Genomic DNA, 72,089 nt, shown 5'->3' with positions numbered 1-72,089 from the left:
AGGAGTACGAAAATGCCAGAATACAATCTTTAAAATAATAAGTCGTGAAAGTAAATGTCATTTAATAGGCAAATAACACAAGAAACAGCAGAACACTAAACGCGTTTTTGAATTATTTCCTCTTGATCAAAAGACTGTAAATACTAAAAACAACATATCATTGGTAGCAAAGAAATATCAAGTCATGAAATTTTTTATACGACTCTACTATATGAATTCAACGAGTAACGATACAAATTCTGATTCTTAAAAGAGTAATTTAACAATAATGTATATTCTAATACAAGGATCCTCCATGGAAAGACCAAGTGCTAGGTTATAGACGTCTCTCTTCCAAAGAGATAAAACTGCACCCTGATAACAGGTTGGATATACGTATTTCTATTAATTTTGTTTTACTTGAAAGAGTAAATGTGCCTACATTTTATGAGAAAATATATAAAATAAATTATGTTTTAGAATTTTGTTATTTGAATTTGTCGACAGAAGCTTGTATAAACTTAGTCAAATTGTTATGATTTTATTTTAAGCAGTTTTTTCAAACTTTTTGTTAGATTGAAGATTCTTCAATAACTTGTAGAAAGTTACAGATTGAGTTAGAATTTTCTTTCGGTCTGATGATTTTGTGCAGAGTTATAGTCTTATGACATTTAAAAAATCACTTAAATAATCAGTTTTCAACCATTTTGTTTGTCATGATTGAAGATATTGATTTAATATTTTTATATTGTTAAATATACCATGACAACTTATACTATATCAAGTGAGAATTCCGTTGCATTAAAATGCATTTTTAATCGGTAGGTCACCTTGCACTGCCATGCAATACTCTAAGAATGCTTGTTAATTTTGTATTTTTTAAAATTTTTACACTAAGAATATGAATCCACATATTAATATTGTACTTGATTGTGATTTTCTACATAAGGCAATGCATGTAAGAAGTAAATAATGTTTTTGTCCCAATGGTTTGATGTGTTTGAGATTTTGCATTTAAGAGACTTTACGTTTTGAATTTTCATTGGTGATCGGTATTTTTGTTACTTTTGTTTTAACACAAACATACTAGTCAAGAACTGTTTTAACACATACATACTAGTCAAGAACTGTTTTAACACGTACATACTAGTCAAGAACTGTTTTAATACATACTAGTCAAGAACTGTTATAACACATACATACTAGTCAAGAACTGTTTCAACACATACATACTAGTCAAGAACTGTTTTAACACATACATACTAGTCAAGAACTGTTTTAACACAATACATACTAGTCAAGAACTGTTTTAACACAATACATACTAGTCAAGAACTGTTTTAACACAATACATACTAGTCAAGAACTGTTTTAACACATACATACTAGTCAAGAACTGTTTTAACACATACATACTAGTCAAGAACTGTTTTAACACAATACATACTAGTCAAGAACTGTTTTAACACATACATACTAGTCAAGAACTGTTTTAACACATACATACTAGTCAAGAACTGTTTTAACACAATACATACTAGTCAAGAACTGTTTTAACACAATACATACTAGTCAAGAACTGTTTTAACACAATACATACTAGTCAAGAACTGTTCTTGATAGTTTAATTTTTAATAGTTACACTTAGGTCATTTTGAAAAATTCATTATCATGCTTAACACGTTACTGTGAAATTATTATTAATCGTAGGACAACTTTCGAAGGTTTCGTGAGAACAGGTGAACCACAAATTTAAATGTTGAAATAATACAAATATATAATATATAGGGTTTGTATGCAAAGATTGGTAAAACCAAGAGATCAATTATCCACGAACATGCAAGTTTTCCTCAATCCACGAAAATTGATACCTACGAAAATAAATGAATCCACAGTTTTTCTTTTCTTATAGAGATGGAGTGTTTTATACAACAATGATGATAAATGTAAAGAAATATCTACCCTGGCTCATGAGACAGTAAGTATAATTCTTCCTTGATTTTATACACTTAAAGAAGTATATAAAATCTGTAAAATACTGGTGTGTACACATCTTCAGTTCACTGATACATTAAAAAATAAATAAAGACAACAGTAGTATACCTCTGTTTAAGATTTAGAGAAATCCAACCCGGATAACAAACTCCCAGGGAAACATATCAATTATAAGAGGAAAACAACGTAAGATATAAATGATGCATATTATAGAAAAACAAATATTGCTTATTTTATAGTTTTTTATACAGCTTTACAAGTAAAGGACATACAACTACGAAAATGAAAGTTGTGTTTTATACTTATGACACTGAGTTTTCAGATATACTCAAAAAGTAAGAATGCAATGATCATGCGCTTTTATTGTTTTCCTGATCAGAAACAGATATACGATATAGATATGTATTCAGTAGATTTTCAACTTTTTCTCAACATTTTGCATGCGTAAAAATCAATACCAATCAATTGCGATCAAAAGTGGTACTTTCCCAATACTTTTTGCAAAAGATTCTGTTTTCTTTTTTTCTTAAAAAAAATTGTTACAAAGTGTCAATCTAAAGAATGATTGATTGATTGATGGTTCCTTAACGTCCTGTTGAATTTATTTCATGCATGTTCAGGACGAAAACAACACAATAAAATTTATAGTTCCTATACAAGCCATGTGGGATAAGGTAAGAGAAATTTGAAATGCCAGTGCAAAATAATAGTAATGGATAGGGACAGAAATTTTATCATAAACCTGATGACCCCTCGAAGAGTTGTTTGTAAAGGTTCTAAACGAGCAGATAGCGTGCATTCTCTCAACAAGAGGCATTGGGTTTAACGTTCACGTACATCCCGCACAGTCAAACGGATGTCCCATTTTGAAAAGAGTTTTACTGAAAGCCAGACGATAACCACGAGTGACAATGATTATATTCCATAGTCACACTTGGGCATCATTCTAAAGAGAAAAATGTTAAATGTAAAGAATAAAATTTACATCAAAATATAAAATGAACTCACAGTCATCAACGCAAACATAAGAGATACAATAATTTAGTGGCAATATTCCATTAAAATATCCTCTAATATAATAAGTGAATATACAACTACGTGAATTTAAACACCACTTTTCTGTGGTAACTTGTTCTTCTGTTTTGAATGATGGTTTGTAAATTGTATCAACTTTTTGAATCAAAAGTAGAAATAAGAAAAAGAAAAAAAACTAAAAGTAAGAAGGGTTTGAATTCAATGAGATATATATTTTCTTTTACAGATTTAGAATAAAAAATGGAAAAGTTATTAACAGAAAGATAAACTCTTTGGAAGAGGTATAAAGCTTCAACATATAAAGCATTTAATATTCAATATTGAAAAGATCTATTGAAAACATTTCAAGAAACAACAGGCAGCTATTCTCATTGATGTGTGTTCAATTACATATTGAATACTACATGATTAATGTCTACATGAAATAAAGATTGTTAATGAATATTGATCGCTTTCTGTTAGTTCACTTTCGTAATTGAACCATAACAATTAAAATAAATACATATGTATAACAAAAGATACCAGAGGGACAGTCAAACACATAGATTGAAAATAAACTGACAAAGCCATTGCTAAAATAAAAAAGACAAACAAACAAATACTAGTGCAGAAGATAAAACATAGAAAACTAAAGACTAAGCAACACCAACCCACCAAAAACGGGGGGTGATCTCAGGTACTCCGGAAGGGTCAAAAGTCTAATTCGGTAGGTCACAATCGTGAAAAGGGGAGGGTATGGTAGTTACGACATAAGGAAGATATCCGTTATCATCTGTGAAACGGTAATTCCATAACGGTCAACCAACTCGTAATGGCGTCCGTAGAATTTACGAAGGCATGATTTCAACTTCTCATTTGGAACTCTGTTTCAATAGCTTCCTTGTGAGCAACATTCCTCTATCAAGGAAATCATGATAGGAAATACAAACCCGGAATGTCGTATCAATTGAGAAATATATATTCCATATAAGAAACAAATGAAGGAAAAAAACCTCTACACTCGTTTTTCCCAAACTAATTTTAAATCATTAGCTTTGAATGACTCTTTTCTCACCAGGTCATGGCGGATTATGATTTAGTTGTAAACTGCACCGGCATTGGTGCGTACGACCTTGGAGACAGTTCTGTTTACCCAGTTAGAGGTCAAGTAATACGGGTAACTATTTTCCTTTACCGTCTTTCAACTAAATTATGTATTAAAAGTTACTTTAAACGTTTATACTAAATGCTTACAGACCTATTCTAACGACTTCGCCAATAACAGATATAGCAGAATTTACAAAAAGAATGAGTTGGAATTACTTTTTATTGAATAAGCAAAGCCAATTAACTGAATATAATAAGATGTTTACTATAAATAACTATGATTATACATATAGCCTCTGACATTGTAGCAATTTCATTTTTGATCAATGGAGAGTTATTTTGTAGGTAAAAGCACCCTGGGTAAAGCATTTTTACTTTGACAAGGACCCTTCAGAAACAGGAAATAAATTATATATCTTCCCAGGGTAAGTATAGACTAATATGATATGTGTGTACGCATATAATTATATATATTATGTTAGTTGGACCAATTTCATTCACCTGGTCTGCGGGTTTTTAATCTTCATTTATCCACATTTTCTAAAATTATCAAGAAACTCATTGTAAGAATTATTACATCAGGGTGTCCGAAATCACAAACTAGTCAAAACATCTCATAGATTTTATCATCGGTACAAGGAAATCATTTGTTAATATAAATCAACATGCAGACATCTTATACGTTCAGTAATTTCTAATCCAATATTTAATTGTAATATTCTTTATAAAGAACAAAATTGTCTGTATTCACCTCAAAAGCTAACAAAACGTTAAAACAGACTCATTCGGAAGGGATACAGTTAGTTCTTGTCCATTCGTTTTTGATGTATTTTGTATTTTGTAATTTGTTATTTGATTTTGCCATGTGATTATGGACTTTCCGATTAGATTTTCCTCTAAGTTTAGTATTTTGGTGATTTTACTTTTTACGATACGAGTCATTAAGCATCCCATATTTTGGTATTTATATTGATTCACTCATATGATCATTACATCGGAAATAAACATATCTATTTGAAAATCAGTTGTTAACATGATACGGGTTATGGTTTTCTGAAATATTTTATGATGATATGATACTAAACCCCTAGCGGAAGGTATTGTACTTGATTTTCAAATGAATAAAACATAATCTTTCAATCAGATGTAATCAGGACTAGAGCTGGCATTTTAGTTACTGCTAGTATTCCTTGTTTCATTTATTCATCATTGTCATTTTGCTTAGTTTCTTTTGTTACCTATTCTGACATAGGACTCGGACATCTTTTAAACTGAGTTTTACTGTTGCGGATGTCTATGCGTTTCTCTATTCTATTTTGGCTAAAGGTATAGGGTGACGGTTGCAATCTCACAAACCTTGTTTATCACCGCCGTATTTTTTGTGCCTGTCCAAGGCCAAGAGCCTCTGGTCTTTGTTAGTATTGTTTGTTTTCTTAATTTTAGTTTATTTATATGTTTTAGAGGTTAGTGTGACGTCCATTTTCACTGAACTAGTAAACAATTTTATTTAGGGGCCAGATGAAGACCGGGTGCGGGATTTTGCATCTTTGAAATATTCCCCATTTCCATTCTCAATTAAAAGAAACTCATTAAATCTACCATGCTTTTTTTACGACACGCGCGCAAAGAAACTCCATATTTTAAAACGATTATCTAAAACAAATTGTAAATATTCATTTTATTTATTTTAAATTTGTTGAAATAATTTACTAAATATGAACAAAATTCAAATACGAATATGCTTAAATTCTTTTTTTTAATACAGGTTTTTATTTATTTTCACAAGTAAGTAATAATTCTGATTGCAAAGTTGATTTTCATATGAATAATCTTTTCTCAATCTTTCCTTTGCCAACAAAGGTCACGATGGCGTCAACTTAGGCAATATCCTTCATCATAAATTAGTTCAATCGAAAATAATCCTTATTTCAAAGACTAGCCTGTACCAATCGTTTTTGATGCGTTTTGTTATTTGATTTTGCCATGTGATTATGGACTTTCCCAATTGATCTTCCTCTAAGTTCAGTATTTTTGTGATTTTACTTTTTTCTTATACCTATACCAAACCTATTCCAACTAAAATTTTCAATTACAAACACGTTTTGCAGGATCTCAGTATTGATGACTTCAAGTCTAAACCTCTGAATGCACTTGTGCTAGTTCCCAATTCACATATAATCCGGCTGGCCACGTTATTACCTGTGACCTTAACATTGTAAATAAAACTTCCCTACGAAATGTGTTATCGAAAGGTCTAAAATATCGTGAGCCGAAATCCATCAATTAGAAATACAACTTTAAAATTTTGATGGATTCAGTCGAGGATTATGCCAGGCAATGGGCTAAGCGTGAGAAGAAAGACGTAGACACTCTTTCCGAATGGATTAAGGCAGTGAGGTCGTTGATACAAATCAGAATTAAGAAACTGAATGGGTCTATCAATGCCCATGCTACGTAAGTCTTTAAAGACCCTAATGTTTCAGAACACTTATCCTACCTTCATGACAAATATGTTGTTGTCCCCGCAGATAAAGCCCAAATCAAAATCGTTTTTGTGTGTGAAACTCATTACATTAACTGCTTGGTAAACGAATTGGTACAGTGGGTATTGACAATTCACTTGGAAACCCAACATATACACTCACGACACTTAGCAAAGAGGGAATTCCGGATAATCAAAGGTCTGTTCTATGTTCCTTTGGAATTTCAACCAAAGATGATGAACTGGATCTCCATCACTGTATTGGATACCTAAACTGTATAACAGAGGGACGAAAGATACCAAAGGGACAGTCAAACTCATAAATCTAAGACAAACTGACAACGCCATGGCTAAAAATGAAAAAGACAATCAGAAAAACAATAGTACACATGACACAACATAGAAAACTAAAAAATAAACAACACGAACCCCACCAAAAACTAGGTGTGATCTCAGGTGCCCCGGAAGGGTAAGCAGATCCTGCTCCACATGTGGCACCCGTCGTGTTGCTTATGTGATTACAAATCCGGTAAATAGTCTAATTCGGTAGGTCACATTCATGAAAGGGAAGGGGATTGTAGTTACGACGTGAGGAACATATCCGATATCATTTGTGAAACGGTTATTCCATAACGGTCAACCAACTCGTGATGGCGTCCGTAAAATTTACCATTTGGAACTCTTGGTTTAATAGCTTCCTTGTGAGCAGTTACCCTCTATCAAGAAAATCATAATAGGAAATGCAAGCACGGGAATATCGTATCAATTGGGAGATATATACCCCGTATGCAGGTGCTGCTGGAATGTTGCTACTTAGAAATGGAAAGTTCACAATTGGAAAGCTGAAATCATCTCTTTTGTCGTAAAGTTTTGTTTTCAACCGACCCTCATTGTCAATTTCCAGATGTAAGTCAAGATATTAAGCCGACTTAACTGTATCTGTAGTATCCTTTATCTCCAATTCGATGGGATAGATGCGTTTCACATAGTCACCAAATTATAAGTGTCCTTACAAACAACGGTATATTGCTGGGTTTTACAAGTGCTCCACGAAACCTCTTTCTAAATTATAAACATCTATTTTATCAGCAATCAAAGACGGGTTTCAAAGTTATTGTGAAAATGCCTATTCTAGAGTTGGGTGAATCAGATGTGGATACTTAAAAATTCCAAAGATCTTTTAAAGTACATACAATCCAACTCTCTTTCATCTTGTAATAGTATTACAACATTTGACTTTTCTACACTTTATACAAGAATTCCACATTCCAAACTAAAAGACACATTGAAAGAGTTGGTATTGCTTTGTTTCATAAAAAAAGAATGGCCAACAAAGATACAAGTATCTTGTCTTTGGAAGGGATTAATCCTACTTTGCAAAGGATCACTCTGATTCAAACAAAAAATTCTCTGAACCTGACATTATAAAGATGCTTTACTTCTTGATTGACAACATATTTGTTACATTCGGAGGACGTGTTTTTCAACAGACTATCGGCATTCCAATGGGAACAAATTGTGCCCCTCTTCTTGCCGACTTCTTTCTTTATTATTATGATGCCGACTTCATACAAGAACTTATGAAGAAGAAAGATAAGTAGTTAGCAATATCCTTTAACTCTACTTTCCGGTATATAGATGATGTTCTTTCACTGAATAATTCAAAATTTGTTGACTATGTCAAATGCATCTATACCATTGAACTAGAGATAAAGGATACTACAGATACAGTTAAGTCTGCCTCACATCTTGACTTACATCTAGAAATTGACAATGAGGGTCGATTGAAAACAAAACTTTACGACAAAAGAGATAATTTCAGCTTTCCAATTGTGAACTTTCCATTTCTAAGTAGCAACATTCCAGCAGCACCTGCATACGGTGTATATTTCTCCCAATTGATACAATATACCCGTGCTTGCATTTCCTATCATGAATTTCTTGATAGACGGTTGTTGCTCACAAGGAAGCTATTAAATCAAGAGTTCCAAATGGTGAAGTTGAAATCATCCCTTCGTCAATTTTACAGACGCCATCACGAGTTGGTTGACCGTTATGGAATAACCGTTTCATAAATGATATCGGATATGTTCCTTACGTCGTAACTACAACCCCCTTCCCTTTCATAAATGAGACCTACCGACTTAGAATATTTACCGGATTTGATATCTTATAAGCAACGCGACAGGTGCCACATGATGAGCAGGATCTGCTTACCCTTCCGGAGCACCTGAGATCACCCCTAGTTTTTGGTGGCGTTCGTTTTGTTTATTCTTTAGTTTTCTATATTGTGTCATGTGTACTATTGTTTGTCTGTTTGTCTTATCGTTTTTAGCCATGGCGTTGTCAGTCATTTTAGATTTATTAGTTTGACTGTCCCTCTGGTATGTTTCGTTCCTCTTTTATAATATTTTACGTTTTTCTTGTAATAGTTTTTCGTTTGGTTTTTTTATTTCATAGAAAAGACTTCGTGGTTTTAGGTGGCACGTCACAGATAGGAAATTGGAGTACAGATGTAACAGCATCTGACAGGAAGAGGATATTGGATGGTTGTTCAAGGTTGATACCAAGTCTGCAGGTAAAAAGAATGACAGAATTACTCTTTTGTACACTTTTTGTTTTCATGATTTTAGACAGACAATATAGAAGACTGTCAACTATAAATCGGATTTCATTAAAATAAATTGTGAAACTGATCGCAATGGTTCGAGCCTCCATATTATAATTAACTAGATTGCTATATTAGTTATATAGCTAACTGTGTAACCCTCTTAAAATAAAGTATTGTTGTTGTTGTTGTTGTTGTTGTTGTTCTGCTTCAGATAGTCATTTGGGAACAATTCTACGTCATTGTATTATGTATGGTTAAAAGTTGTCTCATTAACATAACACCTATACTCCATCTTTTTATTAATTTTATTCATATCATTTCATATTGCTTTATGTTTATTTATACACTCCATGACCTCAAATATTTTGGTTTGAGCGATCAAAATGAATTTCAATATTAAATGGAGCTTTGGACGAATCATTTTAAAGTTATTTTCAGTTACTAAACTTAGGTCGGCACTGATGCAGTTAAGACTGTTAGACCAGTGGGGTATCATCGGTTCAGTTGTCAGAACCTCGTTACTTATCTAGTTTATAACACACTTTACGTAGATTATCTTTAGAAAAAGGTGACAACAGAGGAATTTGGCTAATTTTGTAATCCATTTGTAGTCATAACACTGCTCCGGGTTTAGGTGTTCGTGTATCATTATCTTTCAAATCATGCAATTTCAACATTCTTCGTAAAGGGCCAGGTGAAGCTAAATCTTATTGATTGCTAAAATGTATAAAACGGTTTTTTTTATCCTCAAAATGCAATTCACCTCCTTGATAAAATGTTTATAACAACAAAAAAATAACTATGAAAACAAATTGAATTAAGGAAGCGGAAGTATTAGAGGAATGGACAGGTTTAAGACCATCAAGACCAACAATACGATTGGAGAAAGAAGATGTATGTTTTAATGGAAGGACGGTAACAGTAAGTTTCAAATTTTTATCAGTTTAAGAAACAAAAAATCCATGAGCACAAGCGATTTCAAAACATCGTAACAAATAGTTTTATGATGTGATTTAATCCATGCTTTACAGCATGCAAAATAGTACATAGAATTACCTTAAATCAATTTTATCATAATCTACACTTTTAAAACACATTACTCTGCCAAAAGTTAAACAACAAAAATAACAACTCCGAAGAAATTTCAAAAAGGAAAGTTCAATAAATGGCAAAACCAATAGTTCAAACACCCTAAACGAATGTAAATCAACTGCCATATTCCTAACTTGGAACAGGCATTTCCTTATGTAGAAAAATTAAACCTAGTTTCATATGCAAAGCATGTAAATATCTCTAATCAACACGGAATTAACCGAAATAAAATGTAAAAAGAAACATGTCACGGTCTTGTTAATTAAAACTAGAACTGGAACGACTACATTTCATGATGAAAATGCATATGCTATAATACACCAACATACTACGGGGAGAAGTTAAATAATCATATGGTTATGTAAAAATAATTAACCAGCTAAAGTGGGGTTCATTTAGCTTTACGGGGTGGGTGAGTACGTAACAACTTTCAGATGTATTTTGGTAACGTTAATTCCGACGAATAGGGTTACCATTCTCTCTGAACGTTTTATGCATTGCAGTTAATAAGGTGTTGTAAATGAATGAAACAAAAACCATATATTTTTTAGATTATTCACAATTATGGGCATGCAGGATCAGGAATTACATTATTTTGGGGATGTGCAAAAGTTGCTACAGATTTCGCCATGGAGAGCTATAGACTTAATCAGCAATCAAAATTGTAGGATTCGACTTAAATTATGGCCTTATTTATAAGACTCGTATTTTGTTTTATATTATTATACATATCCACTAATGTTGTATTAAGCATGTACACATATCAATGTACTCACGTATATTTTATTCATTTGGTTAAACAATGTTTACATAATAGGTACCCTAAAATAAAGCAATGGTCCATGTACTAGCTAAAAAACACCAGAAAACATGTGTACAGCAAGGTTTAGGGTGCGTTATTAATGACATTATAAGGTTAATACCGTCAGTTTGGACGTCGATTAGGCACCTGACGTCAATTTGGGTAAGACATATACATGTATATAGATATTATATTGGAAATGAAATTAACTTTACGGAGGACATGAACCTTTGCTTTTTCAGTTATTTATTTACATAATACTAAATAGATATGATATATTATATAAATATATAAAATGGTATGGTTGTATTGACGAATATAACCCATATTTGGGTGGATGTGTCAAAAACGTTTTTCGTTATTTTATGTAATCTGATAAATATGTATGCTATTTAACAGTTGGACAATATTTTGAAAAGAAAAGATTATTAATGATTATTTCACTATTGTTATATTTGTCATCTGTTTATGATATAATGAAAAGACACTTTTAATTGATACCTTTATAAGTGTGTTGTTCTTTTAACCCTTGTAAGAGATGAAGTAAGTGTTACAAAACGAAAAAAAATAGTAACTGTGTTTCAAGTTGATTAAAGTATTGACTTGTTTTGTCCTATACATGTCAATATCTATACACATGGAAAAAAGTATTGCAACACCAAATTGAAATTCAAATAAAAAAACCACTCTTTATTTTTTTGTGATATAATTTGTTGAAATAGAACTAGTTAAACAGTATTTTAATATCACCTGAGTTTAATCAATAAATGTCGACTCAATAAATTCTTATCTGCAAATGCAGCTACTGTACTCGTAAACAGCAAAACAGATGTTTTATCCTCATTGTTTTCAACACTTTAAATAACCAAGTTTATAAAATTATGTGATTGAAACCTTGTAATAGGTCATCAACAACTCATAACTGCAGCAAGATGGCAGATAATATGCATGAGAGAAGCAGATATGTCGCTGTGACAATTGCACGTATTGTTGGTCATCACCATTCCACTATAAGTTGTTTTGAGAATACAAATCAGGCAACAAACGATGTTAAAGACCTTCCGAGATCAAGAAGACCCCCTATAACATCTGCTAGGGAAAATCAAGCATAATGAAGGTTGGTCAGAAGGAAACCCATTGCAAACGGTACAATCCTTAAAAGGGAGTGATGACCATACATGAGCCTTTAAACAAGAACTGTTCGAGATCGGCTCATCGCTACTGGTTATCGTGCGATAAGACCATTTCGGGGACCTTTGCCTACGAACAGACACACAGTTGCCCGTATCCAATATAGGGTAGAGCTCGCCAAAGTTGGAAATTAGCATCGTGGAGGAAGATCCATTGTTCCAATGGAATTCTGTTTATCTTCTTTGGCCCGATCGTAGCCCGATTTTGAACCATCTCGAGCATATATGGGACACTATTGGGCGTAAAGTGCACGAAAGGACACCCCAGTTCAAACACGTCATGAAATAAACAATACCCTTTGTGAGGAATGGTTGCTGCTACCTTAGCAACAAATTAGTCTACTTATGGCAGGTATCAGAGGACGTTAAGATGCGGTTATCCGTTTGAATGGAGGCTGCGCACAAAGTACTAATTATTTGGCCAATAACGATCAACCATGATGTGAACAATCATTTGTAGATTAATTTTGAAATGTCTGACATTGTAAAGTTCGACTACAGTAAAAGTTGTAAAATGCATTTTTTTGTACAAAAAACACTTCATTTTGTAATAAAAATTTTGGTTCGATAAAACATTTTTTTTTATACATTTTTTGTTTGTTTTTAATGCCAATGTTATCATTAACTACGTTTCAATATTATTTTACAAATATTTTATCATATTTCATCCAAAATAAGAGGCTGATTTTTCAAGTTTTAAAAAATCAAGGTGTTGCAATACTTTTTTCCATGTGTATAGATTAATTTCGAAGTCACTTTTACTCAAATTTTAAACTAAATACACTAACTTATGTTCATGGCGCAGATGTATCCGTAAAATTATGCGGATGCCCTAAATTCTTAAGGTGGTCTTTTTCATTTTTAGCACTTGTTGTTAGATTTACATGTATGTTTGTTTGTATTTCATTTACGTTGTTAGAACGCAATGTATGTTTATACAGTCTTGGTTGCAGGGTCTATAATTGTCACATATACCTATAATGGCTGATTGATGTGCATATTTCATTTTGTCAATATAACGGAACTTTAAAGAATTACCATACTAGTGGGAGGTTTAGTTAGCTATAAAACTAGGTTTAAAACACAATTTTCTTCTGAGAATACCTGTACCTAGTCTCTAATCCTTTCTTTTGTTGATAATATTGGATTTTGTCACTGTTTATGATTTTTTTTAACTTGAAGTTCGGTGTTTTTGTTATACTAATTTAAAACCGCTGCCGGTGAACATCATGTCCTCGAGGGTATTGTCAATGCAGTAGACATACATTTGAGACGGACATCATTATTAAAACATTTTTCTAAAACTCTGCGTTGATATATTAAAGACAATCAATAAGCTAATGTTCTTATTCCAATGTTATGCTGAACTTTGATAGACCAGGCTACTAGCTATATGTTTTTGGTCCATTAAGGTCATACACATTTGTGTTTGGGTGTTTCTGGTGAAAATGACGAAAAGACGTGTCGGAGAAAGTATATTGTGATAAAAGGCCGGGACATGCAAATTATAGTAGGACATATGAGGACAAAGTGAATGCTGTCTTCTTTTCTTTTTTTTTAAAAGGATGAATCTTTGTTTGAAACAGTCGAAAACAAGCTAAAGATGCAATGGCAAATGAAAAAAACTACGAGCACATACATAACAGTATACTAAAAGTATCGGGGGGGGGGGGGGGGTGATCTCGGATGCTCCATGGGCAGTCGTCACAGGGACTGTGATTTTCCGTAAATGGAATTTTTACAATAGGGAAGCTGAAAACCGACCAAACCAGGAGCCTGTAATTCAGTGGTTGTCGTTTGTTTATGTGTTACATATTTGTTTTCGTTCATTTTTGGTATATACATTAAACTGTTAGTTTTTCTCGTTTTATTTGTTTTACATTTGTTATTTCGGGCCTTTTATAGCTGACTTTGCTGTATAGGCTTTGCTCATTGTTGAAGTCCATACGGTGACCTATAGTTAATTTCTGTGTCATTTGGTCTCTTGTTGAGAGTTGTCTCATTGGCAATCATACCTCATCTTCTTTTTTTTTTACAGATTTCAGGATTTGTGACTTGATAGATATATGACGAAATCTCTCTCATCCAAGTCACAACTTGTTAAAGTAAACTATTATAGGTCAAATAGATATAAGAAGATGTGGTATGAATGCCAGTGAGACAACTCTCCATCCAAATAACAATTTATAAAAGTAAGCCATTATAGGTCAATGTACGGCCTTCAACACGGCCTTCAAAGTATGGTCAAATGATAAAACCAGCGTCTAATATATATAGAAAAGGAGAAAGGAGAAACACTTATGTGGCACATTAACAAACGGCAATTACTGAACATCAGATTCCTGACTTAAGACAGGTGCAAAGAAATGCAGCGGGTTTAAACTTTATCTATTACATATTTTATTTCAAATTTGCTGTGCTTAACATAGTCACCAAACTTTGAATTATTTATTGAGAGTACTTCATCTACATAGCAAAACCCGACGTTAAATAAAGGCAACATTAGTATACCGCTAGTTTACTACTAGTAAATACAATTTTATCTCTAATTCAACACGACCAAATTTACAATTAGTCAAAATATTCTTGTTATTTAATAGTTGTAAATAAATAGGAAGACTTAAGATGCACAAAATCTGATTTCAGTCATGCACGTTTGAAAAAAGCATTTGCTATATCGCAAAATCATACAATATACATATAGTCCAGTTAGTCTAGCAAAAATTTGACCCTAACCTCGAAGTAATTGCAACAGAAGATTTTATGGTTTAATCTTGAGCATTATACCTCAAAGATACACAGAAAAAAGTCCCAAAAAATCTGAGTTGAGGAAAGCTTAAAACATCACGATTTTAAAATTTCTATTGGGATTTGCATTGACATGAGAGATAACTCTGCAAAAAATGGCAGAAATATCAATAAAAATTGATACAAAATTATAACTTTACCATTTACTTTCTATTCAATATACTGTATTGATTACCCCTTTAAAAGAGGGACGAAAGATACCAAAGGGACAGTCAAACTTATAAATCTAAAATAACCCGACAACGCCATGGCTAACAATGAAAAAGACAAACAGACAAACAAAAGTACACATGACATAACATAGAAAACTAAAGAATAAACAACACGAACCCCATAAAAAACTAGGAGTGATCGCATGTGCTCCGGAAGGATAAGCAGATCCTGCTCCACATGTGGCACCCGTCGTGTTGCTTATGTGATAACAAATCCGGTAAATAGTCTAAGTCGGTAGGTCACATTCATGAAAGGGAAGTAGATTGTAGTTACGACGTAAGGAACATATCCGATATCATTTGTGAAATGGTTGATCCATAACGGTCAAAAGTAAAATCACAAAAATACTGAACTTAGAGGAAAATCAATTCGGAAAGTCCATAATCACATGGCAAAATCAAATAATAAAACGCATCAAAACGAATAGACAAGAACTGACATAGTCCTGACTTGGTACAGGCATTTTCAGATGTAGAAAATGGTGGATTAAACCTGGTTCTACAACGCTAACCCTCTCACTTTAATGATAGTCTCATCAAATTCCGTTATATTTACATTAATGCGTTAACTAAACAGACACAATAAATAAAATAGTAAAAATATGGGTACATCAGTCATCATCGTATAAATAAAGGCAACAGTCGTACCGCTGTTCAAAACTCATAAATCTATGGACAAAAAACAAAATCGGGGTAACAAACTAAAACTGAGGGAAACGCATTAAATATTAGAGGAGAACAACGACACAACATTAAAATGTAACACTAACAGCAACGGACTAAGCATTAGACAAAATCCGATGAGAATAACCAATATAACATCAAAACCAAATTCATTAATTTGGGATAGAAAAGTACCGTGGCACGTCTTATAGTAATGTGAATTCCCACTCAAAAATAGGAGAAAAAAACCGACACAACGGTAACTCAACGTAAAAATGTTACACACACAGAAACAAACTATGATATAACAATGGCCATTTTCCTGACTTTCAAGAAACAAATGGTGGGTTGAACCTGGTTTTGTGGCATGCCAAACCTCGCACTTTGATGGCATTGTTAAATATAACATTAAAATGACAATATAACAATTTTAAAAGTAACAATTTAACAGAACACAAAAACATCTCGTGATGGCGTCCATAAAATTTACGAAGGGATGATTTCAACTTCACCATTTGGAACTCTTGGTTTAATAGCTTCCTTGTCAGCAGCAACCCTCTATCAAGAAAATCATGATAGGAAATGCAAGCACGGGAATATCGTATCAATTGGGAGATATTATACCCCGTATGCAGGTGCTGCTGGAATGTTGCTACTTAGAAATGGAAAGTTTACAATTGGAAAGCTGAAATCATCTCTTTAAAATAGAGTTGAGAAATACTGAATGGATTTACAAACGTCAAAAACAAACTGATAATATGATGTCAAAATGAAAAACGAGCAAAAAACAAACAGGACGTAGTATCTTTTGTCCTCAGGTTTTTTTTCTACTGTGTAATCTGTCCTAAAACATCAGTCTAGTCCAGTTGATTATGAGATGTGCCTACGAAAGACTATAAGCACATATTGCAATGTTAAAGTGAGCATATTCGTGTATCTCCCCTTAAACATAAAGGACTGGTGTTTTATCATTTTACACCTTAAACACATATCAATGAAATATAGGTGTTAGCCGTAGTAAAGCTGTTTTTAATGTTACTCGAATAGATAGCCTCAAGCAACGACAGACAGACTAAAAGACGAAGTGATTCTAATGTGACACTCCTAAGATCTGTTGGGTATATATATGCATATACATATAACATTGCAAATAGATCATTGCTGATAATGTAAAATGAAACCATAATTTTATAATATGATTATAAAAATGACGGTTTAAACATAAAAACAAAGTCAATTTTCCTTGAACGTGTCATCTATTATTTTAAACAGAATAAGTGTTATTGAACGATGAAATAACTGTTCATTAAAATCGAAATGAGGTAGTACAGTCAATGGGTTTTTATCATCAACACAGTGAACGAATTTCAGATATAGTTGAAAACATGTCAATCTTGTCACCAGGTTTACAACGATTAAAACTAGCAACATACGACCAGTCTAATTTACTGTCTATTAACATAATAATGATGAACACCACCACATCGTTCTCCAGCGTAAACAACATCTTCACTGAAAGGGTAGCGTATGTCTGATGTAAACAGAATCTAAAATAAACGTTGAATACAATATCATAATGTTAAAAATAAAAAAAATAGGTTAAAAGATCAAACAACATTAGTTATTCCTGATCTCACTCTCTCTCTCGGCATGAACGTCATTAGGTTCTGACTGATTTTTCCATGTTTGTCGGTCTTTTTCATTTACTTGTTTTAGAAATCGTTTGTTCGTGTTTGGTGTGGGTTATTTTTATGGACTATTATATTTGGCTATTCGTGTTAGTCTTTTCTGTGTTAAAACCTTAGCAATAGGAACTCATTCAAAACAGGAAGAGGTATCCAAAGCTTTCTGAAAAAGCAAGCAAATCCTGGAAATTCGTGGAAAGACTATATTCAACACCAAGGTTCACTTCACAACATTTAGGTTGTTTTTAAATGATGTTAGTTCATATGAATGAAGAAATATCTGATATATAACTTTATATATCGGTAATTTTTCTGATTTGTTTTTGTAATTGACTAGTCATTATGCCTTACTTTAGTTTAAATTGACATGTATTTGTCCTGCATACGTCCAGTTCAAATGCTAGACCAACTTGATTTTATATTCAGCAATCAATGATTCTGAAGAAAAATTCTGAAATGTTCATATTTGTTCTTCATGACTATCGCTGATATGTACTGTTTACCATCAATGCACTTTTTAGCAATTTATGCAATAAAATATATTATAAAATGGTACCTGTTCTGTCTTGGTCTTTAGTATTCTAGATTTATATCCATTATTTACACCAATATAGTCAAATTGCTTTGTTAGAAAATTAGCCTAAAAGAATAATACAAATATTTTATTCTTATACTAGGTACCTTTTCAAATATCAAAATTGATTACATGTTGAAAATTGTATAAGACTAAAAAAATGTTAAACCTAACGAAACATTTTAATCAATTTCAATAGGAATTCATATTGCTTTTTTCAAATAAAATATTTATGAACAGTCGTTATGGAGAAGTGCTTACCGCTTTCTGTGGACAAGGTTTTGTCAAGCCACAATGTACTCTTGTAGCATCCCCTTTTGGAAAGTTTTTCCCTCCATAGTAAACATACACCAGTCCATCCACTATATATAAAGGAAAGCCGATAGTGTAGAGAAAACAATGGTTGTTTTATATTGTCAATTGGTCTACATGAAGAAAGCTATATTGTCAAGCAGAATGTTTTATGAGTTTCCAAATCTGGAACATAGAGTTCGTGTAATATAACATTTTAATGGGGAAAAAAATAAAAACTTCAAAATTAACATTGATGGTATCAATTCCCCGAACCAGATGCATATTTTGACCGTCCAAGTGATGCACGAGGCAAACATTTTGAAAAAGCAAATTTTAAAAACACAAATCCGTAAAAATACTGTATACTTGGCCGGTGGTACTTTTTGGGACTATTAGTACGCCAACAGAGGTATAAAACCAGTGGTAGTATTGACATTAACGGCATCAGTTGTCCTGCACCAGACAGTAAATGTCTCTTCAGTTATACTCGATGCCAAAAAATTACCACGTTATGTAACATAGTCAGGAAGTGATACATAACACATATAAGTATGTCCGAAACAATGAGTTTTTCATTTGTTAAATTTACCATCATTGATAATTTCCGCTTTGTTGCTGTTACGGGCCGGTTCTCCTATTAACAAATCATCAATACCGTCTCCATTCACATCTTCAATCTGCAAAACAAATATCGTTTTAGAAACATTTTATACAGATTGGCGTTTGGGTTTGTCAGGTTTCATAAACTTCATTTTTTTGTTATCCTTGGCAAACAAATTCCTTAAAAACTTCATTTTTGTTATCCTTGGCAAACAAATTCCTTAAAAATTTCTTTTTTTGTTATCCTTCGCAAACAAATTCCTTAAAAACTTCATTTGATGACAACAACATGCACATTTTGTAAAGTACTTTGAATATGTATTGAAAATTAAGTAGTAAGACACTATTTTTCACTTGGTTTAGTCATAATGTCTTATAAAGAAAAACTTTTGCGAAAACGATGATAGGATTGTGCAAACTAGTTAGGTATCTTATATTTGAGTTATAATTTGGGCGGTTATGATAAAAGGCATTCGGTTAACTCGAAACGTAAGTTTTCAAGTAAGTGAGAAGAGTTGAAAGCGGAGGCAACCCGAAGAATAACACTCTCCTTGGTGAAAAAGGACAGCTCAATATTTAATTAAAAAGTAACAAAGGTAAAATAAATCAAAAAATGAAAAAGCTTTTGCTTGCACATGAACAAAAATATGTTCAATTTGTACTTGTAACAGCTGTTCTGATAAAACAACAAGAAGGTGTCCATAGTACATTGTACACAAATGCTCTAATCGCACTATCACTTTTTATGTTCAATTGACCGTGAAATGATGGTCCAAACTCTAGTTTGGTATCAAAATTAGAAAGATCATATCATAAGGAAATGCGTACTAAGTTTCAAGATGATAAGACGTCAACTTCATCAAACACTACTTTGACCACAAACTTTAACCTGAAGCGGGTCAGACGGACAGAACGATCTAACGGACGGACGAACGAACGCACAGAGCAGAAAACATAATGACCATAAATAGGGCATGAAAATACATATGATAATAGAATATGCATCGGTAGTATTTGACAAATAAAACAGCTTATATTACAAGTGTTTAAAAGATATAAACACAGAAATAGTCACTATTCATAAAACCATAAATTATAAAAAAAGTACAATATTTTGGATGAAAAATGGCCGAACTCCCTTCTCCTGTACTGTCTATGAATTTTTAAACTCATTCCAAACGCCTATCTTACCAACCCCAAAGGAGAGATGACCTTAGTTAGATTTGAAATATATATATATATATATATATATATATATATATATATATATATATATATATATATATATATATATATTTATTTATTTTTTATTTGTTTTGAAATCACTATAACCCAAATTTACATAGGATTATATTGATTAATTGAGAAAAAAATAATTTGTACCATAACAAGTGTTCCGAATCCACCATATCTACTGTTACCCTCAAATCTAGCAACTTCAACAGGTGTCGAGCCTGTCATATTATATAGTATAACCATCCCAGCACGTGTTATATTGACAGGTAGTGTTAGATATGATCCCTCCACAGTCATTCCAGGAAATGCTACAGCAAGGATCATTGTCACTTTGTCATATAAATATCCAAAATCTAAGCTGTAGCCTGCAGATTCATGGGATTTTGTTCCTAGTATTGTCAGATTTTTAATTGTTGACATATTTCCATAATTATAAATATCTGCACGACCTATCTCCTGGACGTCGTGTATATCAAACTTACACAAAGGACTGAAAATATACAGAGCTGTAGTTGAAAGTTATGTTTTGTATTTAAGGAGATCCCATACAAATATGTTATAATATCCCTGGATACCTTTAACTATTAGCCACAAGAAAGATGTTCCTCAAATGTATGAATTTTATTCCCTCGATAGTTTAGCTTGACTCTATAGAACAGCTATTGTCTGGTCTTATCTAGAGGACAACTATTCTAAAAGTGTTTTTCATTTAAATGATTGCAATCAGTAATACAACTTCCAGTCGATAAATGTAGATTTCATTGTTTTATAATCGTAGAGAAAACAACTCAATCGGTAAGATATGAATAACAACATTCTAATTTAATATATTTCAATTAGTTCATTGTTTTTTAATATCACTTTATAAATTACATATAAATCATACGAACTTACTCGATGCACTTCCGTACGTTTGGTGAACTTATTTTCAGTGTTTGTTTCTTGGTAACAACATTAAAACCAAACCAAGCGTATGGTTGCTGAAAATAGAATAATTTTTGGAGTAATAAATTTGGTGGAAATTGTTCGTTTAGCAGGCGTCCATGTAGTTTAAACAAAAACGTCGATGGATTGAACATGTTTGTCTGTATAACATAAGTATAAAAGTTCAAAAATGATCCACAATCACACAACCATGACAGAATTGATCATTCGGGAATGTAGAAAAATTTAGTGATATGTGTTGGATAGAAAATATTTCTTAATTCAAACTTACAAATTTACATGGAAGAAACCGCTTTACATTTCATTATGAGTCTCTAATGTTTTAAACAGAACACAAACATTTCTTTTTTAATATATTATGAATATATTTATTCCCGTCTTTCATAAACAGAACTCGTTTACTGACCTCTTTATCTGGAATCTGCCTCCATTTTAGATTTTCAAATGCAATGGTCTTGTGTACTAAAAAGTTCAAATAATATTGGATAAACGAAAACGCTTTTTGTACTGCATATCTATACCGAATTTTACCGGAAATTTTTTGTTTATTTTATGGTTTAATAATTTAAAGTCTACATTTCACATATGATTTTTAATCTCTTTTTAATAATATGAACAGCATCCCTACTATACGATATTCGTGTAATTTGATTTTAAAATTTTGTTTTTGGAGTAGCAAATCTTTCTAGAAATAAAGCTAATCATCTATTAAAATTTACTAAAAAGTATTTACTGTATTTTGACACTCTATTAGCCTCTGATCGTCATGAGGTATTAAATTTGGGACTTGATATTTTATGAACTTATATTTACTACTTACATGTAGTAGCTTTAAATACGGTTTTTGTGTTATAACAAGCTCAATAGTATCACCATAACACGAGTTCTTGTTGAAATTGCAGGTAGGTATGGAATTTTACCCTGTTATTGAAGCCCAATTGTGACATTTGGATGGAGAACAGCAAGCAAACCATAAATGCTGTTTAATTGCTTTGGGTTTGAACAGTATATACATAGGAAATGATACGTTATTAACCCCTTTTCCGATTTGAATAGCCTTTTCCTCTTACTACCAAAAAAATAGATTATAATAAGTCCTCCACTTTGATTCTTTATTTCCTTAGTGCATAAAGCATATTAAGGAGTTCGTAATCGTCTCGGTGCTTCAAATTGTATTTTATTTCAACATAAGGAATGTATAATTTTTGTCAAGTCCTTATTGGCTTTGACAGTCACATTGATATCTTTCGGTTACACCGTTTTCTCAAGATTATTGCGCAATGATTTGTATAGACTTTTTACAAATGGTGCAAATACGACGGATGCCACATGTGGAGCAGAATCTACTTACCCTTTCGGATCACATGAGATCACCCCCAGCTTTTGTTGGGGTTCGTGTTGCTCAGTCTTCCATGTTGTTTCTTGTGTACTATTATTTGTCAGTTTGTCTTTTCATTTTAAGCCATGGCGTTGTCAGTTTATTTTCGATTTATGAGTTTGACTATTTCTCTGGTATCTGTCGCCTATCTTCTATTAAAATTCATTTTAAAAAATATATTTTTCAATAAGTTAATTAGAACTTGCCTTTTACTATGCGATTAAAGACAAAACAACGTTTAATTTAAAACCTTGCTTTTGGTAACTCCAAAAATTTGAAGTATTAAAATAAAAATAATGAAAAGGTTTTCGTAATTACGCTATCCAAGACGTTTGGAAAAAGTTGTTCATTCGTTTTTCTCAAGACAGACAATGATTCAAATTCATAACTCTAAGATGAATTCTTGAATATATCTTTGACGTTATTGTGTTAATCGTTTGTTACCTGGAACATCTTTGCTGGACATCAATGCAGCCACAAGTCCACTCTGATTATATTCATCTGTATAAAATGGTAGACCCATAATGAGGTCATCATGTCCGTCTCCATCGATGTCACCAGATTCAAGGTTGTATCCAAGGTTACAATACTGACTCTTTAAAGAATAAATAAACGCATTATATAACATATGTACTTGAATAAACATTACTTAAGCAACACAAGATAATCACAAATTAGAATATGTTTGTTTACGATGTAAATCGATTTGACAAAGGCAACCAATTATTTTACAATTAGCCTTTTCAATCAATCAAAGAGAGAAATTAAAAGCCAACAAAAAACTTTCCGCTCAGAGTATTGTGTGTTAACGCTAATCATTGTACCACGGCAAGAAATCTTCAAAAGGATATACAGTAACAATACTCTAATTTGTACTTCATATAAAATCTTTAAAGTGAGATAGCTCACATATCCAATCACTTTACTAGTATGAGTTCTAATTCCAGAAAAAATGTTTCCCATTTCAGATCTGTCTGATCATTAACATAATATTCAATTGCTTGATTCGTCAAAAACCTTTGTAAAAAATGCGACGAAGGTCTGATTAAAATATCAAAAATGTCCCTTCCTGCTTTTAAAAATTTATAAGAGAAATAAATACATATTGTATTCCCATTAAAATGGTCTGCAATTTCAGATTTTGTGATTTGACCTGTAGATTAATCTTTGGTATTGATGGAGAATAAAACAACAAAGCGTCCATAATAGAGAGTGACGGATGGACTTACAGGCGAACGAATGGACTGGCGGACTGTTGCAGGCACTGGTATAACGGGGTCAAAAGATTGTTATATTGTTATAGCAATATACCACATAGTCTACGGCAAACAACATTTTGACATTAGAGAAAATAGCATAAAGCGAATGAATTTGGCGAAAGACGTACTCTTAATACTCGTATTATTTTTCACAATCTAAATTTTTAAAATGAAAATTTTGAAATAATTCGTGATAATTCAATTGACAAACCCTTGATTTTGCACGGGTCTTCTAATGGATAATAAATAAACTCATAGTGGATACCAGGATTATTTTTTTAATAACGCCAAACGCGCGTTTCGTCTACACAATACTCATCAGTGACGCTCAAATACCAAAAGGTTATAAACGCCAAATTAAGTACGAAGTTGAAGAGCATTGAGGATCAACATTCCTAAAAGTTTTGTAAAGTTTAATTTATAAATATGACTATATCAATGATAATTCATGTCAGCACTTCTGTGCTGACTACTGGGCTGGTGATACCCTCGGGGAATTAAAACTTCACCAAGATTTAGATTAAAGTTAACTTAATAGATGCTGAATTTTTTGCACATGGATGTTCCACCTTGTAATTAATACGAATAATAAACATTATTGTAGAGTTCAAGACGAAGTTGTATGGGCGGTTTGGTAATACTCTAGAATCTACTCAGAGCCTGTCACGGCAAGAACTTTAAAATGTATTTTTTTCTTTAAAAATCCAAAGGAATTTGCCTTAAATGTTTAAGCATTTATGAACATTTGTAATATATATCCTTATTTTTCTTTTAACCATATGATGAGCACTTACCTGACATGTAATTACAATGTCAACTTCTTCATACTTTCTGGTCTTTGTCCCGAGATAAATTGAAATTAATCCCTGCAAAGAATCAGTGCATGAACATATCAAATGCGAAGGTAGTGTTAATGGATACTCTTATTTTGAATTCATTAATTTAGTAGAACCGGGTAAAATCATGAATAAATATAGAGTTAAACGAATGAATTATGACATGAATGTATCTTCAAAGTCTCATCTAGACCTGTCCTAGACATCTTTTTAATAGTTTTTATTTCCTTTCAATGAAATCAACATAAGTAATTAAAGTGCATGTTGAGCATGATTCTTTAACTAACTCGTTCACGTACTCATACTCAACATATATAAGTTCTAAAAAGGATTTTTTAGAAATATTCTATTTTAAAGAAAATACCTTATACTCCAACGGGCTATCGATCCAATATGCAGGAGATCCTACAGCTATATCTAATATGCCATCAAGGTTTATGTCCAAAACAGCCAGGCCTGATCCAAATCTCGATTGTTTCTTTAATAATAGAAACATTGAACAACTGGTTAATGTATTGGTTGACTAATTGAATATATGATATATTGGTTTATTTGATGAGTGTTTGACGTCACGTCAGCTCATAATAAGCTAAGTTGGGTTGAAAACAGACCTCATAGCTAAAAACAAATAATATGTCAAATAAAAGACTCGTAAATAAACTCATCATCGATACCAGGATTAAAATTTTGTATTTACGCCAGACGCGCGTTTCGTCTACCAAAGACTCATCAGTGATACTGGAACCCAAAAAGTTATAAAGGCCAAATAATAAAGTATGAAGTTGATGAGCAGTAAGGACCAAAATTCTTAAAATGTTTACAAAATACAGCTAAGGTAATCTATTCCCGAGGTAGAAAAGCCTTATAATTTGAAAAAAACAATCAATGTTTTGTAAACAGTTTATTTATAAATATGACCATATCAATGATAATTCATGTCAGCACAGAAGGGTTGACTACTGGGCTAGTGATATCCTCAGGGAATAAAAACTCAACCAGCAGTTGCAACCACCTAGTGGTTGTAAATAAACTCATAATGATTTTCTTATTGATTTGAACAATTGTGTTTTATGTTCAGATGATTTATTATTTACATACTGTAAACCAACTTATTTTCGCGGATACTTTATAAGTCCTTTCTAGTCCATTTCGCGGCGATTTAATTTCGCGATTTTCAAATTTACTTGATGTAATTAAGAAAGGAAAGATCCAAGTTATACATAATCGCGACGATTTATATTCGCGTTATTTTCCTACTCGCAAAAGTCACGAAAATAAATCGCTCGCAAAAATTAGTTGGTTTACAGTAATTGCTACTCATAACCGCCATAGTTGTTCTGGTAAATCAAAATTAAAGATTGGTATTAGTTGAAAATTTATCATTTGACAAATTTACTACAATTTTGATTTTTTTCTTTATTAAATGAGGGTGGTAAAGTGTTATTTTCGTGCAACGTTTTTTGTCATTTTTATTTTACGAGCAGCCGTGAAAAAGGTTGGTTATTCACTGTGTTTCGTGAAATTGATAAAAAGATCAACGTGCAAGAACTTTTTAATTGTTCGTTCTTCGTAAAATAGCAATTTCATTTCGCGTTCTTCCGTGCAGATAACCCCTTTACGCCCCTCTTAAGTATACTTACGTTGTGGTATCCGTGTATCGTTGTTATGTGATCGTGAATGGGATTAAATCGTGAATTAACATCCAGATTTATTCCATAATAATCAAATCCACCAGAATCAGAATCTAAAATATGAATAGCGATAGTAAACGCTTCTCCTATTATTAGTTAACTATATTCTTCATATACGAGTGAACTGTAACACGTACAGTATAGTACACACTCAAGTTTTTTTACATATATATATATAATGATATTGAATATAGATGCGTTTAAATAAATGAAATATAAAATAATGATTTGAAAATGTCATAAAGCATACATTAATAATTATAAAAAAACAAAACAAAAACAAACAAACAAACAAAAAAACGGTACGAGCATTAATTTGTTCACATTATAATATGAAATCATTGAACATTCAGTACCGGATGCTGGTTTTATTTCACATCAAATCACTTTTACAAATTAGAAGCAAGTATGATAATGACAATGAACATGTTTCTTGTAACAAAATTTACATAATATCATTTTCGTTTCCATTAAACAACCAATCTAAAATCAATAACAAACGTTTGTTTTTTGCATTTCCAGTTGACGCAACGCGACGCAACGAATAAGTAATGCAATATCTGGCCGTGTAAACAGTCAGGATTCTATTTCATTAGAATTATCTCCACATTACGCCAGTTCATTTTCACAATCGTAGAAATGGAAGCCATTGTAGGGATGACGCGCTACCAATTTTGCTCATGGAAATCGATAAATTTATCCACATTGCACCATTACGATCCTTATATGTCAGTTGTATTTTAAAAGACAAATGTATCAACTAGCTAATGAGCATCAGTTAATGATCTTGTCTGTATTGATACAACTTAAAACTATTGTCTGATCGGTTGCCAGGTGGAATTTTCAAAAATTCATAAACATTTAAAAAAAATGCTAATTAAAAATTTCGTGGAAGGGCAGACTAGATTTTTTTAGTGTATAAAGACTATAAACCCTAGTTTTCACACACAAAAAATTATATTTTTTCAAAGATATGCATTTTCATCATCCAACTTGAAAGACTGTCGTCAAGTACTTTCAGTAAAAAAATAGCTATTCGAACAAACCTTCTCTGTTTTTGTGACTCATTAGATAGGTATTTCACTTGACCCATATATTTCATCTTTTAGTACTGTTATTTTTTTGTGTTATAAAGTCAATCTGTAGCTTTGATATATAAAAATAATAGAATCTGAAGCGAGACGATGTATGAAATAATCTTACTTTGTACGATATCAAGTCAAAATATTCAACTCAAACACGCCCTTACATAAAAAGGTGCACTCGATTTTCTCTTTTCGATACAATTGTTACCCATTTTTTGGAATTTTTTCTTGAGTCACATAATGGAAGGGCAGACACGAAAATTTTTGAACTAATATATATGTTTTCCGTCCGTGGTAATTTTTTCAAAAAACTCGGAGGTTATGCATTTTCTTCATCCAACTTGAAAGATACCCATGTCGTCGACTTGAAATCTAATTGTTCTGCTTAACTATGTACTAGATAAATTGAAAACTTATGCAAATGGTGTTTTTAAAATAAAACACCTCGTAATTGAGAAGAAAATTGTAATTTTGTTTGTTTCTTTTAACTTTTAAAATTTTTGTCACTATAGTAAACAATACAGTACACATTTATCGCCTTCTCTAACAAAGAGCTTCGATTCTTTTGTTCTATTTCAACCGGGTTTCCAACTGTGTAAATAAGTCAATCGCATAAAAATTAATTCCTTTTGTTACCATTTCCATAGATGATGTAAACTCTGCCTTCCTGTACACTCCCCTGTACACTATATCCTGGAGCACCAATGAGTAAATCGTCAAAACCATCTCCATCCACGTCTCCAGTCTCAAGGGACCTAATAAAAGTAAATATTTGTACAGCCACTAAAGGGTTCCGTTAAGCTTTGTCACTTGCATGCGATTCCCGCTGTCAGTGAAAATGTGTAATAGTGATTTTCAACAAGTTAGTCCATTAATCAGTAAAATACAAAACTATTCTTTGAAATGAAAGGCTCCGTGTTGAAGGCCGTACCTTGACCTATAATGGTTTACTTTTATAAATTGCTATTTGGATGGAGAGTTGTCTCATTGGCACTCATACCACATCTTCCTATATCCATTCAACCATAGACCTTTATTATGTTCAGCTGTAATTTATCAAATTGAGTACAGAGGAAATATAACATCGATACGTTAAGACTATAAATATAAAACAAATATTCAGGAGTCGGTTTCACAAACAAACTTCGTCTAAGATTGATCGTAAGTATACTGAATTGTTCATGATTTACGATCAATCTCTTAAATTGGAAACAATATCCAGATGATTAGAAAGTGAAGAGATAAAACATACCATCCAAGTTTAGCATATGAACTGTTAACTGCATATATACCAGTACGGGGATCATTGTGATCTTTGTTTTTCCTACTCTCCTGTATTGCTGATCGTCTGTGATTTAACTTTGAACGAATATCTTTCTACAAACAAACCTTTAAATGTTCTATACTGCCATCAAGATGGAACACATTGCGCTACTTAATGGAAATCTTTTGTGCTGTAATCTATTTGTGTATAAAACCGTTTTATGTTTAGCCCTCTAAACCCGATAGAATGATTATACTTAGACCAAGTCAAAAAGAAACCCTTTAAAAGAAGTTCAACTATATATCAAAACTATACGTATGTGTTCGACAAGAAATAGTCAAATAGTCAATTTTAAAATAAATCTTTGTCCTTGATCCTAGTTGATAGTTGTCCCATTGGCAATCATACTACATCTTCAAGTTTAATATGAAAAGAATTAAAAGACATGTTTTGTTGCAACATAATCATAAGTACATATTATGAATAACACGGCTGTTTTAAAATGTAACGGAAGTAAAGAATGTAATAAACTATAACAAGCGACTTATACGTCCTTACATTGTTTTGTGTGGCACTAATTTCATATACACTTAAACTGAGATGCACTTTTTTTATTGGTTCGTCGATTATGCGCAGTTAAGAAAACATCGAACATAAATAAAAAGAATCTTCGACGTTTTCATTATAACAAATGACCGTTGTTTACCTTGAAGCAAGTGTCCGTAAACAAGGCGCATAGCCATGTTAAGCTAAATTTTGAGTTTGACATATATTTCTGAATTTTACATCGAAGTGCCGAATCAAAGAGCTTAGAATCAACAAATGGTAATAGAGAAATTGCTGTTTGCAACTTACTGTCAGACGTAATTTTTACTATATATCTTAATTAGTTTATTTCTTGGTGTTTGATTTTGATGAAATATCGTACCTTCAACCTATCTGAAGCTTTAATCGTGATTCCTCTGTGTTGTTTTTGTACTTCCATATCATCTATTGTCAAGCCATGCATGTCAGGTTGTATAAAATAGCCGTTCTTGTTTCTACCATTTCTATTTGTTTCAAGCTCAGCTGATGTCGATGTATTACAATGTACAAATAGTGGATTATGGTTCAAGTCACAGGCACTAAAATATACAAGCAAATTGCAAAACAGTTTCTTCATGACGTGTACCTCAAAACCAGATATGATGCAAAAGATAATTTTCAACACAAATATTAATATCTTTGGTTTTCTTGCCTTACTATTTATATTTTTCTTGACTGATTGGTTTCGCTTTTTTATATTTGCCTAAATAATTTTGATTTTTTTTCCGTCGCTCTGTTGTTTCGACACACTTATTTGCATTGTTTGCTATTTTTACTTAGTTTATATTTTAGTTAACACCTCATTAAAACATGTTTTTAGACCAAGTTTCAGAATTCATATTCTTAAATGACAAGTGATATATGTCGGTTAAATAAATCAAAAACCTTGTTAAATATGACCTACATTGAATAAACACAAACCCACAACTAGATAAAACATGACATAACCTCATTAGCATGGATTCAATTTTTCATTTACCTTAAAAGTATCATATTTAGGAAGTATTATTATGTCATTATGTAGCCTTTGCAATATTATGATATAAATTACCTTGTGCCTTTTTCTAACAGCGTCACTCCATTTTGCCAATTTCGGTTAGACCATCCAACCATATCGTTTAATCCGCCCAGAAAATAATCCTCCATATTGTTTTCTAAAAATGGACTTGTTTCTGCAACTACTTGATAAAGCTGATCAAACAAACAACAAAGGAAGAAACCGTGATTAATTGTAATCGTCATATTAATAACAACTAAGATGCACATGTCTTTAAATTCAAATTTTTCTTGAGGTAAAATTGTGTAGAACATAATGACATATTTATTAGTTTTAATTGTAGATTTCAGTAACTGCAAGTACTCTTACATCAGTGATTTATGTTTTCTAGCTTTAATGTTAATTGTGAGTTTTGTTTCGATCTATTGGGTATATCCAATTACAAATAATGTTTAAACGGTCACATATCATTGTAGATACCCATAACATTTGAGGTACGGTGGATGAAGTCTAATCGGCAATCGTGATCAATCTCCTTGTTTCTGTATTGGTTATAAACACTTTTGGTCATATATCTTGTGCATTGTCAATATTACACAATACCTCATTATTATGATAGTATTAAACATGGTACAAAACTGTTTTCCTATGAGTAGTGGTGTAAAACATGTAGCTGGTAAGTTTATACATCGATTCATTGAAGCGGTCACGAATTCATGATGGTAAACTTTTTATTATGTCGATTGCAGTCGTTCTTCATAAAAACTCCTTTGGAGCGTTTTTTTGCTTCCAATGCATCCTTTTTGTGTTAGTACAAATCATACATATTGGAATAATTAATGCTTACCTCTGGAAGTCCATATATTTCTGCAATGCTAAGAAATGAGAAGTATATGACTTACATTGTACCATTTGATTTAGTCCATTTATTTCAGAACTTTCCGTATTAATTTTCCTCGGAGCTCGGTAATTTTGTTATTTTCTTTTAATGCATAGTTTAAACTTGTGTAACAAAAACAAATAACCTTATGTACAAGGAGGTAGTATCAGATCCTTTAATTTACCACTAAAATGCAAAATATAGTAACATTCATCAATCCTCTTAAATTAGGTAGATAAGAAATACTTCATTAATAAAGAAATAAATTAAAATATCATAGAGACGTAAAAACAGACATTTTTATTGTGATGTTACTTCAACGTCATGAAATGCAAGAAGTTTGAAGCCGCAAGGAAAACAATTGAGACACATTTTATGTATATGAATACTCATAAGCTTGTAGAATTAATCTGTATGAACAAGTGGAGCAACTATTTTAACAAATTATAAACCTTTCATTTTCGACTAGGGGTCAAATCGTAGCCTTATCATATATTCATTTGTGTTGGTCTCACATAACCTTTCTACGATACCTGATTTTAAAAATTGTAATTTTTGAAAGATTTCATTTGTCTTGGACAATTTTGCCTTTATTTCAATCATTTGTAAAGTAGTTCTTCTTTTCAAGTTTAACTTTTATTCAAGTGTTACCTTGCTAAAACAAGAAGTGTTGAACAGGAGTCAATTGTATCTTTGTCTATTTTAACAGTGCTGTAATATTGCTGATATATGTTAAATAAGTCATCAGTCGGAACGTACCTACAATGAAAATGTTTCATACTTATTTTAAAATTCAAATTATGTCTTGTGCTTGCATTGCCGTGTAATCAATTTCACTGAAAAACAGCGAGTAAATTGTTGATCTTCGATCTAAAGAAATAGATATATGTTGTGCTATTCCTAACCGTACACTAATGTCAAAACGTGTACATATAAATGCAGTGCTTGCAAAAATGTTTAACCCTGCCACTCTCGTTTTTTGTGTGTCTCAAGTCAGGGGTCTGCTATTCAATGGTTGTCGTTTGTTGCTGTCAGCTATATTTGTTTTTAATGTTTTTTTTGTTGGCAAAAAATTAAACCGTTGATTTTACAATTTGAATTACTTAAAGTTTTGTCTTGTCGCGTTCTCAATGTACAAATATAAAAAAAAGCCATGCTGTGATCTGTCAACTCCACTACCCGTTAGTTTTAAGGAATTAATGTAATTATCTCATTGGAAATCATATCTCATCTCCTTACTTTGACATTAACATTACTGTACAAGGTAGTGTATGTCTCACCAGTCTTCTGTTGGGTCAAGATCCTCAAATACTTCCATGTCCCACACAGATATCACATCACCACCTATTGTAAATGTAAACAAAACCAGATAGTTAGCTTAAAAACAGGACGTTCTAAATTAAATAATTTTCGTTTAATAAATGAGCAGACATCAGTCGAATTTTTTTTCCATTTTTAAGTGCCCCTCGGGGAGATGCTCGGTAAAAAGGAAAAACACTTTCATATTGCTCTTCATCTACTTTATTTCATCTATCGGAAAACTGAAAATAATTATAACACATTTTGCATAATTAAGACTTTCAAACTAGACAGGTTGGACAACAGAACCAACAACAAGGATAAATAGGGAAGTTCTTCACAGAGATATATCCTTTTTTTTTAATTATCAAGGCTAATCTTGCATTGTTATAATTTAATATTTTTTTAATTCATATAGGTGTGAGCAACACTTTCTATCTATTTCTTTATTAAGTATTTATATCTAAAATTCATATAAACTGACGTCGTTATTCATCATAATCACAATATGATGGTAAAGAAGCAGCAACCGAAACTATTCAGAATTTCCAAATTATTACATACCCAAATCTGCTGCTTCATGGGCCAAGCTATAGTTTCCATGAAAATCTACCTATAAGTAACAAACAATTTATATCAATTACAAAGCGTTTAGTTTGCTTATTTAGTAAAATTAATTATAAACTTGAAATATTATAGACAAATGTGGTGCCGTCTTCCATAATTGTGTGAAGTAGACAAATCGAATTCGGTAGCTTTTCTGGAGTCGGACAAACAGTCAACTGTAGCATTTACATAATCATACAGTGTTTTGTTTTAAGGCATCATTACGAAATGATGGAAACAGAAAAACCTTCATGTTTTAAAAAATTCATTCTTGTTTCTAACTGTTGTACTGATTACCTGTTGGTTCCCGATTTATCACCAGCCCAGTAGATAGAACATTCGACATGGTATGACAATTTGAACATTGTTTTTTTTTTTAATTTGCTGTCAAATTTAGTTACATTCGTTAAGAGATTAAGAAATGTAATTCTCTCATGCATAGCTTTTTTCTTTCTGCCTATGCATAGATATACTGTTGATACGTTTTACTTTCATCAACGCTTCAATTTTCAAAGGTTTATTCGGTTTCCTTCTGTAATTGTTTGACCTCGAGCATTACTGAACATGCATTATTTTGTCGAAAGATGCAGAAAACATTCTAAGTGACAAAACAGATACAATAGTGAGTGTTTTAGATGAATATTGACATTGATCCAGATATAACAAAAATTCTTTTCCTAGCAGGTCACATGTTCCATACTGACTTTTTGATACAAACAAAGATGACTTACGGCAGCTAGAGTTGGAATGAATCCCTGTTCAATTCCTAGACTATGCCACACCACGTCTGACACTTGATGAGACATTATTCCAAGAAGGAAAACTACAAGCTTTTCTGTGGCCTTCAAAATAATTTAATTATATCGAAATTTTAATAATATGTATATAGTCCTAGTAAAAAAAGTGTGCTTAAAAAATATATAGTAACCAAAAGTTTGATATCTACATTAAATAAAAAAAACCCCTAGTTTTGCCCAGCCCAGTAGTCAGTCCTTTAGTGTTGACATGAATATCAATTATATGGTCATTTTTATAAATTTACTGTTTACAAAACTTTGAATTTTTCGAAAAACTAAGGATTTTCTTACCCCAGCAGTAGATTACCTTAGCCGTATTTGGCACAACTTTTTGGAATTTTGGGTCCTCAATGCTCTACAACTTTGTATTAGTTTGGCTTTTTAACTATTTTGATATGAGCGTCACTGATGAGTCTTATGTAGACGAAACGCGCGTCTGGCGTATAAAATGATAATCCTGGTACTTTGATAACTATTTACACCACTGGGTCGATGCCACTGCTGGTGGACATTTCGTCCCCGAGGGTATCACCAGCCCAGTAGTCAGCAATTCGGTGTTGACATGAATATCAATTATATGGCAATTTTTATAAATTTACTGTTTACAAAACTTTGAATTTTCGAAAAACTAAGGATTTTCTTACCCCAGGAGTAGATTACCTTAGCCGTATTTGGCACAAATTTTGGAATTTTGGGTCCTCAATGCTCTTGAACTTTGTATTTGTTTGGCTTTTTAACTATTTTGATCTGAGCGTCACTGGTGAGTCTTATGTAGACGAAACGCGCGTCTGGCGTATAAAATTATAATCCTGGTACTTTTTGATAACTATTTGAGGAACATAACTTTAATTCGGTAAAATAATTATTATTCAAAAAGTTTTACCATCCTCATTATGAAATTTTCCACCAGCAGTGGCATCGACCCAGTGGTGTAAATAGTTATCAAAGTCTTAAAATATGGTAAGAATAGAGAATTCAATATATGATCTGTTATTAATTGATTTAATTTTTTGTAATGAAGATTAGCTTTTTTGTAACAAAAAACCATGAAGTGATACAGATTACCAAGGCCACACCAATTTAATTCCTTGTTCGACGGACCCGCCCTCGCCTATTTTTTCATAACAGATTTTTTTTTTATATTCCCGCTTCCCGCATCCGATAATGTAATCATGTCCATTTCCCGCACCGTTTTTTGTTAATATTATGAAAAGATCTCAACATTTGTTTTTTAAATCACAGTCTAACCTTTATATAATGATTTTAAACCTATAAGCACCCCACCACTGTGTAAATATCTGTGAGAATATTTGTTTCAGCATGAAACTAATTTATCCCAAAAGGGAGTACTCCGATAGAAATATATAACAGCGGAAATACCTGTACAGAACAAAACATTGGTTTATTTCCCGCTGGCTTATATTCCCTATCAAAACATGTTCGTTGTTAAAATAAAGTATGATGTGGTTCATTGGTATTTTCCCGTTTGGAAATATAAATTAGATCGTTGGTTTTCATGTTCGAATTGTGTACACTAATAATTTTTGGGTCCCTTATAGCTTGCTGTTTGGTCTGGATCAAAGCCCTGTGTGAAAGGCCGTACTTCGACCTATTTTTGTTATAGTCAGGTTGGGAACTACCCTCCCTCAGACAAGGGGTCATTTTACTGTTGTTGATTAGAAATGAAATACTAAGGATTTGTATAGTGCTACTATACAAAATCTTTGAAAGCTTAGAATTACTCAAAAAGAGGAGAAATACATTATATTTTAAACAACTTTTCTGAAAGAGGGGTCCACTTATTTTGAATAATATTAAACTGTTAAAGTAAATGTGTTAACATGGTTAAAGTCCAGGAATATTACAAAATTCTTGGATATGTTTTGACCATTTAATACCATATAGATATTATAGTTCTTTGGGAAAATATGAGCCCTTTTGTACTAAGGCCAAATAAAAAAGTATGTGTGGTTCCAGTTACATCTGAAAAAATGTTAGGGTAGGTAGGTAGGAATTTTTTTTTATTTTATGTTTTTTTTACATTGAGTCTAAGGGAGCAACATTCTGACTTGAACAGTGCTTAATGAAAAATGACAATAAAATCTTTAGGGTAGGCTATTTTATAAGCCAAAAAAGTTGGGACGGTAGGGTTACTGGAACCACACATATATTTTTATTTGGCCTAAAAAGTGTTTTAACAAACAAAAATATTATAACTTATATTGACCTGTCATAAAAGCGATATTTATAACATTAAGGGGTTGTTCTGAACCTGATTATGACTTGAATAGAGAATTGTCACATTGTCAGTCACACATACAAAGACCAGATTTAATTATTCAATTATTTCTTGTTGAACAGGGAAAAAATACTTCAAAGTGCAAGTGATCAATCAAGTTTTAATATAGTCAAAACCTATTATTTTATGTTTACAAAAAAAAAAATATAATCGCTCGCCTTTACTTTTTAAGCTTCGCCTCAAAAATTTTCAAATTAAATATTTTTTTATAAAAATTTTCAAATCGCTCTCTCGCCCCAATTTTTGGAGTCCAAAAATCCGTAGAACAATAAATTAAATTGGTGTGGCCCAAGTTCAATTGGATTGCTAAAACAGGTTTATATTGCAGGTTGCACTTTGAAATACAGCTGATATTCAAACCACGCCTCTTTTTGGGAGATATATACTATTTATAGATATGTTAATTTGTTAAAGTACTGGTTCCAGATATGATCGATGTGTTTCATCTCATAGAGACATAACTTGCAAATGTTAGCAGTATAGAAAAAAACACGGAAGCGGCAATAGTTTAATTCGTAGGAGGTCCAAGAGTGCCAGTAGGGGTAGTATTGAATTCTAGTATAAGATTAAACACTTAGAAGTTCAGGGCATATACATGTTGAAAATATGCCGCACAGCCCTATATTTTGACCTTTGTATAAAATAGTAGTGCATATCAACTTTCCGTTCTGGGATATAATTTTTCACAAAACTTCATAGTAAAAGTGGCACAGTTTCAGCCGCAAAGGGAGTTCCTATTGGAAATTGCATTATCTATATTAACAGAATTGCAAACTACGATAGCATTTTGCATTATTTTAATTACAACAAATCAAACCTCGTTCCATGGTTGTGGATATTTGTTCCTGATGTAGTTAACTGAGGCGGTAATAAAAGGTGTCCAATGAGTGTCTTCTGATACTTGGCTGTAATTACCTACAAAGGTGTAAATTATGAGTGTTATAAACACAATCTTGATAGTCCATACAATATAGGTCTTCCTGTGCAATAGTATAGTATCCTTCGAATGACTTCTGCTTCTTTAATAAATCAAAGACATAACGCATAACAAGTATAACTTTAATACATAAAAAGGATGACTGATCGATCTTGTTGTAGGAAACCCCTATTCAAACCAAACGTTTACTTAAAGTGACATCACAATACTATATTATTCATAGAAAACAACATATATCATATAGTTCAAAAGGATATGTCATTCCCGTTTTAAACAAAATCATCATTGTATCGAAAATACGGGACTGTCTGAAGAAGTACGAAATGTACTGCAATCTTCGTAAAACTGTATGTTCCATTGTTTAGTGTATACCTCTTATTGAATGTTAAAAGCGTCTCGATCAAAAATATCCCATGGCAATTTATATTAACAAAACACACATATACAAAATTTAGTCCTGGTATCTTTGATGATACACTCCAGTCGGCTAAAAGAACCATGTATACCCCACACTAGACAGCAACGGATCGATTGAAAACAAAGCTGTGAACATGGAATTATTTAGTACCCAGAGGATTAATTGTTTCCAGATATATATTCACGTATAGCATAGCTTTTATGTTTGCACTATGAACGGGGTAGTTATTATATATTTTTTCATATGTTTACCTTCTTTACATAAATTACTGTAAAAGGCATCAGGAAACGCACTTCCAGCTAAGAAAGCATCATTGTGATTGTTCATTAACTGAAAGAAAACCCGTCATCATTATTGATAGTTGTACAACAAATTACTAAAAAAAAAGTAAATCGACTTGACAAATAATTTATTTTAGTAGTTCTGTATGATGACGTTCCTTCTCTATTACTTGTTTTTGATTCAGATTTTTACATACTCAGAATGTAGTGTATGTTGATGTTGATGCAAAGGCTACAATTGATCGGCCTGATATATGTATAGTTGAGACGTTAAATAAAGGCAACAGTAGTAAACCGTTGTTCAAACGTCATACATCTATTCAAAGAAAACAAATCTGGGTTACAAACCAAAACTGAGGTAAACACGTCAAATATAAGAGGAAAACAACTAAACAACAGAAACACTGAAGTTCAACATAAAACCTAAACGACAATGCAAGACACACAGAAACGAACTATTAAATAACAACTTCCATTTCCTGGTATCTATGATGAGTTTATTTCCTGACTTGGTACAGGACCTAATTATAAAAATGGTGGGTTGAACCTGGTTTTGCGACTAGCCGAACCTCTCGCTTTTATTGTATTGTTTAATATAACACTAAAATTATAACATTACATGACAGGACTACAGTACAAATAAATGCAAGAACATTACGGACAGAAAAAAAACACAAATAAACATTACAATAGGACATTTCGACATGCTAATTGTTATCAAATGTACCAGGCCCACAATATAATACACCATACGCCCATAAGACCCACCAGCGACTCCCAGATAAAAAGCGTAAGAAAACCAAAACAGTACAAAGTTGAAGAGCACCGATGACCCAAAATTCCAAAAAATTTTGCCAAACACGGCTTATTTTATCTTTATCTGATACAAGAAAATCCGTAGTAAATAGAATCATTCGTACCATTGCAAACAGTAAATTTATAAAAAAAAAAAAAGACTATATAATTGATTTTCATGTCAACACCGAAGTGGTGACTTTGATAACTTTTTTTTACCACAGAATAAACACAAAAAGGTAAAAAAAAACAATGGGACAGCACAAAAACCCTGTATTGTCACACGATGATAGCTCTACAAAAGTGACGTCACATGTAATTTCAATTTTTTTGGATATTGTTCAAAATCAGGTTTGTAATTATGGTATTTGATGTATAATATAACAATTACAATTTGTAATTATATTATCTAGATATGTTGGTATTTCTTAAGTTGCCTCATTTCAGATTCGTTTAATGTGTTTGAGCTTTTGATTTTACCATTTGATAGGGGACTTTCCGTTATGAATCTCTCTGGGGTTCGGTTTTAGGGTTATTTTAATTTTTCGGACTGTTTCCTTGTTAGGTCTATCCAGTTAAGACAAGATTCACATGTTTTTCGTATTAACTACTTATCGTCCTGGATATGATTTAAACACTTGGATATATCAACTTGTACTCCAGTTGGTTAGTATCGCTTAGTAGTATCGAATATAGAATACGAAAGAACATGATACTCGATTTCAGGATTTCCTGTTAAAACAAAGTATTTTTTTTTAAATCAAGATCTTAATTGCATGGGTTCAGAGTTGGAGTAAATTAATTCAACAGAGATGATATAAATATACCCAAAACCTGACTGCCACTGTTACTACTAGATCATGTCTAAATAGATCAAATGCAAATTTTACCTTCTGATAATCAACTGTTTTTCCATTTCCCAGGAAATGAAATCTTGCCCTGTGGCCTGGAATAGAAATGAACATAACTGAAATAAGCTATATAAAGACGTGTTGCCGACTAAAAACACGCAGCTATATACGTATATTTTACTTAAATCACCATCACATTAGCCATGGCGTTGTCAGTTTATTTTCAATTTATGAGTTTGACTGTCCCTCCGGTATCTTTCGCCCCTCTTTTAATGACAAATTACAACAAACGGCGGCTATTGTAATGAAAAATGTAGTTCTAAGCGATGTCGAAAAAATATGTCTTTTGCATACAATATCCCCACCACATTAGTAATTTTCAAAACTGTTCTAAATTATTAAGTAAAATAGAGAGGGGAAATGTCAAAGCCTTATGTCAACCGCTAATACTAGAATAGAAAAATACAAAGCCTGTTCACCTTGATTATTGCAAAGGAAGGTGATTTTAGTATCCCACCCAATCTGTGCATGGAGATACAGCATTATCAATTTTGGAGTGGCTATAGCAAAAATTAGTCCAACTCTTAGAGAATGAATTAAAGCTATCAGAAAACTCATTTTGATTTTTGATTTCGTTAGAACAAAAATTTTAAAATATAAGGAATAGTTCTCATATATTCCCGTTAAAAGCAATCAAATATTACTTGACTTACATATTCATCCAACATTGGACATGAAACGTTGCCTTAAAAAATGTATCAAAATTCATATTATTTGGGATATCATCAGAATCAAACTTCTCTTTCGTATTATTAAAAATTTAACCCTACTTGATTTTTTTTAAAACTCCTTAAAGACTTCAATAGAAATACCAGAACTGCACAATTGGTTGTTCAAATGATCTTATTGAGAGTCGTTCAAAATGTCTTTGTATCAATTAGTCTAATAAAAATCGAATATCATTAAACAATTAATGGGTAAAAAAATGTTTGCCTAATTGACAACCTTTGACGTTTGAAAGACATAGTTTGCAACAAATAGTAGACATTCTCAAGCAAACCAAATGCCGAATTGTTCTTTGTGTTCATATGATATTGACTGTATCAGGTAACTTCTAATGGAGATGGAAAAAAACTCTTTTGTGTTAACATGAAAATTATATCTGTTTCTGAAAATTTGTTGTTTACATAATTATTCGTAACATAAGAATAAGATAAGAAACTTTATTTTGATTCGGCATTAAAGTACAAATATACAACACAAGCTCTAAGGGACCGTTCAATATTTATCAGATGGATGGGCCGGTGCATTCTTAATATTGTTTCATTAAAAAAGTTAATGTTCATCCTTTTAAATTCTGAAAAAAGTCCTCGCCCATCTAAAAAAAATCTATAAAAAAGCCCTTGCACCTCTAAAATTTAAAACAATCAAAAATTATTTAAGTTCTTTTTCTATTTTAAAGTTTGCATGTTTATGTCTTGAAATCAAAGAATAGACTTTGGTGTAATTACAAAATTTAAAATGTGCTAGTTAATTCCATTTATATATATATTGTGTATCAGAACCATACATTTTATTGTTTTTAAAACCAGTATGAATATACATGTATATATTTGATTTTATATTTGCAGCCTCAGATACAATATTGATTTAAAATAAAGGAAATAATTGAATTAAGGGACAATAACTCTTGGAATAGTAAAAATATTATCATATGCTGAATTACTAATTATTATCTTAGTAACAGAGCATGTTTAATATAGTTCAAATATCAATGTCCCTTTATCTAATCTACTTTTCAAAATAGAAATTATGGTCTTTTTAAGCAATTTAGGCAGACATGTTTTTGAATTTGATGCACTCTTTTCACCTATTAATTTATTCCCTCAATTTGACAGTAAAAAACCAAACAATCAAACAACCTGGTATTCTGTAAGATCAATATATAAATGAGATAGCTGTAGAGTTATATGAAGATCTAAGTTGATTTGAAAAAGTTATAATTTTTTTTTATAGTTGACCATCTAAATTTAGTCTAAACTTAGCTTTTTTTTAAACTAGTAGCTAAATCCATAAGAATGACAGCAATAAATCAAGGTACTATACAGCCTGGCATTCTGTAAGATCAATATATGCTGTAAAGTTTTATGAAAATTCGAGTTGATTTGAAAAAGTTATGAAAAAATTTAAAGATGACTATCTTGAATTAGCTTAAACTGAAAATTATTGTTGAGACCATGTCCCTTATGTTTTTGTGCATGCAAAGGAAATTTCTTACACACCGATAAAATTGATAGCAATTTTTTTCCAATAAAATAAGTTCTAGCCCATCAACTATACATATTAAAAAAAGTTCTCACCATCCAAATATTTCCACAAACAAGAGGCTCTCAAGAGCCTGAATCGCTCACCTTTATTTTTTGGCATTTATCTTTCGTTTAAGAGTTTAAGTGTCCAATTTCATCGTAATTTATTTTTTTGGTTTAATGTATATTAATGCAGTTTTTTGTCATATTTTCTTCAAAAGCAAAAGAAAAAGGTGTTTGGTGTGAAATTTTTAAGTTTGTTAGGTTTTTAAAAGGTGATTAACTGCAGTTGACTTGAAGATGCTTACATCAACACTGATTGATATGTTAAAAATAACTGTCACATTAATTCAAGATTACAAAAAACAGCAAAAATCATATTATTCAACTTAAATTTGGTTGTAATTGGTTCAGTAGTTTCAAAGGAGAAGATTTTTAAAATTTAAAAACATGATAAACAAATTGTGTAAAATTGTCTTTAAAGGGCAATAACTCCTTCAGGATCAATTGACAGTTTTGGTTGTATAAAATTATTTGTAGATATTACTTAGTTGAAATTTTTTGTTGTTTACAGTTTATTTTTATCATTAATAATATTCAAGACGATAACCAAAAACTGCAAAAGTTCCTTAAAATTACCAATTTAGTGGCAGCAACCCAACAATGGGTTATTAGATTTATCTGAAAATTTACGGCCTGATAGAACGTCACCTTATGAATACTTTAACCCACATGTCAGATTTGCTCTAACTGCTTTGGTTTTTGAGATTTAAGCCAAAAACAGCATTTTACCCCCCTATGTTCTATTTTTAGCCATGGCGACAAAACAGAAAGTAAAACACAGTCTTTCTAGATACCCTAAGGATCATTCAGCTTAAGTTTGGTTAGAATTGGTTGGTTCAGTAGTTTCAGAGGAGAAGATGTTTGAAATAGTTTACACCAGACGGACGACGACAAACGACGACGACGACGACAGACGACAGACGACGACGGACGCCAAGTGATGGCTATAGCAAAAAGTGCTGACTACTGGGCTTTTGATACCCTCGGGGAAATAAATCTCCACCAGCAGTGGCATCGATCAAGTGGTTGTAAATAAACTCATATAACGAGCGTCTTGCGCAAAATTTCAATTCTGGTATCTGTGATGAGTTTTTTTTTTTACAAGTTCTGTTTGAATGTGAATTATTTGAGAAAATATGGGATACTATCTGTATGTCTTCATATTTTTTAAGATTACTGTCTTTTAGAATTCAATCTACGTCTCATTATATCTATGAGGAGTTTATTTATACCAGAATTTGCCAAATTTATTATTATTAGAAGTGTGACATCTAAATGGTTAATGTTTTGCAATGAGCTTTAAACATAGAATGGCATCCGACAATAAAAAATCCCGAAAGTATGCATAAATATAGAATGAAACTGTATAAGCAATAGAATAAACGTGAAACAAAACTATAAGCATACTTATCAACATATGTGTTGTAATTCCACATCCTTCAACTGATATTAATAGCAAACATGATACTAACGCTACTAAGCATTTGGTATTCATGATTTACAAATGATGAAGTATACGTTTGATAAAATATTTATTTGGTTATCAGTTAAATTTTATTTGATCACGAGACATATTTGACATGATATATATTACTATGGCATATGTATTCGGAAAATTACGTCTAAAGGCTTCGTCAGTAGTGCATATCATTTTCGGAGGAAACCGCCGTTCAATTTCTCGCCAAAAATAAAGGTTTCAACAGTAGACTTAACAGGTGGTTTTACACATAGCATCCTTCTTTTTCCTGTCGTGGTCAATTGAATAATTTTGAAATTTGAATACAGGAGCAATTTACTCGAATACAAGAGGAGCGCATCTGGGAGGCCTTTTGTCGGATTTTACTAATCATTCTTTAATGAATAAGGTGTTTCTTTTACATATGAATGTCATATATGTATTAGCAGTTGCTAACCTAAAGCATACATAAAGGCAAACGCTATTATTCTACATATAGACTAATTGCATGTTACAGCCGTAAACAAATATTTCATAATGTCCTATTTATGTGTCTTTTAAGGTCATATCACAGACAGTCTACATTTATTAAAATTACAAATATTGTAATAATTTATTATTTACGTATGTTCATAATCTTTATTATGACCGATTATTATTGGTTGTTTGCAGTTTCATTGGTTTAAATGATTATCGGAACTCAACACTCTTGATAACAATATCAAGGACAATGTACGTTTAGGTAAGATAACATAATTCAAACAATTTCTTAGCCTTGAAATACATTTTGTTTTATCAGTATCAAATTGTATTCTGATAATTTGATATTAGGTATTAAGGTGCTTATATCACTTGTATGTATGTCAACAGGCATGTTTGTTTCTGTCTATATATACCACATGTATTGTTTTTGTAAAAAGGTACAAGAAAAAAACTATTACGATACCCTAATATTTCTTATTTATAAACAGGAATGGTACAATTTTGTATGAAATGATAATTAGAACTAAAGGATAACGATCGATGGGTATACATATATATGTAGTTCTTCAATGCCCCTATTATTTTTGGATTGAAAGAGATGAAATTTATTTCTATGAATTCTAAATTAATTCTTATTCCAACAATGCTTCTAAATTATTAAACATCATTTCAAGCTGTACCTTGACTGAATATTATTGTTTTGATTTTAAAATTCATTTGTTGAAATGATACAATATATATAACTGTTCCTAAAATCTCGTTTGTGATTGTTTTTCGTTATATTTGAATTTAATTACCAATATTTTATTAAATGAAAATACTTTTATCGGTCATATTAATGAAAATGTAAACTTTTTTTAAATGTTACATTCGAATATATAAATATGTCCTATATAAATTTGGGTTCATCAATTCATATAAAACTATATTTCTACCGTGACCGAAAATGATTTGTTTACAGTTGTATAAGTTAACTGATTGTCACCTCTCAATCAATGTTTTGTCAATATCAAGGGCAATATAAATATACGTTCAAACAATTTGGAGTTCTTGAACGAATGTTTTTATGTATTATCAAATATTCTGCTGATAGTAATTGACTTAATGTTAACTTTAGGCAACACTAGTTTACCGATATTTAATTCACATGTATCTATTACGAGAAACAAATCAAAGTAGCAAACAAATCCTGGGGAAAATGACATGAACTCTAAAAGGACCGGGTTTGTCGATATGGTAAGCCTATCCTGCCTTCTACTCATGTTCCAACCGCATTTAGTCAATGCGTCAAAAATCAGAAATAGAACTCAATCTAAGACCATGAAAAATGTCGATAGTCACTAAGGACTGATTTAGGTAGGTTACCGATGGTAAAGTAATAAATCGATTGAGAAGGTACAAATCAACGTAACAAACCAAATTTGGTGGATTCGAACAGAGGAGTGAAATCGGGTTTGCCGACAAGGTAATCGTCTTCTGCTATGCATGCCTCATCGCCATGCATATCCACACTAAGTCTCATGTCACAGTCGGAAAAACAATATATCAAAGATAAGATTGGAATAAAAAAATCTAACTTCGCAAAAACATGGCACAGGTGAGATGAGACACAAATATATCGTATCGTTGAATCAATTTATGATGGTGACCGCACACTTAAGTAGTGTCGATTGAATTGGTTCTTTCTAAAAAAAATTCTAATCATTTTCTGTATGAAGCCTTTCCCTATTAAGGAAGTACGCAACTTAGCAATTTAGTTATGGAAACACAATACGAACGACAGAGATTTGTTTATGCTGAAAATTTGATAATTGGGAAGTTAGAGCCATTGGGTTTGCCAAAGATTCAAGTTGAAGTCGAACATCGGTACATAGAGAATAATACATGGCAAAATCCGTATCATATGCCGTATAATCCCGAGATACCAATATAAGCCGGAGGGCCTTTAGGCCCGAGTGATGATATTGGTCGAAGGTGATACGACATGTGCTACGGATTTTGCCATGTTTTATACGCTTTATCATATATATTTCAACAGGAGAGTACATATGAACTGCTTTCTGATCCCTAGCACCTGGGTTACCTTCAGTTCTACTTTTGTCTTGTTTTAAAAGCTTTAAAAGAACTGCTCAATTACTCATCTGAAGCACCTGGGTTACCTTACAAATTGCGTGCTGTTGTTTCAAAAATATTCTGTTTATTGTATTTTTTTGTGTTTTGTATGGTATTTCATTGAGTTCTTTTTATAGTTCCATTTCGTGTGTCAGAAATATGAAAATTCGAGGTTTGTGACGTCACATTCCAAACAATGACGTCATTCAATAAATTGCGCAACACCCGAATGACCATTCATTAAGAACCCATTTTGAGGGAACAAATTTCTGAAGAATCTTGCATAAACTGAAAAACGGAGTTCATGTATAAAAAAAATAGTAAGGGTGTGATAAAGGGTGCGATAAAGGGTAGGGGTGTGATAAAGGGTATGATAAAGGGCGTGTATCAAAGTTGAGCGACATGGATTAAACAGGAGGCTATTTATCAAATATTCAAAACTACTGTATTTACTACTAAATATATGATAAATGTATCTATATCGAGGACAAAATCTTTTTTTTGTTTTTGTTTATAATGTATCGCATTTAATAATGTCTTTATTGTTTAAAACAAGACTTAAACTTTCAAGTGTATAATTCAGTTTGATCAATTATTTCCAGTCAATCTATGCTAGGATTTAGTTAACTTATTATCCTCGTTTGAAGAAAAGTTGTCTGGAAATTAGTTTTTATAAAATTTAAATGGTTATCCAAGGCTATGAAATTGCTCGAATAATCATAATTTTATCAAAACTTAAACATATACATATAGTGTGTCCTTGATCTTTTAATCAATAGTGATGAACCCTGATGTTCAGTAACCCTAGTAAATGTGTAAACAATAATTAAACTCGGTCACTATATGTAGATGATACACCTCATACGAATCATAGGATCGCCGTTTTGTTTCTATTCCAAATTTTTGATGTTGCATTTAAGCACATTTTCTGTTATATATCATATTTGATGTCCCTATTACTTCGGCTTAACCAAATACCAATATTCGTATCTTGAAACTACTGTACTTTGAAAGTGTATTACAGCTATACGATAGAGAAATAAATACATACTTGGTACTTATTTAAGCTAATGTTCTATTACAGAAGGATTTTCAAATGAAACAAGAAAATATTAAAAGAGATTTAAAAAAATTGAAGAACAAAACACTGAATTGATTGTGTAGGCATAATTTCTCTTGAAAGCCTTTAAAGGCTTCAGTGTATTATTTTTGCATGAGGATTTTTTTCATTAACACAGTTATAGTGATAGACTTTGGAGATACATAGATTATTTTGGTTTTCTAATACTGGGTTCCTACCATTGCGGCGGAATCATCAGATCAGTATTCGTTGATTCTGTACTGACATAATGTTTATCATACCTTTTTAAATTATTTATTGGTTATTGCAGAATGTTTAATTGAGATGGTTTGGCTTATTTTAAGTTCATTATGGTCATACAGTTCATACCGTATTCCAGTACTAATTGGGTTTCAAAATTTGGGTTTCATTGGTTTATCTAGGAAACGCTTCGGACACAACCAATGTATAAAGAGTTCTATGCATTTTTTACACTGGGTCTATACCGCTGATGGTTTATTATTAACTATTGTTGCAAGATTTTTAATATTGGCCGATATATAGAAAAGGAAACATAGCGTCTATATGATTACGTAAATACCCTTTGTGATCGTATTAGCCAATAAAAAAGAACAATGTTACACAATATATAATATATTCCGTTATGATGCATTTTAAACAATATATTATTTATGGTCATATAGAAAAAATATATACGGTGGTTAGAGAAATAAATCTATTAAATATTCAAGTGAAGCTCACGGATTCATTTTCTAAATTACATTTTTAACTTTAAAATTTAGAAATTTTAGTAAACTTATAAGTAATCTGTCTTTGTATTGGACTTTTCGACAATTGGTATGTCTATTATCTTTTCTCTCTTATTCTAATTACAAATAAAGTATTACGAATATGATATTTCAATCTTACTTTCATAAGTAAGATTGATAAATAAAGGCAACAGTAGTATACTGCAGTTCAACAGCCATAAATCGATTGAGAGAAAACAAATCCGGGTTACAAACTAAATCCAGGGGGAAAACATCAACTATATGAGGAAAACAACGAACACAAAAGCGCAACAAAAATCAAACTACAATGCAACAATTAAAGAATCGAACTATTCGATAACAACTGCCATATTGCTGTCTTGGAACAGGACAATTTAAGAAAAAATGGTGGGTTAAACCTGGTATTGTGACCAGTATCAGTACCATCAAATACTTTGTCATTGCTAAAATATTAAATATAAGTTTATTATTTGTTTTCAATTTATTTCGATTTAATCATTTACATTGTCTTCCTGCAGTGAAATAACGTGATGATTTCTGCTCTAAGTTTTCTGCTCATAAGAACATACGTAACAAATTTTGATATACATACCACTACTGTAAATAACTTTAAACTCTCAACAATAAATGTCACAACAAAGAACATATCTACGTTATCATAAAACATCGTTGTGCTTGTTGTTAATTCCTGGAACAAAATTGGCAATGCTGTTTCCTGTCGGATCACGAGCATCAATGCATAATGGTTAAACTGTTCGCTGATATTACCTAATAGTCTGTTACAACAAAAATACAGAAAAAGTATTGCTTTTGGGATTTCCGATAGTACAAATATTATCAAGATTATTACTACCATTAATATTGAACGTATTTCCTGTCGCCTGCGGTCTGTCATCCGTCCGTGAAAGGTGTTTTTGACCAGTTTGTAAACAATATATACAGTACAAATAATCATTATAATACAACATGACGTCATAAAAAAGGTCTGAATGAATAAGTAATGAAATGCTGAATATTCTAGTATCGAATAGTCTCCTGATTCTTCTAATACACATATGTTACCCATCATGAAAGAAAATTGGAAAGCAAAATGTCTTGGAAGGCTTATAATAATACATGAAAGAAAACATGAAATACAACAAATGATGCTCTTCTTATTGCTGAGGCTATATCTAGTCCAGATTGGAAATAGTATTGCAATAACCTTCTGTACACCTATACATGTTGTCAATATCATCGAAACCAAATGGAATGTCATTGAAGCAACGGACAAGTGTGATGATATCATGCAATATGGAAAGGTCAAATGACATGCAGTCAATTTTTCAGAGTATGAGCAAACATATTTCGTTCGGAAAAATGGTTCTAGTCCATAGCAACAAAATGCTGTAAGAAAATCTGCACAAGCCACTCCTTGCATGAGTATTGTAGCCGGAGATAAGAAGTTTTTACGACACAGAATAATGAAAACAGCAACATTGAATAACATTGCAACATATGACACTGTTGAACCTGCAATGTAAATAGTCACCATATTATGTTCTTTATCCATGTAAAACACAAATGGCAACAGTTCCATTTTTCTCAACGTTTGGAATAATAATTTCATCTACATAGATATATGAAGATATGGTATAAGTGCCAATGAGACAACTCTCCATCCAAGTAAAAATTTTAAAAAGTTAACCATTATCGGTCAAAGTACGGCCTGCAATACGAAGCCTTGGCTCACACCGAACAGCAAGCTATAAAGGGCCCCAAAAACTTCTGGTGTAAAGCCACTAAACGGGAAAACCAACGTTCTAGTCTATATAAAAACGAGAAACGAGAAACGCTTATGAACCACATACACAGATGACAACCACTACATGTTCATCTTGGGACAGATTTGATATGAATCTCTTTAATATCAAACTTCGAAGTTGATTTAATTTATTAAACGTTGAAATTTATGTAAATAATGTATGACTTACATCTGCCGTTAATTATTTTTAAAATGTCCGTTATCAATAATAAGTTATATGTATAACCTTGGGGGATAACATCATTATCCTATTGAAATGCTTATTGCAAAGATGAGGGTATCATCAGTTCAGACAGCCATAGAAGTGAACTGTCATCATTTGAATTTGAAGATTGTCGATTTGTTTAGGGTATTAAAAGATCCTTATTTTAAGAGTGTGCAGAGTGATTTGTACCTGAAGTAGACAATAGTAAAGCTCTTCCATTCATAAAATGAAAATTAGGACACATGTTTGCATTATAAAATACGTGTTGTTTAAATGAAATAGAAGCAAAAATAAATAAAAATTGTCATAATCTATAGGCTACACTTTGCAAATACAGCTTTTTCACAAACCACGCCTTTTTATGGGAGATACAAAATGTTCATAAATATGTTGTTTTGATTACATACTGGTTCCTAGATATGATCCCTTATGTTTAATACCGTATTAAATTAAGATTTAGTAACTGTATTAATGTAAATATTAAAAGGAAGACACAGTTAATAACACAAGGGGAAAAATAAGTACCCTCTGTAAAGATAGGTTTGAAGATGCATATCATTTGCTTTTAAATGTAAACTTAGGCAAATACATTTATTAGGAAGTAGAGAGTATAGTTCCATCTTTCACAAAATATCTAATGAGGAAAATTTTACGTTTATGTTTTACATTTTGTGAGTATGACGTAACACAACTGCTTGTTAAGGGGTTAATGATTTGTTAAGGGGTTAATGATTTGTTAAGGGGTTAATGATTTTTATTTATATATTATAATAAATAGTCTAGCTGATAAGAAATAAACTTAATTACGTTATACAAATTTGTATTTTTTTGTCATATAATTTGTTATGTTATATTTTATAGACTGTAGCACTTTTACTTTCGAATTTGCAAAATTATCACCTCCTTCAAAATATCTAAATTTTATCTATATTTTATATATATATAATGTTTCAAAATATATGAAATTCTTATATAATATGAATGTTACTTCAATTTAAATATTGCATGTTTGAATGTTTGTTTGTTTGTGAATATTGACATGTACAACTCGATATTTGGATTTTACAAATCTGTACACAAGACGCTGGTTGGTTTACATGTTTAAGGTAGCACAATACAAAGATTTGTTTAACTTCCAATCTCCTACCTTTTAAATGCTGTTACTTTCTTAAGTCTGCAAAATTAATAAAAGAGGTATAGATAGATTTAAGATTAATCTTTTAAATGAATGAAATATAGAATTGAGAATGGAAATTGAGATGTTTGTTATGCAATCATTATGTTATTAAATATTATGCAATAAATGGCAAGATCTTGGTCAGTTCACTTGAATGAATTTAGCTCTATCATCTCTAAAACTATACAGGAAATTTCAACGAAGTCTTAATCAACTCAGCAGGAGCTACGAAGTAGTGTCTCAAATTATCGCTAGCGTATTCCATTCTCTCATACATCTGTAATTAGTGTAAACATCCTTACCACATAAAAGTAGATAGTGTTTGATTAGAGTAAAATGTGATCTATACATTCTATTCAAAATCTGAGACACACCTTTGTAGATAATGGCTCTTGGAACAACATATAATAAAATCAACCCTCTCGAGGTATCCATGAAGATGCTAATTTCAATTGAAAGTGGAAATTTCTAGTAAAATTTTGAAGACACAGTTAAAATTATAATTGATTACACAATTGTTGTATTATACTAACATTGCATCTATTCAAAGATTAATCTGTTAGATATCCAAATATACCACTTTTATAAATTTACAAGCATTATAAAGAACGTTACAGCATTTTAAAACAGGGGAAATGAAGGTATAAAATATTTGTATTGTGCTACCTAAATAATGTCAGAGTTACCTTTCTTTTAGCACGATACAGTTTGTAATACCACAAATCTATACTGACATCTATCACTATAAGGCTCATTTTCATTAAATTATGTTAAAATGAAAAGGGTTAATTAGGAAAACAAAACACAGAGATATCAATAATTGGTACAGAATAGATAAAAATAATACTCTATTAATTTCTTGTGTCTGAAGTGGTTTTTATGTACTAACCGTACTATCATTATTTAAAGAGAGTAACTGAGTTGGATTAAGCCAATTTTCAATAAGGCACTCTGCATACAATATCAACTATATGAATAAAACATAATTAATCTACTATTACACACATATAAACAATGGAAATTAAAATAAAATCTGAAAATTTATCTGTACTTAGATATTGAGGAAGCTAAATTATTACATGTCTAGATGTTAAACGAAATGTTAATTAATGTATCGATGTAATAATAATTATAATTGTAATGATTTTATGATTCTGATCCTGCCTGGAGTTTAATGTATATGATTTTTATAGCATGAAGATAATAACATCTGTCTGAACTTTTTTTATTGTTTCATTTTAGTTTATAAAAATGTTTTTCTGTTACAAATCATGATGTATTGTTTTATTGTGTACATGTTATGCTGCCCATCAAGGGCCCTTGATTGGAATAATAAATATTCGTATTCTTATTCTTATTCTTATAAACAATAGATGTATATAAACACAAACATAACAAAAACAACAACAAAAACAACTTATAGTTTTCATTGTGGATTAACTTATAAATTGCACACTTTTAAAAATATAATGTCTTGTAAGAGCATTTGCATGCAGATATACTTTTTGATTTCATAATTTCATTGGATAGTGCAAGTCAAAAATGCATTTGACCTTAACATGTAAAGGGCTATATGACCAAAAGGGACCTAAACATTGTTCATTTTTTAAAGAAGATCAAATTTACCGGACGACGTTTGAACCTTGGTAGTTTTATAATAAGGTTGATATAGTCGTGAACGCTGATTTATATGGTGGAGCGTGTACATTAGTTTATATATTCGACAGTTTACTTTGATTGATATGGTCGAACGTGTACGTTGGTTGATGTGGTCGAGCGTGTACATTGGTTGATATAATCGACAGTTTACATTGATTTATATGGTTCGAGCGTGTAAATTGGTTGGTATGGTCGAGTGTGTACATTGGTTGATATAATCGACAGTTTATGTTAATTGATATGGTCATGTGTGTGCGTTGGTTGATGTGGTCGAGCGTGTACATTGGTTGATATAATCGACAGTTTACATTGATTAATATGGTCGAGCGTGTAAATTTGTTGATATGGTCGAGCGTGTACATCGGTTGATATAATCGACAGTTTACGTTAATTGATATGGTCATGTGTGTACGTTGGTTGATGTGGTCGAGCGTGTACATTGGTTGATATAATCGACAGTTTACGTTGGTTGATATGGTCGAGCGTGTACATTGGTTGATTTAATCGACAGTTTACGTTGATTGATATGGTCGAGCGTGTACGTTGGTTGATTTGGTTGAGCGTGTACATTGGTTGATATAATCGACAATTTACGTTGATTGATATGGTCGAGCGTTTAAATTGGTTGATATGGTCGAGCGTGTACATTGGTTGATATAATCGACAGTTTACGTTGATTGATATGGTCGAGCGTGTACGTTGGTTATATAGTCGATCGTGTACGTTGGTTGATATAGTCGAGCGTGTACGTGTGTTGATATAGTCGAACGTGTACGTTGATTGCTATGGTCGAGCGTGTACATTTGTTGATATAATCGAGCTTGTATGTGTGTTGATATAGTCGAGCGTGTACGTTGATTGATATGGTCGAGCTTGTTCGTTGGTTATTATATAGTCAAGCGTGTTCATTTGTTGATATAGTCGAGCGTGTACGTTAGTTGATATAGTCGAGCGTGTTCGTTGGTTATTATATAATCGAGCGTGTACGTTGGTTGATATAGACGAGCGTGTACGTTGGTTGATATAGACGAGCGTGTACGTTGGTTGATATAGACGAACGTGAACGTTGGTTGATATAGTCGAGCGTGTAAATTGGTTGATATAATATAGTAGTTGAGCGTGTACGTGTGTTGATATAGTCGAACGTGTACGTTGATTAATATGGTCGAGCGTATACATTTGTTTTTTTTTTTTTTTTTTTTTTTTTTTTAAATTATACATACTTTATTGAAAACTTTTACATTTGTTAGTTTGATACAGAAAGTACCGGTACCTTATCCCGGCCTCGTTAAACATTAGATTGTATATTTAGAGAAATTGTTAGTAATTGTTAGTACTCAAAATTATAAAATATATATACAGTATATTATTGTGTATCAATTATTTCAATATTGATCAATAAAGTGAGAATTTTATTTAAGAGAGAAAGTGAGAAGAGAAGAGAAAATAATAAATAATTAAAACACAAATGCAAAACAAAAACAAAAAAAATAAAAACTGGAGAAAAAAAAAATAAATAATAGAAAGTCCTTGAAATTTGAAATTTGGCAGCAGTATTTTTTTCTTAAGATACAACATTAAATAAATTTGGCAAAGTTGGTTTTCCATTGTAAATAATTCATACAAACACAAAACAGATATTAGAGAATGTATATGCATTTTTGGCACAAAACAAGAACAATAGACAATAAACAATAAACAACATATAACAGTATATTATATAAAAACATATATGTTGGTGTGAGAAGGCTAAAATAAAAAGCACAATACCATTACATAGGGTAATGCTAATTAAGTTGCTTAAGTGTAAATTATTCTAATAATGGAAGCCAGGGGTCCCAGTAGAGGTTGGCAATGTGAAGAGGCTTTGTTTTAAAAAATATATTCTTTTCTAGTATTAGATTTTCTTTTAGATAGTTTTTCAGCCCTGCAAAATTTACTTGATTTTCACACAGTTTTGTTCTATAGATAAAAAATTTTGATAAAAGTATTATTAAGTTTTTTATTTTATTATTTTCTGTTTTTCCTAAATTTCCGAATAAAATTATATCCATGTTAAATGGAATAATTATTTGTGTTTGGTTATAAATCCAGTCCACGAGTCTTATCCACAGATCTGCTATTTTATGGCATGTCCAAAATATGTGTTCAATATCTTCAGTAACTTCACTGCAGAAAGTACATTTATCGCTTTGTTTTATTTTTATCTTAAATAAAAATTTATTTGTGCCCAATATTCTGTGTATTATTCTATATTGGAACCAGTGGAGTTTTGAGCTTTTTGTTGAGTAAAAAGACATATTATGCACAGTTTTCCATTCAAAATTTTTGTTGAGTGTTAAGGACCATTTTTCTTCACATCTAAGTTTAGTACTGCCTTTTTCAAATAAAACATTATACATATCTTTCGAGCCTTTTCTTGATAAAAAAAATATTCTTATATTATTTGGCATAATTGGTCCTAGTGTTTTATAACAATTGTTTATGGATATATAGTTTTTTAAAGCCTTTTTATATGATTTTATTGATGAAATGACCCCATTATAAGTAAGAAAGTTTGACTTAATTTTATAAATGTTTTGGAATTGTTGAAAAGTCATTAGTTTTCCCTCATCGTTTAATAAATCATTTATCAAAATGATCCCTTTATCTATCCAGTCTTTATAGAAAATGGATGTTGTTCCTATTTTTATGTTTTCATTATTCCAGAGCGAATCTGATAAAAACTCCTCTTCATTTTTTGGTATGAATTTATTTTGTAAATCTGTCCAAGCTTTAAAAACTTCTTCCCAAAAAGGGTTTTTACATCTTTTTGTTGGGCCTAAATAAACTAGGTTTTCAATACTAATTTTTTTCAGTACTTTCTAATAGCTTATTTAGTTTTGGGTTGTTTTTCAACAACCGTCTTATCCAAGTTAGTTTCAATCCTTTTATATATTTGTCAATATCTATCATTTTCAGCCCTCCTAATTTGTGTTCAGAACATAATATTTCTCTTTTTATCTTGTCAGGTTTGTTTTCCCAAATAAATGAATAAATTTTGTCAGTTAGTTGTTTTAAAGTATTTTTGCATGGTGCTTGTAATGTTAAAAACAGATGGTTCAATTTTGAAATAATTAGTGTCTTAATGATAGTTATTTTTCCAACTGGTGTTAATGTTTGTTTAGACCAAATTTTTATTATATTTTCAATTTCTTTAATTCTTTGACCATAATTCAACAGTTCCATTTCATGCAAATTGACAGAAAAGTTTATTCCTAGTAATGTAAACCTACTGGAACCACATTCCAATCCCCATTTTACACACATTGTGTCTTGACTATATTTTTTTTTGCCTACCCACACCACCTTTGTTTTGTCCAAGTTCATATGGAGACAAGACATTTCAGCATATTTTTGGAGTAAGCGAAGAGATGCATCTAGAGATTCAGGTGTACCGTCAAGTATTATTGATGTGTCATCTGCGTATTGGGAGATAAGATATTCTGTGTCATCAATTTTAATTCCTTTAATTTCTTTGTTCTTTCTGATTAAAATTCCTAGAATTTCAGCACATAAAAGAAAAATATAAGGTGATAAAGGATCCCCTTGTCTACAGCCTCTTTGAATCTGAAAGAAATCTGATAAAAAACAGTTTTGGGATACTGATGAGCTTATATTTGTGTAAAAAGTCTTTATCCAAAGTTTTATAGAGGGTCCAAAATTGAAAAAGTCTAATACTTCATTTATGAATTTCCATGATACCGAATCAAAAGCTTTTTCAAAATCTATGAGAAGGAGAAGACCTGGCAAATCATTTACCTCTGTATAGAATAAAATATCATATATGAGACGAGTGTTTTCTCCAATATATCTTCCAGGAATAAAATCTGTCTGATCATTGCTAATAATAATGGGTAGAACAGATTTGATACGCTCTGCTATACAACTTGATGCTAGTTTATATGTTGTATTCAAAAGACTTATTGGTCGCCAATTTTTCATAAACTGTCTAGGTTTATCACCTTTTGATAAACAAGTAATAATACCCTGTTTTTGAGTTATTGATAATTCCCCCTTTTGTAACCATAAATTATAGATCTTAAAACAAATTTTCCTACATTTGTCCAAAAGAATTTAAAGAACTCATTTGTAAAGCCATCTGACCCTGGACTTTTCTCATTTTTCATTCTACGCATAGCTGTTGTCAATTCATTATAAGTTATCTCTCCCTTCTAAAGATTCTTTTAAAGTATCATTTATTTTTTTAATATCAGAATCAGGTATTTCACTATTAAGATTTACTTCACTCAAGCTTTCTGTTTTAGTATACAGTTTTTTATAGTAATTTTTGGCCTCTTCTAATATTTTATCTTGTTTACAAATTGTCTCCCCTTTTTCATTAACTAGTTTGGGGATGGTTTTATTTATAAAATGTTTAGTTTCCATATTCAAAAAAAAACTAGATGGCTTTTCCCCTTCTTCAATCCATTGCATTTTTGACCTGATATAGTATCCCCTCATTTTTTCTTTCCTTATTATTCTAAGATCAGATTTATAGTGTTCAATTTCATTCAATATTTCCTCTGTTAAGATGCTTTCCTCTAATTTCTGAATTTTTTCTGATAATATTTTTTCCTCTTTATCTCTTTCCTTCTTTTTATAAGATGCATAGGAAATAGTTTTTCCTCTGATTTCTGTAAGTAATATTTCTAAAAAAAGTTGGTCATTTATTGTAAAGTGGATGTCTAAATCATTAATTTCTTCTAACGTTTCTCTATTATATACTAATGATGCATATTGGTCTTTTACTTTAAGTATAGTGTCTTTTATAGTTTTGGAGTATTCAATATCATGTAAAAGTGAGTTGTTAAATTTCCATAATCCTTTTCCAAGTATGAAATCATTCATCTTCAGATTTAATATTATTGGGGAGTGATCTGATCTATAGCTGTTGTGATTTTGTACATCAACTACATTTTGATTAAGGTCTTGGGATATTAAAAAGAAGTCTAATCTTGCTTGTTTTATGGGATTAGCTTTTCTCCATGTGAACTGTTTTAAATCTGGATTAATTTCCCTAAAGGGGTCTGTTAAATTATAAGGATCTTTTAAGTCTAGAACTTTCTCCTTAGCTTTTGGGTTATTAATATTTTGATAATTATATGTATCAAGACTTTGGTTTTGTACTAAATTATAGTCTCCAGTTATAACAACTGATGGATTGTTTAAAGTTTCTATCATTCCACTCAGTTTTATATAAAAATCTGGTGTATCTTTGTTTGGACCATATAAGGTTATTAGGGTCATTCTCTTTCCTTCAATTTCCATATCAATTCCTAACAAATTTCCTTGATCGTCTTTTTTTACTTTATGTATTTTATACTCAAAGTTTGTTGTCAATAAAATTGCTACCCCTCTTTGATTTGTAGCAAATGAATTAAATATGCACTCTCCTCCCCATAGATTTGTTATTGATATTTCATCATTTTCTGAAAAATGTGTATCTTGTAAGCAATATATATTACAGTTTTTTGATTTAAGATAATCAAAAACATCTCTTCGCTTCTCTATTGAATTAAGACCTTGACAGTTGTATGAGAGAATTTTTATACTATTATTACTCATTTTTAAATGATATTTCTATTTTAAAAAACAAAAATATGTATTTTGTTAAATGCATAAAAGAAAACCAAGAAAAAACCCATACAGCTGTGTACTTAAAGTGTGTGAATGTGAAAATATCTTTGAGATGTCTGATCTCACCTGCCATGTCTGAGAAGAATTCAAATTGTAACCAGAAAACACCAACAATGCTGCATAATATATTATACATTACTGTGCCAATAACATGAAATAGAGAAAAAAGACATACAATTTGTAAAATGTAAAAATAGAAAGAAGAAAAAAATGAGATCATATATAATCAAAAAGAGACAAAGCTAGAAAATCAAATGGTTAAAAACAAATTATGTTATTCAAAAAGTAACATATCCACTATTGTTCTATTTTCTTTTAAATAACAGAAATGATGTTCTCTATGTGTAATATATTTATCATTAAAACTAGCTAGAGATGATTATCTCCCTTACATCATAAATCAATATAATGATTTGTGAGAGTCATTGATTGATATGATAGTTATTCAGTCATTTAAATATACATATATATATATATATATTTCTTATATTAATTTATCCAAATATATATTTAAATACATTGTAGTAAGGTTTGTTCAAAAAGTTAAAGATAATGAAGAAAAACAATTTATTTCTTTTTTATATCAAATATCAGCCATCTATGTATGATTTGTGTGTACAGAGATTTTACTCTTTTGCCCAGCTGTATATGTTTTAGAGAGAAATAAAGCTGGTACTTTATGCATTCAGGTTCATAGTTTGATTACCCGGTACTTAATATTTCTTATCTTAAAACAATATATAGTTTGATTTTGACCAGACTATAAATAGTGCATGTATATATATAGTCAAGAAACTTGCAAAGTAGTGGCTCTTGTCAAAAGCACATGTTAAACCTAAGTACAGCAAAATAGCACTAAATAGTTTAAAGTGAAAGCTAAACATACAGCATAAGGAAGCATTAAATTATGTTAAAGCAATGAATAGAATTTCAAAAATCCTGTTAAAACTAATAATTCTAACAGTATATTTTAGTATATTTGTACATACATGTATCAAGGAGGAACATGGTTGGTACATACAGTACTATGTAGTCTTAATTTTGATAAAAGGGTGCAGATGCTGATGTAAAACATACTAGGTAAAGAAAATTTAAAGTTTGAAATATCAACAATTTAGTCCAAAGAAAATATCCCTTTCAAATTCCAAAACACTACAGATTTAACACTTTGTGTTTGTTTGATTTAAGGCGTGTTGTTGGGTTGTTGTCCCTGTAGTTCAAATCTCACATGATTGGTCATTATGAAAGCACTAAATATTAGAATGCTAAAATATTGATCTAAATTTCTTTCTTTACTCATCTATAGATAATTTTTACATCATTTTTTTTCCTTTTTCCTTTTTTTAAAACATCTGTTTTTATAATGGACTCATAAGGCATTTTCTTCAGTATTCAGGTCTTCCTGTATGTACCAACGAAAGATGATAAGTAACACATGTATTTATGGTTTAAACTAAAGAAGAGAAAAAAATAAGCTTAAATAATAAGACTATGAACTAACATGCAGTCTATGTATATATACATTGTACTTTATGATTGCAACTTCAAACAAAAGCATAAATGAAAAGCAAAAAACAGATGCACAAGCAAAAACAAATTCAAAGCAGCAATATACTTACTGACAAGCAAGTCCTACAAAAGATTGAACAAATTTAATATGTATAAGTTGTATGATAAGTATTTCAGTCATAGAAACAACAAAGAAAAGCACAATATACTATCGTGTAGCCTGTATTTACAGTTTCTATAACTAGTCACAGTCATACATGTACTCGTATCATCTCACACAATTAATTCTTTTGCGCGTGTTCCACACATCCTTTGAGTTGAGTCGTGTTTCTAGGACCAGGACTATGCCTCTTACTTTTATTCTGGTTTGTAATTTCTCGTCATTTCTTATTTTAAATGCAGCTTTTGCGAGATCATTTCGTGCCTCTTTCATTATGACAGGTAAATCATCAACTATTCTGATTTTTTTATTTGCAACTTTGTATGCATTTTGCATTATCACTTGTTTGTCTTCGTAATGCATAAATCTCACAATAATAGCATCTGGTCTTTTTTGGCCAACAACTGGGGCTCTTGATGGGATCCTGTGGGCATTTGCAAGGGGGAAACTCTCTGCTTTGAACTTTTCTATTCCCAAATCTTTCACAAAGAAATTGTCTACAACTTGCCATATGTTTTCATCTTGTTTTTGTTTTATACCGTAAATGAGAATATTGTATTTACGCTCATGTTTCTCAAGAAAAAGTTGATTTTCTTTCAATGCGAAAAGTTTGTCATCAAAGTTTTTTTTCAGACATTCCATTTTTTCCATTTCTAGAGTATTGAGTTGTGACTTTATGTGCCCTATACCTCTCTCTAGCTCGTTATGATCTGTTCTAAGCTTTTCCGCCTCAGTTTGTGTAGTACTAAGATCTGACCTTACTTGCACCACATCTGACTTGACCTCAGTAATTAGATGAGTTAAGTTTTGTTCGACAGAGTCTAGCCTTGATGTAAAGAGTGTTACCTTTGAATCAATACCCATGACAACAGACTTAAGATCGGCAATAGCTTCTAAAGTTGTCATATTATCGTGTAGTAGACCTGACAAGTCCCGATGTAAAAAATCAATGTTCTCACATCTGACGTTGATTATGTAATCATATAATCATATAATTAAAGATATTTACACATTATTCTGAATTAAAGCAGACGTAATTTTTAAGTTGTCAACTGTTTACATTGTTTTTTCCCGACAAATTACTTTTTCCTAGTGGACATATTACTTTTTTCTTTAGCTAGTAAATTTCGTGGGTGCCGCCATGACAGGGGCAGATAATCTGAGCGTATACATTTGTTGATATAATCTAGCGTGTACGTGTTTTGATAGAGTCGAACGTGTACGTTGATTGATATGGTCGAGCGTGTACGTTTGTTGATATAGTCAAGCGTGTTCATTTGTTGATATAGTCGAGCGTGTACGTTAGCTGATATAGTCGATCGTGTTCGTTGGTTATTATATAGTCGAGCGTGTACGTTAGTTGATATAGACGAGCGTGTACGTTGGTTGATATAGTCGAACGTGTACGTTGGTTGATATAGACGAGCGTGTACGTTGGTTGATATAGTCGAGCGTGTACGTTGGTTGATATAGTCAAGCAAAATTATCTGACTGGGTTCCATTGATATATCCTCCAAAACTACAAATTAAAGAAACAACAGACACGACTTTCTCTGCCTAAGATTTCAACTTAAACCTCGAACTTGACATTTATAAGCAGTCAAAGTACCAAAATCAATGGCAAACGAGACGATCTTAATTTTGAAATTATTAATTTTCACCAAAATAGTAGCAATATACAAATTTTACCTGTATATGGGATATACATTTCTCAACAAGTTCAGTATTTAAGAGATTGCAGCTGCTACTCAGATTCAGTGTCTGAGGAGAAACTTCATAAATCAGGGGTATGTCAAAGAACGTCTAGTTCTATTTCTAAAAATATCATCTGAAGGTACCAAGATACTGTTGATAAATATTCCATAGCAACTTCACAAATAATGCACGATTGTCTTGAAATATAAATTCTAGGTTCTGACTTTGTTTATCATCTTAATAACGTGTTATAGTATTCTTTAATTTGTCTTTGTAAATCATTACTGTAACTGTTTAGTCTTCTTTTTTTTTTGGTATTACCCATTTGATGTGGCTCGGTACTTATTATAAATCTTGCCATTGTGTTATTGTGCTCTCATATGATTTTGTATTATTGACTTTTGTTTTTGCTAATGTGCTTCCTCTACATTTATTTTTTTAACTTTGTTGACATATTTGTTTGTTTTATAGTGATTAGGATTAGAACAGATTGTTGACTGCGGTATCCCTATTATTTTTGACATTTGTACCTATTATATCTGTTTGTGTATTCCCCACTTCAATATAACATAATTTTATTCGACTATCATACAAGTGAGCGGTTTAGCTAGCTATAAAACCAGGTTTAATCCACCCTTTTCTACATAAGAAAATGCATGTACCAAGTCAGGAATATGACAGTTGTTATCCATTCGTTTGATGAGAGTGAGCTTTTGATTTTGCCATTTGATTAGAAAGTTTCCGTCTTGAACTTTTTCGGAGTTCGGTATTTTTGTTATTTTAATTTAGTCTCATTGGCACGATTTGTTTTAACATTGATATATACAAAAATAGCCGTTCCATATGTGCTTCTTCTTAATCTAATATGGAACATATGTAGAACAGATAACTCCGTATGTGTTTCTCTTATCTTGGTCAGAATCCAACGCCCCTTTGTTACTTATAGTGATTACGATTATAACACTGTTAACTGCTAACTTTTTTTTTTACATTTTTACCTATTATGAGTTTTTGTTTTGTTCACACATCGTTGTCAAAATAATGGAATTTCATGCGACTGTCATACAAGTGAGATGTTTAGCTAGCTATAAAACCAGGTTAAATACACTATTTCTACATAAGAAAATGTATGTGCCAAGTCAGGAATATGACAGTTGTTATCCATTTGTTTAATGGGTTTGAGCTTTTGATTTTGCCATTTGATTAGGGAGTTTCCGTTTTGAATTTTCCTCGGTGTTTGATATTTTTGTGATTTTACTTAATTAAGAATTATATATATTAGATTATATTAAGAAACATTATCAAAATAACATTGATAGGCGAATTATCACTTGAAATGAGCAACACGTAGGGTGCCTACTAGTGACACAATGACTGTTCACCTTTAAGAAGCAACTGTTTCCACTCGTGAAGCAGGGCTGGTATACCCTTAAGAAGCAAATGTTGCCACTCGTGAAACAGGGACTATATATCCTTAAGAAGCAACTGTTGCAACTCATGAAGAAGGACCTGTACATCCTTAAAAAGCTAAAAAGCAACTGTTGCCACTCGTAGAACAGGAACTGTATACCCTTAACAAGTAGGGACTGTTGCCACTCGTAGAAAAAAACTGTATACCCTTAAGAAGCAGGGACTGTTGCCACTTTTAAAACAGGAACTGTACACCCTTAAGTAGCAACAGTTGCCACTCGTAAAACAGGAACTGTATGCCATTGAGAAGCAACTGTTGCCACTCGTGTAGCAGGGATCATTTACCCTTATGAAACAACTTAGTTCATCCTCAGGTATTGATTGTGTTTGTGTTGCTACATCTTAGCACTTGTGATTTTGTAGACTGTTCTTTGATTTTGCATCTTATTTTCTTTCGGCCGTGGTGGTGTTGTCTGTCTTTGTCGACTTATTCCCTAATTATTTTTTTTATATACAGAAATAATGAAAGGTTGGCATGCACAATAGAACAAACCATGTTTAGGTATAGCAAGGAGACTTAACTATTACTTTGGTTAAATTAGTTTCTCTACACCACGGAAAGGAATCAAACTAAGAATGGTAGGCTTAATCTAGTTCTTTTAATTGCATCATACACGAAAGGCTTAAACATATGAACTTTCCTCTGATCAGTATCTTATTCTATATACCGTCATAAATGTCACATCTTATTTAATGTTTACCTAGTGTTTTGGGGACTATTATTTCGTGTTTCTTTGACCGATTTCATCATGTTTAAAAACAAAAGTGTAAAGTAAAGCTATAAATCCGAAAAAGGCAACAGTAGTATACCGTTGTTAAATAGTAAAATATCAATGGAGAGGAAAAAAAATCCACGTTACAGACTAAAACCGAGAGAAACATATTAACTATACAAGGAACAACAGGAACATTGAAGTGCAACTAAAACAAACACTACATAGAAACGAACTATTGAATAACAACTGTCATATTCCTGGCTTGGTACAGGACATTTAAATAAAAAAAAAATGTCGGGGGTTGAACCTTGCTTTAAGGCTAAACCTGCCGCTTATATGACAATGTTAAAAAAAATACCACCAGAATGACAACACTACATAACAGAAATACAGCACAAACACACGCATAAACACATATAACACACAAACAAATAACAAATAAATGACATTTGCAACAGACACATCGTATAGATCAACAAATTCGTGATGGTGTCTATAAAATTTACGGAGTGTCATTTTTAATCTTTCCTTCTCATAACTTAGTTGGAGAAGTTGTCTAACAGTGGAATAACATCTGCTCACAGCAGTGACACATCAGCAACTCCATAAAAAAAACCCTGTTAAACATCTACATCGTGTTTAAAATTATATGCCTAACTTCCATTTTTTTATTTATATTCTTATTTTATTCCACGAGACTCTGTGAGGGCTTTTCAATAAACTAAAACCATGACAATTTTAACCTTTCAAAAATGGTGTCAAGTGCTTCGCAGTATCGTAAATAAACGTCAGTTTTTTTTTTTTTTTTTTTTTTTTTTTTTCTTTCGCAATCATGAGAGAAAACGACAGTTTGTTTTTTCAGATTTTTTATTTATACTTTTGTGCGTGTTACAGTTTCATAACTATAAGTCTTGTGAGGCATGCGATCTAACAGGGAGTAACTTCGCGTATAGGGGACTATGAAAGAAAAGTGTAGCATTAAAAACTTCAAAAAATATCCTGATTTCCTTGATTAGAATTGCATGTTATACGATATTAACACAACACTCATCATTTATTTTAAATAATGTGAATTGAATAGATATAAGTAACGCATATATATGCGAAGCAAACATTAGGGAAAGACAAACAACTATTTACTTAAATCAAGGCTACACACAGGTTTTCAGGAAAATAGAACAGAACCAGTACACTAAGATTTGTTTTTTTTTAACAGAAATAATTTGAAATAAATAAAATCATAAGGAGGGAATATGGTTAGGTAGATGATTTTAAACCTGCATTTTGTACATTCTGTATTTTTCAGCTTTTAAATATATCGCCTAATTGTTTGCTGGTTAATTGTTAAATTCTCTTCATTCAGCCTAGTTGTATCTTCAGTTTGACTATCAAAAACAACTCATTACACATTAAAGTTAAAATCGTGTACATTTTTATGTTCTGTTCATTGTCAGTTAATATATATTTTGCAAATTCTGTGAAATTGGTACCATGTAATCAAACCGGTGCCAAATAAAACATTTTAAACATACATTTTGTATGCTTTACCTAAGAAAGGTAAAAGGGGATATTTGTTTTCCGATCTTCGTTTTTGTCCGTACATTTTGTACGTCTGTTTTTGTAAAAGTTAGTTTATCATGACGTTGTTGCCAAATCAACTTTAAACTAGTATGAAGTAAAACCGCCTCGGTGGTACCGTTCTCGCCTCGGTGGCCCGGCTTGGTCAAATCATAGACTTGAAAATAGAAATTGTTTCTTCACATAACACCTCGATTAAGGGTTAAGAGCAGACTGGTCGGCTCAGAGTAAGAATAGTATGTCAAGTAGGGTGACATGTCGTTCTAAGGACTGTTACCTTGTGAACTAGTTCGTTAGAATGAATGAGTCAATTTAATACAAAGCCGGAATCATATTCAAATAACACTAACATGTTCTCGTTCTGAACATGCAATGTATTTGCCACTGGGCGTTAGACAGCCATTCGTCGTCTTAATTAAGATGCAAAGTGTTTTAGAATATATGCCAAGTTAGTCCCAGATTTCGAGTTAAAATTAACATAACAATGGGACAGTGTGAGTGGTGCATGGTTTCCTAAGAATACATAGTCTGTTAAGATTATAAGTGTTTACTTGTTTTTGTTAACAAAAAGTTGAATAAAAAAAATGTGTTTGCCATTTTGTCAGGCTAATCAAAATTTATCTACGTTGTATTAACTTTGAACCTGTTTTTTTATTGTTACATAATGTTAATAATGTAACTTACATTGTTTTTACTTTGATGGCAAACTGTGTTCTATGCAGGAAACTGGTTTCAGTAATGAGGTTTTAATGCCACATATTCAAATTGTCTAAATCGTATACAACAATGTTTTAATTTTGGACGTTTTGAGAATGATTCATGCCATTAAATGATGATGTCCAAAAACAATTTCACGAATTTGAGTAATAATTGCCATGACGAGTGCCCGAAAAATTCTTAAACCGATTTTAATGCAAAGGGAATCTACAAGTACCAAGATCATCCATGTACTATCTACCAGACGAGGCGTTGAAACAATTAAAACTTAGCTTTGCAACTACCACAAAGTATGAATTAACCTTCCTCCGATCACATGATTGGCATACGATTGATTTCTGTCCATTAGTTAAATGGGGGTTGTAGATTTCATCAATGAAAATAAACAGGAAAGGTATGTAATTTGATTAATTGATAAAGTGAACGTTTATATGAGAGAGATGAGTGGTAAATTGGTGAGCAATTCACCAGCCTACTAATATTGGCTCTTTTAATTTAATCTCCCTAAGTTAATTTTAAGCACAATACACTTTATAAGAAAATGAAATAATGATGAAAGTCACTTTTTGTTATGATTTAGTCATTTACACACGTCTTGATATAATAAAAAAATATGAAAAGAAGTATCATTTATCTGGATGGTATACAAATAGAAGGATAACAAAGCGAATAATTGTTTTTTGTAGTCATAATCAGTAAAGCATAAACATTTTAAAAATTAATAAAAAGAAGAAGATATAATTGAATGATCTCAAATCTACGTTGAAATATCACAGGACTGTCGGAAGCGATATTATCTACATTTCATAGAAAAACGTTATTACAAATCTCTATTTTTAAACCCATACGAATAAGGATAAGACATGCAAAGTCACATGGTCAGTGGCATGTATTACTTATTTAAATCAGATTTAATACGGGAATATGAGGTATTTTTTTACTGGTTTTCAGTAGAACAATTTTAACCAAAAGCACACACCATTTAGCAGTGATATCATAAAACTGTTTTTCTGAGGTCTAAGGGTAGTGGAGTTTTAACAAGTGAACCCTACTGTCTGTGTGTATCGATTCAGAATCAGCAGGGCCCATGTCAATCCCATGAATTCGAAATTTGTTTTGCCATAAAATAGCCATGAAAATGTTCACCTCGCTACTCTTGATATAATATTTATACCATTCTGGACAATACTCTCTAGTATCATTGAACCCTGATCCCCGTTTGCACATTTTCGTATCGTTCCTCCAAAATATGGCTGCACGATTACTGATTTGATATCCACCCATTTACCTTTCATTATCTAATCTACAAGGAAGACTCTCTTCGGGAATATTCGGCTCTCCTTCTATAATTATTCGGGAATAAACATGAGAAATAGCAATGGCAATCAAATGGGTCATATGTGGCGACAGAGTTTTGTAATTTACACTCCGATATAACATAATCCATCTAAGATATATCCTAAAAAAACATAGTTTAACTAAAAAACATATAACTATAAATAAAGCATGAAGTTGAAAATTATATAGCGCTAACCACTACACCACAGCTCTACAGAGTGTCGTTTAATTCACAGAAACATAGTGTCTTGGACGGCTCATTACCTATCACATTGTTTCCGCGAGTATTTTTAGCCTTTAGCCACTGTTCTCATTTCTTTAAAATTTATCATACTAAAAAAAAATGGTGATTTAAAGAAACAAAAAGTCTACTCCATTTTAATATAATATTGAATAGTTATAATCAGTATCTTGAAGTTATCGTAACATATTGAAATCTAATGATATTTAAACAATAAAATGTTTTGTTATTAAAAAGTAGTCAGATAGAAATAAGAAGATGTGGTATAATTGCCTTTGGGACAAATATCGACCAAAATTTAAAAAAAAAGTGAATGTAAGCAATCAATTATATATTGCATATTGCCTTCAACAATGAGAAAATTCATATCGTATCGTCAGCTCGAAATGAAAAATATGAAACATTCAATTGAAAATTAATTTATGACAAAACAATTTACCAAAAAATAAACAAAAACACAGACAGGATGTATATTATTTCATGGGCTATATTGTTTTTTTTTGTAAAAGTATTACTCTTTCATTAGTTTACTTTTAATTTCTGACAATATGATATTATATTAATATCTCAAAACTGCATATTTGAATATTTGTATAAAAGATTTTTTTTTATTTCAAAATGAATAAAAACATTCAAAACAAAGATATATGTCATAATGATAAATATAAACTTTAAAAAGAAAGGAGTTCGGCAGAATTAATATTTTTTATGAACATTTGTAGAAAATGGTAAAATAAATCTGCACGCATATCACAAAATGATAACTTAGCTAATTTAATAGTTTATATATATTATAGTTATACTTTTTCGATATTGATTGAGAAAGTTCAATTTCCTTTTTGTCATGTTTTGAATATAACTTACTGAAAAAACGTCTATATCATCTCAAAATTTGCTGAAGTAAATATTTCAATTTAAATGAGATTCTGTTGAATATCTTCATACTCTGTCAATTAATGATAATAAACAATACGTCGATCAGACAGGCAACATTATAATATACCCTCAAGTTTATTTATAATGTAGGTTTTCTTCTGTCTGCAACCATTATCTTTAATCAAATACAATTTACCGTGTAATTATTTTCATAAAAACACGTTATATTGGGCCCAATGTTTAAACACTGAGAAACATTATAAGTAAATATTTTCATTTGAATTTTCTATTTTGTTATATCTGATTTCAATTAAGTACTCATAGCTGTGTATATGAAATGACGAAATGTTTATAGAATGAAAATTCACATTTTTACGAATCTATTTTATATATTACAAATGTATTTCAATTTGAGTCGATTAAGTAGGGAACGGATGCGTGGATTTCATCACCAGTCCTTTGATCTCAATTGGTGTTCATTTCACCAAGAAAAGAAAATGTATGTTTCAGTAGTGGTAGAAAATTTGAATTAAATGGGTGGTCGATTAAAATCAAATGATTTTGGTAAAAAATGCAATGAAAAGAGAAATCTGATACTAGTTTGTGGTGTTTAGAAAAGTGTGAAACATATTATTAAGTTATCAGTTTGATTTATTCTGCAGTAAAGCTAAAGTAAAGGTGTTTAATTCAACATTTTAAGATCACGTCTTCTCAAGAATTTAAAAGATTGGTCAGGTTGTGTAATGGATGTATAATATGACGTTTTAAGAGTTTGCATGTGCATTTTCATATTTAACATATCTATATGAATTCTCAAAAGAACACTCGGATTCGAATCCAATGTGTTTTGGTGTCCAATTACATTAGAATAATACAGATACAATTAATAAGAATAAACACATTTTATCTGCCTTTAAATCAAATTAATTCCAATGTTTTATATATAGAGAGTTGTATATATATATTCAGATAAAATATTATACTATGATTCCTTATAGATAAACTTGTATATCATGAATATGTATTTATTGTGAAGTACATATAGCGTTGCAGTTTTTAAATTAAGTACCTTCACCAATTTATACCACAAATGATACAATTTTCAGAGATATATATATATAATATATATAATTTCACTGCACTGGCCCGAACCTAATCTTAAAAGGTTTTTATGGAATTTAAAAAAAGGGTGCAAACTTAAAATTTTTACTGTTTACCAAATAAACTGATAAAGGGGAATATATTTTGAGTTATAAAATACAGAAACTAATATATATATATATCTACACGTTAACAGTCAGATAGAGTTTTAATGAAATTCTTTTGAAATCTTTTAAGAAAAGTAACACACATGAATGACCTGTTTAAAAAAGTAATGTTTACTTTTTTAATGTCTTTCGTAATTGAAAACAGTCAATGTTGCGATAATATCTAAGATTTCTTTCATAGCACAAATTGCGTTATATTGTCTTTCAATAATTAAAGGGGCATTGATACTGGTCGAAAGGTGTGAGAGGTTCATTTCCCGTCATCACTGAGGTAATGAGTTCGATTCCCTACCTTGGGAGGTCCGTTCGATCCCATCTTATTACACGTTTCCTTCTCGGTGAATTTCTGGGTACTTCTGCGTCTTCAAACCGCCGTAGTTTGTTTTTCTTGTGTTGCTAGTTTGCTGTCACCTGATGAGTTTTTGCAACTAATTTCTTTTGTACATATAGCAATACGAACAGCTGTGTTTAGGAAAACAGATGACGTAAAATGCAGTTTAAACAGAATCAAGAAAAAAGAAAAAATACTGCAAAACTCAATATCATAAACATGAATATTCACGACGCGGTCAACAATATATGGATAATTTACGGAAAAAGGGTGATACAATTGCAGCGACACAATTTGTGTTTTATTGCATTTTCTCAGGACTTTCTGCTGCCGAGTCTCCTTATTTTTGGTGGGACCATACGAAACCCCCTGTGTAATCGCAAGATGCAGCTCTAGACATTACGTCCAAATGACAAAAGCTTAAAATTTTCATTTTACGAACCCGGTGAAAACAGAGCTTAAAAACATTTGAACTTCTCAAAATGCATGTAATTTTGAGTGCTGTGGATTGGAAAATCTCTTTAAGCAATAAAAAGGCACTGGAAAATCTTTTATAATAAGGTAATAATGAAATCATTTCTTTTATTTTCAGCCTGTGGTCTGCTTGTATCTGTATTGTAATATTAAAGGTTATATTTTACGGTAATAATATTAGATATAATTATGCATTGAATATGATTTAGAAATTGGCGGTAATATGTGCATTAACTTGCTGTGCTATACATGAACTTATCAATTCTATTTATTATGTTTCCAAGAACAATTTGCAGAGAGCTAATGAAAACTATTTGTCCGACATGTTTTCCAATATTTCCGTGGAACTGATTCGTTAAAATTGATAGTGTTATTCCTGATTGGGTTTGTTCTTTATTACATAAACCGCGTAAATGATCATGCACAACAAAGTACTCTCAAAACCTTAGTTTTATTACATTAATTTTCAATATCTTTTGGTTGTTGTCGTTGATGTTTTTTCGTCATTAGAAACCAGGCCTGGAGGTGGATTGGAGTTGGATATAATTAAAAGGAGTTCTCGTATGAAATTCAATTATTTTCAAAAGATGTTAAGATATTAAAATGTTTGGAAAATTCATCTTTCTGCTTCTGACATTTTACCTAAAAATCAATAGAAACTATAAATTAAATTTAGTCCTAAAAGTGTATGAAATTATTTACTTTAGTCTTGTCTAAGAAGTAAGACATATGTATACATATTTCCTTACGGTACCGTTATTATATTCTTATTTAATTGGTTTTTTTTTTCTTAGAACTTAAAGACTACTTTTGATTGAAAACATTTGAAAAAGCATTATTTCAAATAAATATTCTTCGTGGCCCATGAAAAGGCTGAATTTCTATAATTAAACATATCATTTAAAAGGAAATAACGTCTTCACAACAAACCAATGTTGCGTTGCTTTATTCGTGGAAGATAGCAATATTCGAGTAATTGTCAGAACACTTAATACGAATGTTCCCCTACTCCAGAAACCACAATCCAGAGGACGATATGAATCAACTGCTTCTTGACTCAGCACATACTGACTATTCAGCCTAGGGACTTTCATGTACCAGTGCCCAATTTCATGCGTTTTACATCATACTTTGTTTTTAATACTTTTGAGAAGTGTCTTCATCCAAACAGAATAATTTCTTTTTAGATGAAGTAGTTTTCATGGAAATAAAAAAAGTACGAATAAGACAAGATTTTTTGTGGAAGAGAAATTAATATCCGCTTTCGGCACTTAATGAGTTTTGAAAAGGAATTTGAAAACAGAACTGTGACAGCAATTGAATGTAATCAAACATTGGCAATTCCAAATAATGAGTTTAAATATCTGCGATTTA

At 31.4% G+C, this 72,089-nt stretch overlaps 2 protein-coding genes across 5 annotated transcripts in view; one reads left to right on the top strand and one right to left on the bottom strand.

The window, feature by feature from the left end:
* LOC143064418 (D-amino-acid oxidase-like) overlaps positions 1-11,591 on the top strand; it is a 15,864-nt gene extending 4,273 nt beyond the window's left edge. For 3 of the 4 annotated variants that reach the window (XM_076237252.1, XM_076237237.1, XM_076237244.1), the window contains exons 4-11: positions 288-364; positions 1,892-1,957; positions 3,236-3,290; positions 4,067-4,165; positions 4,441-4,520; positions 9,038-9,155; positions 10,011-10,109; positions 10,832-11,591. In XM_076237252.1, coding sequence (XP_076093367.1) covers positions 288-364; positions 1,892-1,957; positions 3,236-3,290; positions 4,067-4,165; positions 4,441-4,520; positions 9,038-9,155; positions 10,011-10,109; positions 10,832-10,948 — 711 coding nt within the window. In that variant the 3' untranslated portion in view covers positions 10,949-11,591. The remainder of the gene's footprint in view (positions 1-287; positions 365-1,891; positions 1,958-3,235; positions 3,291-4,066; positions 4,166-4,440; positions 4,521-9,037; positions 9,156-10,010; positions 10,110-10,831) is intronic. The other variant, XM_076237260.1, reaches the window with a different exon arrangement.
* Positions 11,592-17,125: 5,534 nt separating this feature from the next.
* On the bottom strand, positions 17,126-43,455 carry LOC143064373 (phosphatidylinositol-glycan-specific phospholipase D-like). Its single transcript, XM_076237156.1, has 24 exons — positions 43,324-43,455; positions 39,587-39,642; positions 37,872-37,950; positions 37,083-37,180; positions 33,901-34,011; positions 33,128-33,176; positions 32,545-32,608; positions 31,916-32,023; positions 31,232-31,259; positions 30,439-30,578; positions 29,731-29,926; positions 28,791-28,915; positions 28,175-28,293; positions 26,403-26,506; positions 25,127-25,240; positions 24,721-24,792; positions 23,112-23,262; positions 21,696-21,751; positions 21,239-21,324; positions 20,492-20,834; positions 19,098-19,185; positions 18,476-18,576; positions 18,197-18,280; positions 17,126-17,502 (listed from the first exon to the last, which is right to left on the bottom strand). Exons 1-24 carry the CDS (start codon positions 43,409-43,411, stop codon positions 17,401-17,403), a joined length of 2,562 nt encoding a protein of 853 aa, XP_076093271.1. The 5' UTR covers positions 43,412-43,455; the 3' UTR covers positions 17,126-17,400.
* Positions 43,456-72,089: the final 28,634 nt, after the last annotated feature.

This window comes from Mytilus galloprovincialis, chromosome 1 (genome assembly GCF_965363235.1).
Source record: "Mytilus galloprovincialis chromosome 1, xbMytGall1.hap1.1, whole genome shotgun sequence".
Classification (NCBI taxonomy): Eukaryota; Metazoa; Mollusca; class Bivalvia; order Mytilida; family Mytilidae; genus Mytilus; species Mytilus galloprovincialis.
This window is presented reverse-complemented; position numbering and strand designations above follow the sequence as displayed.

Coding starts and splice junctions, on each gene's coding strand:
- LOC143064373 (XM_076237156.1), bottom strand. CDS start 43,411: ATGAATACCAAATGCTTAGTAGCGTTAGTATCATGTTTGCTATTAATA. Junction 37,951..39,586: donor AAACAGTTGATTATCAGAAG/GTAAAATTTGCA, acceptor GTTTTCTTTCAG/TTAATGAACAATCACAATGA. Junction 24,793..25,126: donor ATAGCCCGTTGGAGTATAAG/GTATTTTCTTTA, acceptor GATTCTTTGCAG/GGATTAATTTCAATTTATCT.